Here is a 72,089-nt window from a genome sequence, read left to right on the forward strand (position 1 = left end):
TAAACAATAAATAACTTTTTAAAATATACCAAGGTAAAATAATGAAGTCAGTAGGAATGAATGGATACTTAATGAAGCACAGAAACATGAGGTCAAAATAGAGGAAAGAGAGTTCAGTTCAGAAACACTCACTGAGCCTCTAGTGTATAACAGGTATTTGTGTTGGTTTCTAGAAATACAAAAATGGAGGAGACTCAACTGCTGTTCTTGGAGAGCTTCATCCAATGAGGTAGAAAGATGCCTAAAAAACTAAAACTGGGACTATGATAGAAATTATGACCTTCAAAAGGCTACACTGTCAACAAAAGAGTGACATTGGGAATGTTCACCAACCAGCATAGGAAAAATTACATGGAAGATCATCCATCCTTAAAAAAAATTTTAAAAGATCATCCATCCTTGTATGGGCTCTGGGTGAGAGAAAAAGTCTACCTTGATAGTTTAAACATTTGAACTGAGACACTGGATTTAGCATTGGTTCAAACATTGGAAATAAGAAAACCCCAAGTTTAAAAATTAACATCAAAATTGGGCCTGGACTGGCATGGCAGAGGGTTTTTCTCCAACATGGTTGCAAGAACATTTCCCAGGCCACAGGTTCTTCTTCCAGTTTGACTTTGGCACACCTACTATCAAAATGTAGAGTCCACCTTCCCTCACCCTTGAATCTGGGTGGGTTGAGACTGTGACAGAAGTGATATTATATGACTTCCAAGGCTACGTCATAAAAGGCAAGACAGCTTTTTTTAATAGACTTTATTTATTAGACCAGTTTTAGGTTCACAGCATAATTGAGAAGATGGTACAGAGATTTCCCATATACCTCCTGCTTTTACACATGCAAGCCTCCCACCTTATCAACATCCCCCATCAGAATGGTACGTTTGTTACAACTGTTGAACCTACATACACATCATTATCACCCAGAGTCCATAGTTTACATTAGAGCTCACACTTCATGTTGTATCTTCTATGGGTTTGAACAAACGTATGACATGTATCCTACATTACAGTGTCATACAGAGGATTTTCACTGCCTTAAAAATCCTCTGTTTTCCTCCTATGCATCCCCCTCCCCACCGAGTCCCTGGCAACCACTACTCTTTTTACTGCAAGATGGCTTTTTTCTGGTTCTCTTCAGGTTGTTGGCTCTTAGAACTCGGCCACCATGCCAAGAGCTCAAGCAGTCACTTGAAGAGGTCACACGTAGACATTCCAGCCAACAGTTCTGGCTGAGGTCCCAGCCAACAGCCAGCATCAACCACCAGACATGAACTTAAGAAGTCTTCAGATGAGAAGCCTTATGAAACCTTCAGATAAGAAGGCTTCAGCCCTTGCTTCCTCTCAGCTGAGGTTCCAGGTACCATGGAGCAGAGACCAGCCATCCCTACTCTGCCCTTTTTGAATTTCTGTCTGACAGAAGCCATAAGCATTACAAATCATTGCTGTTTGTACCACTATGGAATATATGCCTGACAGGAGATAATTTCCATTTCGACTAGGTGTCAATGATCACTGAGTTCTCCGCTTAGAGGTTTATACCTCTGATGATGGGATAAAATTTCCACACAGCAGCTTCCTGGTCTGTACATTTCAATCGTGTTTCTCTTCCATTACCCAAACTCCTCTAGTGCCAGCAAAGATGGAAATTAAAACAACAAGATAAAATTTTGGACCATTCAAATCGAAAAATATTAATAGCTCAGTAAAACAGGGTGTTAGCAAAGTTGGAAACATATTACTACTGAGATCGTAAACTGATACAACCAGTTTAGAGAACAATTTAACATCACTGTTGATAACAGAAAACAAGTGAAAATTAACTGTCCTAAGTAGGGGCATGACAAACTAAGATTTGGTCATAAAATGGAAAACTAATAAATGATGACAGAACAATTAAAATGAATTAACTGTAACTAGGTTTATAAATGTGGATATATTTTTAAATCATTTGTTAAATTGCTTTAAAATGTGCCAAAATGACTTGTAGAGGTTGATATCATTTACCTATAATTTAAGATATATAAAATAATTTTGTGTATTAGTTATGGATTCATATACGTTAGGAGATTTACAAGAGCATACATGGGAGTGATATACGTCAACTTCAAGATTGTCAAGTATTGTGAAGGATCTAAGAATTTGCCCTCCTTCTAAACTAACAAGTTAGCTTGCCAGTTTTATGGATGCTGGCAAAAGACACGAGATTCCTGGGTCAGAGACAAAGAACGTCATCACTCACGGCAGAGCAGGCAGCACGCACTTGATGTTTGCATCAGTTCCCCTTGCCTCGCAAGTCTCACAAGGGTGTTGCTGAGTGGCCCAGGTGGAGATCGTACACACAGTGGGTTTCTCTCATAGCTGAGGAACCCCCAAGCTTTTATGATGAACTGTAAGAAAACTTGAACCCTGGAGGGAGACACTCTCTTTATTGTACCAGATAGTAAACAAAGCTGCCCTCTACTCGTAGGGAGAAAGCATCTCCATCTTCTAAGATTGTTCACTCTACGAACAACCTTGAAAAGATAGTCTGGAATAAAATCTGTCAGTGCTTCTGCTCACAAGCTGTGCAGAAACATGAGCAATGTCTCTGAAAAGTTATTTCAGGGAACGAAAGGTGGGGAAATATATTGGAGTGTGAAGCTTTAGTATCTGTAATATTGCTTTTTTAATAAAAGGGAAAACCTTTTTCTAATTTAACATAAGAAAAAATTTAAAAGAATGATTTGAAGTAGATATGGCAAATGTGAACATCTACTTAATATTGTTGGTGGGGGTGTATATTTCTGCTATCTTATTATCTGTAATTTTCTGAATGTTTAACATATTTAAAATATTCCTTTTTAAACATGAAATTAATTGGAGCCAGGTGCTTCTAGCTGCTCCCATCTATATTCACACAGGACATTTTATGGGGCTGTTCTCAGAATCTTCTCTCCTTTGGCCAAGGGAGCGTCCATTCCTGGCTTCCTGTCTTTGACACCAAAACTCAGAGAGGAGACTACAGTTGGTCTTTGGATACACAGAAGATTTACCTATATTTCAAAAGAAGTTCTGACTCAGTCTTCCTTGGAAAAGCAAACAGCTAACTGAGGTATTTTCCTCAGTGAGGGTAAAGGGCAGAGGGTCTTTTACTGTGGTTTCCATTTCTGGCTAAATGAGGGTAATGGCAGTGGGATCGAGAAAAGGAGGTGGTACAGTTGAACCAAAAAGTATTCCTGAGGTGGCATAGACCAAGTTTATCGCTAATCAGACATGGCAGACGAAAGAGAGCAATTCTCTGATAACTCACAGGGCTCTAGTACCTGAGTCAATAGTGATGTCATTCATCTAAACAGGGAGTATATTGAAAGAGAAGTTAGTAACTTCAGGTTTACATGTGTTGACATTGAGGCACTCATAGGACACAGAAGTGGAGATGTCCTGTAGGCCATAGCACATATAGGTCTGGAACCAAAAGAAGAGGCCTAGTCTCAAGAATTTATGAGTCATTGGCACATGCATTGAAAGCTGAAGCCATGGGCTGAGCATATCACTCAACAAGCAGTAGGTCTTAACTTTGGAGAGTGATGGATCCTATTGGAAATCTAATGAAAGCTATGGATCCCTTACTTTTACACCATCCCCATCAAACTTACCCTATGAGCATATACATACATTTCTGCCTACACCAAAGCCCTTGCTTATGGAGTTGCTGGTACCCCAGGTTTCTGTATATTCGTTAAATGAATTAAGGGCATTCAAGAAAGTGCCCTTATCTTACCTATGGTGTAACTCTTCAGGACTCATAGGGCACTAGCTCTACACAGCAGTAGACCAGGGCGTTGGAAGAAGGTTGTGCTTTCTCTACTTCCATTTCCCTCCCTATGTAAACCCACTAATGGGGTTCCCGCCTCTTAAACAACAGTCTAATGATTGATCCTGGGCAGTTTCATTATCACAAGCCCAGGGCCTCTGTTGGACTGCCTGGGGTCTGAACTGGTAAATAAATCCTATGCCTGTAGTTGTGAGTGCTGTGACCCTGCAGGACTCACCAGCTGCTTCCTGATTGGTTACGTGAAATCTCACCAACTCTGGGCCATGCTACAAGTCTGGAGTTTTGCAACGACTTGGAGAGAAGAAAATCTAAAGATGGCACGCAGCGTTTCTAGGTCTCAGACCATATCAAGCACTTGGCAGGGAGACACTCGCTCGAGCTAGGACAGGTGAACAGAGTTGTCTGTAACGAAACAAGCAGCCGCTTTTACTGTCTCCAGTACTTCCAGCTGCTCTAAGCAGCAGCCTTACTCCCTTCTGTAAATAGTGTGCTAAGTAATAGACCCACCTACAGGATGCTGAGAAAAGTGCAGCCGTAGGAATTTAAGGTCACAAAGGAGGGCTCATCTGTTAGCTTCTCTACTTCTCTGCTCATCTCTGCCCTATTCCTTTTGAGAAAAATATTCACTCCTTATATGCTCAAAATGGCAGGATTCTTTACTCCCACTGTCAAGCCCACAATTACATGTTCCACGTTGCAGGTTGACCAACTCATCCTGAGCAAACCCATGCTGTCTGGTTTCAAAATGAAGATCCCACATTCCAGGGAGGTCCTCAGTCCCAAGCAAAACAGGGTGGTCACCTTCCATGTTTGCCACTTCTATTTCCCAAGGACTCACTGACTTCCCTCTGGGACAAGAAGTTATCATTGGTGCCCTGTATCTCATCCTCCCTGCTGGGAGAGAAATTTATGGCCTCATCCTGCTCATGGACTTCCTGGCAGCAGACTTATCAAACAGTGGCATAACTGTGCCCCCAATTTGAAGTCTAGTCATTATAAAGGATTATAAAATCTTCTTCATCCATTTCATCACATTTGTGAATTTTAAAAATGCAAACTTAGTCCATCACTTCTGAATTACTTTTGTCGGTGCTTTGACTACAGCACATTTTTTTCGATGTCAGTACGTCTACTTTATAAAATCTATCCAAAATCAATGCCCTCTTTTTAATGACAATCAATATTTTTGAGACTTCATTAGACTTTGAGGTCACATTTCCATTAATAATCCAAACTATAATAGATTCATACCTATATTCTACTTACTCCAGGAATTTCAGTCTTTTGCCAGACTCTGTCCCAAAAAGCTTTTGACAATCCCCTAGAGATGATTCCCTGTCACCCAGTCCTTCCTGGAGGACAGCAATCGGCCAGCAGCATCCCTGGTCCTCGCTTGCCCCTGAGGCCCTGCTCATATCACAGTGTCCTTACCTCCTGCTTCTCTACTCCCTACCGCCAGCCTCCCCACAAGCGTGAGCACAGATCCCTTCCTTAATTGACACAGTAGTCCTAGAGACCTGGAATATATTTGATAAGAAACCAAGAGGAAGCACAAGCAGAGCAAATAACTGCTCCTACTAGGTCCAGTCTCAGTACAGTGGGGATATCGCATTGTGGATGGGAGCATGGTAGGGAGACCTACCATCATATGGTCTGAATTCCACCCTTTAGTAGTTGTGTGATATTGGGAAACCCATCTAAGCTCTCCAAGCCTGTTTCCTCATCTATAAAGAGGGGATAATGATAACATCTATCCAACATGAAAACTGGTACACAAATGTTCATAGCATCATTATTCATAATAGCCAAAAAGTAGAAACAACCCAAATGTCCATCAACAACTGAAAGGGTAGACAAATGGGGGTATATAGTGGAATATTACTTGGAACAAAAAGGTATGAAGTACTGATTCATGCTACAATATTGATGGACCTCAAGAACAATATGCTAAATGAAAGAAGCCAGTCACCAGGGACCATATCTTACCTGATTCCATTTAAATTAAATGTCTAGAAATCTATACAGAAAGAAAGTAGATTAGTGGTTGCCTAGGGCTAGGGATGGAAGGGAGCAGGAAGAAAATGGAAAGTGACTACTAATGGGCACAAGGTTTCTTTTTATTTTATTGGAGTATAGTTGCTTGACAATATTGTGTTAGTTTATACTATACAGCAAAATGAATCAGCTATACATATACACATATCCCCTCTTTTTTGGATTTCCTTCTCATTTAGGTCACTACAGAGCACTGAGTAGAGTTCCCTGAGCTATACTGTAGGTTCTCATTAGTTATCTATCTTATACATAGTATCAATAGTGTGTATATGTCAATCCCAATCTCCCAATTCATCCCCTCCCCCCTTGGTATCCATAGTTTGTTCCCTATGTCTGTGTCTCTATTTCTGCTTTGTAAATAAGATCGTCTATATTTTTTCAGATTCCACACATATGTGTTAGTATACGATATTTGTTTTTCTCTTTCTGACTTACTTCACTCTGTATGACAGACTCTAGGTCCATCCACATCTCTACAAATGACCCAATTTCGTTCCTTTTTATGGCTGAGTAATATTCCATTGTATATATGTATCGCATCTTCTTTATCCATTTCTCTGTTGATGGGCATTTAAGTTGTTTCCATGTCCTGGTTATTGTAAACAGGGCACAAGGTTTCTTTGTGGAATAATTAAAATATTCTAAAATTCGATTATGATGATGGTTACACAACTCTATAAATAGAAAACCAATGAATTGTATGCTTTAAACAGGTAAATTTTATGATATGTAATTGGTTCATCATAAAGCTACTTAAAAATTAATAGAACCTACCTTGTAAGCTTATTGTAAGAGTTAAATTAGATAATGCATGTAAAGTGCTTAGCACAGTGCCTGGCACATATTAAGTGCTCAGTAAATGTTAGCAGTTATGGGCTTCCCTGGTGGCGTAGTGGTTGAGAGTCTGCCTACCGATGCAAGGGACGCGGGTTCATGCCGCGGAGCAGCTGGGCCCATGAGCCACCACCGCTGAGCCTGCGCGTCCGGAGCCTGTGCTTCGCAGCGGGAGAGGCCACAGTGGTGAGAGCCCCACGTACCGCAAAAAAAAAAAAAAAAAAAAAAAAATGTTAGCAGTTATGATTAGCACACAGCAGTCCAACTCAAGACATTTCAGCGAGTCATTCTTTTTTTTTTTTTTTTGCGGTACGCGGGCCTCTCACTGTTGTGGCCTCTCCCGTTGCGGAGCCCAGGCTCCGGACACACAGGCTCAGCGGCCATGGCTCACGGGCCTAGCTGCTCCGCGGCATGTGGGATCTTCCCGCACTGGGGCACGAACCCGTGTTCCCTGCATCGGCAGGCGGACTCCCAACCACTGCGCCACCAGGGAAGCCCAAGTCATTCTTCAATAGGACGGAGTGTAAACTAACATCAACAGCTGCGGGTAGGTTGTGCTGCAACAAGCCTGCCCAGTTTCTCTTTGGTTTGTTTGCTTGTGTTTACCATCCACCTCTTCCCCCAGGTAAGATGAAGGTCACGGCTTTATGAGCCTCTCCCCTCATCCATCATGGGGTGCTTTCATCAGCATCTGTAAGCAACACTTTAATAAAAGAGAGAAAGGAAAGAATGAAAGAGAGGGAAGAAGGAAGGAGGGAAAGTGAAAGAATCAAAGGAAAGAAGCAAGGTAGGAGGGAAAGCAGGATAGACAGAGGAACCTCCAAGGAAGCATGATAAGACTCCAGGTGAGTGGAGGTTAACAATATACAGACCAAAAACAAACCAAAAACGTTCTGCCAAAGAGATATGATCTTACAAAGACAAAAACTTAACAGAAATATACACAAATAAACATGTTGCTTCCCCATCTAAATAATGCTAAGGATTATTTCTATAAATTCTGTGTTAATATCTATGGAGTCCAACCATGTGCCAGGCACACGTGCAGGGTATTCGAGATATATCAGTGGAAAACAGTTTTTGTCCTCAAGTATAACCGAGACAATCACCCACCCTGGAACAGCAAAATAAATCATTTCTTTAATTTAAATCTCTAACTAGAGTTACTGTCAACATCTGCCAGCTCAGGTTAATAGAATTCGTAGGGGTGTCCTCACTTGTCTCATGACTGTCTGCGGTATGGCCCTGGATGCTCCTTCCCCAAGTATCCCACACAGCAGTTGCAGCCCAGGCCCCAAACGTGGAAGCTCTTGAGGATCAACTCTTTCAACTCACACACCAGCCATTTTTCTCAGTACATACCAGTGTCCAGGTGGCTGCAGGAGTCCACATGGGGTCCAGAAGCATCTTTTACCTTTGATGGCTCTTGTGTAGAAACCAATCATCCATTCAAACCATCCTCCCATTTGGTGAATTTTGTCTTAAAGGTCATATTATACTTTTCCTGCTGCTCAACCTTGGTCTGGGCTATCCCAGGCTACCCGATATATTTCACTAAATGTGAACCACAAAGAGAGAGAGTTAAGATCTGAATCCCTTTCCTTCTAAGACATCGATACATTCCTAACTACCTTTTTTTTTTTTTTTTTTTTTTTTGCAGTAAGCGGGCCTCTCACTGTTGTGGCCTCTCCCATTGTGGAGCACACGCTCCGGACGCGCAGGCTCAGTGGCCATGGCTCACGGGCCCAGCCGCTCCGTGGCATGTGGGATCTTCCCGGACCGGGGCACGAACCCACGTCCCTTTCATCGGCAGGCAGACTCTCAACCACTGCGCCACCAGGGAAGCCCCCTAACTACCTTTGTCCAATCTCTGCTCAACAACCTCCAAGCTCCACGTCATCCAGTGGGTATGTGGGAGGGAAACCGCAGCTCCCCCTCTGGAACCAGAGGTCAGAGTGGTCACGAACAGAAAAAGTGAATTTCAGATTTTTCCATGTTGAGAACAAGAATGTGACCAACATCTCACTCCAGTCCCAGGCTGATTCTATCCAAGTCCTAACATGGGCCTGACAAGTTGTGCTGACCTCCAGGTCTCCCAGATTCCAGTTTTCTCTCGGTTGCCTGGGGTCCCCACCGCTGCTCTTTCTACACCCTCGTGCCTGTGAGAACAACGGAAGAGGGAGGGGCTTCTGTGCCTTCCCTTTTGGGATCACAGGCAGTTCCCTTGTTAACGATTCCTAGATTGACTCTCCGAGGACCAGAGGGCAGGTTTTTTCCACAGAGGGCTGGCATCTCTACAATATTTTGTTTGCTTCACATAAATAGTGCCCCAGGGATGTTCCCCCGGCTCTCAGAGGCTGCAGCAAGGACAAGGAAAAACAAGCTTGGGTGCTGCGTTGGTTAGTTTAACGTGTAACTTGGCTAGGTTGAAGGTATTCTGTAGATGGGGCTAACATCATCTACAATCAATCGACTTTAAATAAAAGTGATTATCCTCAGTGATGTGGATGAACCTCATCCAATCAGTTGAAAGTTCCTAAGAACAAAAGTGAAGTTTCCTTGAGGAAGGAGAAATTCCACCTGTGGACCGTGGTGTCCACACCTGCTTGAGCTTCCCTACAGAGTTCAAGTTTGCCTAACCCCCCCACAAGTGCATACGCCAATTCCTTGCAGCCAATCAGTCCACACATACACATACACATATATGATTTACTGGTTTTGTTTCTCCAGTAGAACCCAGAGCATCGCAAATGCCTCATACTCTTTGTAAAATCTGCTACTACAGAATACTGTTTTATAGATGTGGAAACTGAAGTCCAGTAAGGTGTAGTAACTTGCTCAATGCCAAGGTGAGGTAACTTGCTCAATGCCAGTGGCAGAACTGACATGTAAATTTCAGGTTTCTTCCTCTGTGCCCATTGCTCTCAATGCTCTTTCCTCTGTAGTTTTTAGACTGTCATCCATGAGAAGTGACACTGTATTGGTCTGCAAGAGCTTCACTACAGAGAATCCCTGATTTTTATAGCATTAAATGTCAAAATCTTCTGCACAGGCCCAAACACCTACCTGTCAATGCCAAAAGCCCTACTGAGCTGCAGTGTCAAAGGCAGCCTATTGCTCCCAATCCAATTCCAGGTATTTGGTGGGTCTTGACACAGTAATATAGAAATTAGGAGTTGGCTACCTGCTCACTTACCATGTCTGTCCCTGCTCCGCTCTACCATCACCACCACTGCAGAGGAGTGAGAAGCAGTGGGTCTTTGAAAAAAAATGATTGCTATAAAATGCCTTCCATATCTGCTGATTTTCTCCTCCCTCTGCCCTGCCACATATACTCTATGCTATCTTATTGTCTCTTGGCTGACAAACATCAGCAAATTTTTATACAGTCATCAATAGTCTCTTCGCCTCAGTAAGTCAGAAAGAGACAAATACCATACGATGTCACTTATATGTAGAATCTAAAATATAACACAAATGGGGCTTCCCTGGTGGCGCAGTGGTTGAGAGTCCGCCTGCTGATGCAGGGGACACGGGTTCGTGCCCCGGTCCGGGAGGATCCTGCATGCCGCAGAGCGGCTGGGCCCGTGAGCCATGGCCGCTGAGCCTGTGCGTCCGGAGCCTGTGCTCCGCAACGGGAGAGGCCACAACGGTGAGAGGCCCGCGTACAGCAAAAAAAAAAAAAAAAAAAAACCCACAAATGAACTTTTCTACAAAACAGACTCACAGACATAGAGAACAGACTTGTGGTTGCCAAGGAGGAGGGGGTGTGGGGGAGGAAAAGATTGAGAGTTTGGGGTTAGCAGATGCAAACTATTATATAAAGAATGGATAAACAGCAAGGTCTGATTGTATTAGCATAGGGAACTGTATTCAATATCTTGTGATAAACCAAAATGGAAAAGAATATGAAAAAGTATGTATGTATATGTATAACTGAATCACTTTGCTGTACAGCAGAAATTAACACAACATTGTAAATCAACTATACTTCAATGAGAGAAATTTTTTTAAAATAGTAATAATCTCTTCACCTCAGTAAAACTTACCTCTGATGTCCTTCTCTCAGGAACTCAATTACTAGCTAAATAATTTGATAATTTATATTGCCTGTGGTAATGTAGGCAATAAATACGTCAAACAGCTATTCTTCACAGATAATATTTACACAGTGAAATGATTTTTCTTGTCTCAAGCCAAAAGGAACACAAACTGGAAAAATAAGTTGGGGTAGGTCAGGCATCAGGAGATAAAAAGTCTTAGGGGATCCTAAGTCAGTGCCTTTCAAATCCTGTCGCATACACTGTGACCTATTCCATTCATGGGTAATGTTAAACCAGTGTTTTCTCATCCCTAAACTGAATGGACAGCAATAAACGCTTTCTAAAGTCCTTGTAACAAAACAGTCCTTTAAGTGCTAGAAGTGTTCAGAGGCTGAATTTACTATGCTGCATTCTGGTGTAATTGTCTTGTGGAGGTGGGGAAAAAGTGAGAATCTACTACAAGAAGGTACACGTTGCCTCTGCCAGTCATCCAGAGAGAAGGTGGGAAACCTCAGAAAAGAAACTCCTACGCTTTTCTGGGCATCAGTCTCTTGGTTTGAACATCAAAGAATAGAAATGATATACTGAGGGTATTTCTACTAAAAGCTGAAAAGATGATCTGAATGGAGGGCTAGATGGGAGGTAGACAGAGTGCCAGAGACAGAGTTCCTACTATTTGATTCCATTTATATGAAGGTCAAGAACATGTTAAACTAACATGCGGTGATACTGGTCAGAGTAGTATTTATCTTGGGGGCGAGTATTGCCTGGGAAGGGGCACACGGAGCCCTCTAAGGTGCTGGAAATATTCTATATTTTGATCTTATTAGGAGTTTTACAAGTATGTACATATGTAAACATTCATCAAGCTTTAAGCTTTAAACATTAAGATTTGTGGGCTTCCTATCATATATGTCCATCTCAATACAAATAAAAATGTTAAAATTGTAAATTATAAATGTTAAAATGTTAAAAATGTAAAATAGTAAATTGAAGATGATTAACTTGAAAACCAAGTTATGTAGATGTATATAATATAATCCTTTCTGTTATCGAGTTTCCCTCTATAAGCCTCTAGAAAAAAGACAGTACAGCTTGGCTAGTGCATCCAAGTGGGGTGATCATGGATCCACAGCTGAGGCAGTGATAGAGCCCATTGCAGTGGAGACTGTAGTGATTTTGAGAGATTCCCCAGGAATCTAGAAGCTGCAAAATCTAACTGCCCCTCTCACAGAATATTCTCCCTCCATTGCCAACTGAGGAGGATCTGGGTTCACTTTGGTAACTGGTTTTCCTTGCAGCCCCTTCTGTATTTTTGTAATCATGATCCAAGATCCTAACCACAGCCTGAGAACCAAGATGTCGGTGGTGTTGCCAGGCAGACACGCTGACCTGCAGACGGAGGTGATTAGAACACACACACTAGGACCCAGCCACATTACGTAGGTGACCTCCGCTAGTCAACAAGAAAGAGCTGCATTTGCCCGAGTAGCTGTGTAACTAGTGCTTAGCACAGAATCCAGCCAGTACAGATCTGCAGAAACCAAGTGTTGGATGCCCCAATGAGAGAAACTTCACTTAAAAGGAGCGTCTCAGTCCCTTTTCTAGGCGAGACTAGTCACATGTACTAACGAAGCTTGCTACTTGCCACAACTTTTAACCACTGGCCTTAACAGGTATTTCCAATTCCATTTTGTTTATGATAAATGCAAGCTCCACTTTTTCCATTTTTAAAGCATCTTCACCGGCCTAACATAGCCTGTAACATAGTGAAGCTTGGAATTCATGAGCCTGTGTGTGTTTGCCCACGTTGGGTGGCTTGTTCATCCCATAGCAGATGGGACTCTGGCAGCGAGTCCGTCCAAACCAACCAGCTTGGCAGGATGGAGTATGGGCATGGCAGCCCCCCCTGTAGATGTAGAGAGCTGGTGGAGGGGAGGTAGTTCCCCCAAGTGCGTGGGAGGGGGTGTGGGAATTTGTACCCAGAAGGTTGGGGTACGTGGCAGACATTGTGGCTGTCTCTACAGCGAAGGTAATGGGAAGGGTTTGGAATCTTCAGACCCCAGAGGCTCTTCCCTTATGCCTTTTCCAGCACTGCATACACCTTCCCTGACCTCTGCTCCCGGAAGCCCATATTCTGTTTACCAACCTGGCCAGGAGCCAATGAGTGGCTCAATGAGTGGAGAAAATAAAAGGGAGGGAGTTGAAACAAGTGCCACTGGGATGTCCCAGTTGCCCTTCCCCAACTTTGAATAACCTACAGTTCCATAAAACAGGACTAATAGTCTTCACAAATGTGACATGCTATTATTCACCCAAAGTCATTCCAGTCTTGGGGAAACGTGGCAAACATCTACCAGACTTCAGATATCTTTTATTGAGTTTTTCTCCTAATAACCCAGTGTTCTCACTCTCCTCATATCACACCTCCCCATCCCTTCATCCCAGGTCTAGGAGGTGCCAAAGGGAGTGAGCAGTGGCTGCAAACTCCTGGCCTAAATCCGGTGGGCAGAGGTGTTTGGTGATAAGTGGACAGGACACGGGAGAGCCACGGAGATGCCGTGAGGTCCCACAAGGGGAGACACTTTCAAATAGATCAGGCCTTCAGGAGAGTTCAAATCTCTACCACCTGGCTAAAGGAATTGTATTAACTCTTTCTATCCAAGTGGGATTTAAATTTCTTTTAAATGTCATGTGATAGAAGAGGTGTAGAAGCCTAAAACCCTGAAGTGGCACCATTTTTGAGTCAGATAAAGAAGATGCATGAGCAAGGAAAGGATGTAAAAGGCTTCAAAGTCTGTCTAATATGTCAGAGACTCTATCATTTATTCAACTGACTTAAGCAATTAATCAGAAATTAGCCCTGGACAATCTGGAGAAAACACCAGAAAGTATATGACTCTAGCTGCATGGCTAACATCAAATAGAGATCCTCCATGTGGAACCAGCTATCACGTTGTGTTTAAAAATCATCGCAAGTTCCAAGCTGAGCATCCAGTAAGACTGATAAGGTATAATCTCCCCAAACTCAGCTAACACTTACATTATTGCTTCACAGAGGCCCCAATTCACCTGAGCAATATAAATGAAGGAAGGAAGGAGGTTATTAGCTTCTTTCAGCTCTGTGCCTCTGGGCCACATCTTCTGGGTCCTCCAGGCTGGGGGGAGGCGCAGGAAGGTGAGACTAAACGTAGGTTTTCATAGACCTAATTGTACTTGCTAAGCACTTAGGTGTGTGACCAATCACTGCAGTGACTGGTGAAGAGGCCTAAACTTCTAACTTACCAAAATACCATCCTGCAGAAATGCTAGTATATTCATATCTTAATGGCCTCTAATGATATCGCAGAGGGACCAGGGAACCAAAAACAGTCCTGCCTCAGGGAGCTTTTCAAAGAGCAGTCATGTAGGTACATTGTGCCTTGGTCACTCGCACACCAGTTAGGGACCCAGAGCTCTGGCCAGGCAACTGTAAGTGTGGTCAAGTGACTTCCCAGGATACCATGTGTTGGGACTGGCATCATTTCTAGAGATCCAGGTCCAAAAATGGAATGGCACCAAAAGATCAGGGTAACCACAACATGTTAAAAGACCCTTCTCTGCAGAAAGAGCCATAGACTCAACAGGACGTCCCAGGCTAAGGCTTGGCCTGCGTGGGTTTACATGGGCTCCACTGATGGAATAGTGGTGGGAGCGGCTGAGCCATTGCCAGGCTCCGAGTGGACCCTCAGACTCCCTCAGGGATGACCCAAGAAGGCCACCTGTTAGTGCAGTGTGATGTTGATGATGGGAGAACCGCCCATCATCACCCAGGTCTGGAAACCTCACTCCTGTGGCGATCAGCATGTTCAGTGGTGGATAGAAAAGGAAAAGGAAAACCAGTGAAACCGTGATTCTGCTCATTGGCTACAGCAATGGTCTAGGCTGGGGCAGAGGTTGAAACTCTTATCTGATGAGGTTCCTGGAGTATTTATCATTCTCTTTCTCTATTCCAGGCAATCTGTTTCCAAATTTGGCTCTGAGGTCATTGTCTGGAGCACTTGTACGAAATGCAGATTCCTGGACTCCAGCCCCAAAGATTCTGACCCCAGAGGTATGCAGCATGCCCAGGAATCTGTTTCTAACAGGTGTTCCAGGTGATCCCGGCACAGGGGGTCCAAGGCCCAGTGTTTGGGAATAACCGCTCTAGTCCACACCGACTCCTTATATCATCAGTCACTGAGAATGGGCTGCATCTCATATATAACACCAAGCACGTCCCCAGGATCCCACTCCGACCTGCTGCCCTGTCTCGGGACATGTGTCTCTGAGCTCTGCCCCTTAGTGAGCTCCATAACTGTCCATTTAGCACATGCACTTCACACCCACTCAACTCAACCAGTGTTTATTGGGCACCTACTATAGGCACGGCACAGAACCAGATGCTGCTATGGGGAACAGAGACAAGAAGGCTGGGCCTCACCCTCGAGGGGCTCACAGTCTAGTGGGAGAGAGACACACGCACAGGTACTAAAAATACAAGGCAGAATGAGGTGAGCTCTAGAACAGAGGCAAAACCAGTGGGAGGTCAGGGAGCCCAGCAGATCGGATGCTTGATGCAGTGGGCGGAGCTCTGGCCAGTCCCTGGGAGATGGGCAGGATTCGTACAGGTAGGACTGAACAGAGAAGGATATTTCAGGTACCGGAGTAGGTATAGAGCTGGGAGAGTACACTGAATGTTCAAAAGACAGGGGAAGAATGTATGCCTTGACTGAAATATAGGATGCTAAAGGGAAAACGGGTAGCTAAAGCTGGAAAAGTGGTTTGAGGGCAGATGGCAGAGGAGATCGACTTCAATCTGTAGGCAGTGGTGAGCCATCGAAGGTTTCTAAGCCAGGGAGTGACATGATCTCAGTTCCTCAATTCTCAGTGCTGTAATATGTGATTAGCTCTATTTTTGTTAACTTCACTCCATGGACTTACACCCTTTCTTGGTCTCAAAGCAGAAGCTCTGTGGCCACACATACTTTCAGGGCTGCACAAAGCTCCAAAGCAGTGGCCTTAGGCTAAGTAAATTTTGAGCTCACTTAACAGCCTTGCACCACCTCCACAGAACAAGAAGGACAGCCTTCTAGAATCACTTGACAGTAAGGGGCAGGGCACAAGGAAAATACTCAACGAACTTTTGTTGCCTAAGCATAGCACGGATAAGTTGCAGAGAAAATGGGAGCACAAAAGGAAAATGGTGGAGAGATGCAGGTGACAAAATTAGCATCATCCAAACTAAACCACCTCCCTGTAGGTTTCTGGTATAACCCCGTTCACTGGGTGGGGAGACTCTGCAGTCTGACTCACTGGGATTAGTAGGTGAGACTTCTAAGAGCTCTACACCTAGCAGGTTCTCTGCTGACAACTTTCCTAGGATCCTGCTTAACTATCCAGTGAGGAGGGAGACTGGCGCCCACCCCCACCTGGGCTACCACAGCCTGGGAAGGGATGCGAGGTCACTGCTGTCCAGGTAGACACAGCGATGCTGGTCAGCGAGGGCTCCCCCAGAACCTCCACACCAGCCGAAGCAGGTGCCTGGGTGGAGAGGGGCGAAGTCACAGCTGGATTACCCAGGAGAAACGCTCCCGGGGAGCCGGCATGCACCTCTGAGCCCGACCCAGAAGGGGCCCCGCCACCGTTGCTGATGGTCCACAGACACGGGTAGGGGCTGCAGAGAAACAGAGAGAGAGAGACAGACAGACAGAAAATGCTTGTCGACACACCCAGGAAGGACTGGCACCTGACAAGCACGCACGCAGTGCTGAGAGGGGCACAGGTCTAGGAAGAGGGCATCTGACCATGGCGTTATTTCTAGCTCTGACACACACTGGCCCAGTTTCTGCAGAGAAGCAGCAAGATGTAGTAGAATAAGCATATCATTAGGTGTCCTGAGACCTGCATTTTGATGCTGATCCTACCTCTAGCAAGTTGTTCAGTTTTGAACACGGCATTTTATTTCTCTAGGCCTCACTTGCCACCTGTGTAAATGGACAGGGGAGTGAAAGGATGATATTTGGGCAATATGATCTATGAGTAAGATCCCTCACTGACCAAGAGAGGTGATGTGGCCTAATAGCCAGGACACATTGCTGTCAGAAAACCTAGGTTTGAATCCTTGCACTACCACTTATTAGCTCTGTGACTTTGATCAAGTTATTTAACGTATGAGCCTCAGTTTCCTCATCCTCAAGATTTGGAGTGATAATTAGACATACCTTACAGATGTGGTTTTGAGGATTAATTAAGAAAATGAGTATGTGATGTCTAACACATAGGACTCAGTAAATGATGGTTCTTATAATTAATTCTTCCATTCCAGGTTTCTACCTGTCAGCTCTGGTCCCTGGTAGAAAGGCTGGGGAGCTGTACCACTATCTTGGACTTCTCTTATCCTATGTCACTGGTTCACAAACTTGACTGCATCTGTTCTATCCCCCGAGATTCTGATCTAATTAGTCTGGCATGTGGTGTCAGAAGTTTTTAAAGCTTTTCTGTTGACTGTAATGTGCAGCCTATTTTGTACCTTAACACAGAACCTAGATGAAAATGACTACAGGTGACTACAGGCAGAATAACCTCTGGTGCTTTAGTCCTCGCCATGTTCTGACTTTTCAGAGTCCCCGTTTTGCCTGGTACTGTATTGCTTGATCATAGGCTCATTACCTAATGTCAGTACTGAACACATTTGTTTTTCTCTAGCAAAACCTTTATAGCATCAGCAATGGGTTAAACATGCCACTGATGAAGCCAGAAGTAGCAATGCCATTCTGCACTTTCTGCCGTATTTCAGATACCACAGACCTCGCTGGACCATATGAAACCTGCAGAAACCCAGGCTTTGGGGTTTTGGTGTTTTTGTTTTTGTTTTTAGCCAGCTCAGCTTGCTGGGTTTCTGACCCCAATTCCCCAGTTTCCAGAAGAGACTCTTCTACAATATCTGTCAGAACCCCTTTCTGATGCCTCCTGGGCCGGTGGGAAAACCATGGGCTCTGAGTTACATTACTTACTGTATGCCCTTCAGGCAGTTTTTAATGCCTCTGTGCTTTAGTTTCTCCATCAGGAAAATAGGAATTTTAATAGCAGCCTTATGGATGTCTTTGAATCCTATAAATGACTTACATAAAAGATCTAGTACAAAACTTGGCACATGGTTGTTTAATATCTTCAAAGACACTCTCGCCCTCTCTTTCTCCACAGTCCCAGTCAGTGCATTTCCCTGAGGTCCTCCAGTCAAGCACTGTCCTATAGGCTAAATTTTTGAGTAGCCACATTTTACAAAAAAGAATGAAAAGAAAACAATGAACTTACTGCTAATAATATTTTATGCAACTGAGAATATTCAAAATATGATCTTTCCAAAGCATTTGATATTAAAAAATTGTTGTGATTTTTATTCTTTGTTTTGTACTAAGTCTTCAAAATTCTGTATGTTACACTTACAGCACATCTCAGTTCAGAACCGCTGCATTTCAAGGGTCCAGAGCCAGAGGGGGCTGGGGGCTGCTGTATTGAACAGTACAACACTAGGCCCTCAGGGGCCCCAGCAACATTAACATCAAAATCAAGATCACAGTTTACAGCAACATCAGCAACACCTGGAAGCTGGTTAAAAATGCAGAATCTCAGGACTCAACCCAAACCTATTAATCAGACTATACAGTTGAACAACATCCCAGGTGATTCTAATGCACATTAAAGTGTGAGAAGCACTGCTGTGGATCAAAGTTCTACCTTCCCCAAACTTTTTCTAGACCTGCAAGTCATAAGTCATCTACCATCTTCCCATTCCACCGCCAAAAAAAGGATGGGATGTCTCTTAATTTTGAATCCCTTTTTGGACCTTCTCAAAATTCCACATACTTATATTGAACATAACAGCTGACGTGTATATATTGATAGACTGTTACTCCTTGCAACGCATTGTAATGCTTTTTCTAATTTTGGTGCTCACCATTACTTTACAGGGTAGCTCACATTATTGCCATGTTACAGATAAGAAAGCTGAAGCTCAGTGAGGCTAAGAAAGTTGCCCAAAGTCACAAAGTCAATAAGAAGTAAAACTGGGGCTCAAGCCCACATTTGTCAGACTCCAGGCCCCTTCCCTTTCCCCTCCACCACGCGGATTTCCAGTCAGAACTGAATGCCGGTCTCTGGTGTGAGATTTATGCCATGGGTCCTACAAGCTACACTCAGCCCTATTGCCTGGGTTGAGGCCCAGACACCCAAAATCTGTCCCCCTGTTAGAATGAACAGCTTGTAAGGATATGGACAGTCAAGGGTCTTGAATTCTCAGTGTGTATTTACACTTTTCCCCTTCAGTTCCCTTATATTCAGTATCTGTCTGCTACCACCACAGTTCACAGTATTTCCTCCTGGTTCGAGATAAATGAGTCCAGGCCATAATATCTTTTCTCTTCTAAAAATAAAATACGAAAGCTACAAAGAAAAGAGTACATGACTGAGCATATGCTTTCCCACCACCCTTTCTCCAGGGATGAAATGTTGATCCTGTCATTACTTTCACTTCCTAGTGGCTTAGAAGTCAGGACAATAGCTTAGACCAAGCCACCCCAGGAAGAAGAATGAACTCGAGTCCCCAGTGCTAAAGGAAACCCTCAAGACCAATGAGCAAGTTGCTGGTGTTGGTCTTACCTAGGCCCTGGATTGATTGGTCCGCTGGTGTGAGGTACAGACAGGATGCTGGCGTGGGGTGTGGAGGATAAGGAAGTCCAGCTGTCAGCTCCAGAGAAAACTTGCAGATTATTGCTGGAGCTTTCTATCAAATTCACTTTGGGGAAATAACAACAGTTCAATTGATGGAGCATAGAAAACATAAAGATGGTGACCAATGACATTATCCTAGGTCAAAATATAACTATGGCCTGTGCCACATGTGCCAACAGGTGTTAGTCCTTCCTGAAGGCCACAGAAAGGAGTGAGGAGCTTAGGTTAATTCAGTGTCAGCCATATGTCACGTACCGTTCATCTTTTCATCTTCACAACAATGACTTCTCATCTCCATTTTATTTTTTATTTTATTTTATTTTTTTTAATTTTTTTTTTTTTTGGTGGTATGCGGGCCTCTCACTGCTGTGGCCTCTGCCGTTGCGGAGCACAGGCTCCGGACGTGCAGGCCCAGCAGCCACGGCTCACGGGCCCAGCCGCTCCGCGGCACGTGGGATCTTCCCGGACCGGGGCACGAACCCGCGTCCCCTGCATTGGAAGGCGGACTCTCAACCACTGCGCCACCAGGGAAGCCCTCATCTCCATTTTATAGATGAGGCTCACATAGGTGGGAGGATTTGTCCTTTATGACACAGATCTAACTCATGTCACCACACTCACCTCCCCTTTAAAATGGGCCATGTCATCATCTCAAGACAAGCCTAAGGACCACCAGTGTCCCAGATGAGATTTCTGAGGACCAGGACTTATTTTCTCAACAACCCCAAGGAGATGTAAACATCTCAAGAATAGTGCCTTCTGTCTTTGAATCGCCATTTGCATAAATAGTGCCTATACAATAGAGAGGAAGAAGGAAAAGAAGGAGGGGAGGAAGGAGGGGGAAAAGGAAACAGAGGAAGAGGATTCCATGTATAATCCTGGCCACGTCACTCCTTTTCATGATGTGGCCCTTGCAACTTCCTCAGCCTCAGCTCCTTCATCCACCACCTCGCCCCCCCTCCCTCTACACTCTTTTCCCAAACTCTTCCCCAGACAACCTAGGTTCTCTCCTCCTTCTGTGTCTTTGCTCATGCCACTCTCTCACCTGGAATGCCCTTCACCTCTGCCTGTGTCCCATGTCATCCCTCTTTCACCCCTGCCCACTCCCACCCCTGTCCTTTTCTATTTATTCTTCAAATCTCAACTTAAACGTTAAGCCCTCTGGGTAGATCTAGCGGCTCTTTTTCCTTCATTCCCATAGCACCTTCACTTGTGTGTTCTATAGAATGTTTCTCAAACTTTAATGTGCATAGGAATCACCTGGGGATCTTGTTAAACTGAAGACTCTTTTAGAAGGAGAACCTGAGAGCCTACATTTCTAACAAGTTCCCAGGAGATGCTGCAGGTCCGAGGACCACATTAGAACTCTCACTACATTGTATTAGGATTAATTATTTATGTATTCGTGTAGCACTGAGCTCCTTCAGGGAAGAAACTAGACCTTAATCACCTTCCTAACCCCATTGCCTAGAAGAGTGCCTGGTGCATAGCATTTGCTCAGAAGATGTGTTTTCTGTGCTGACCATGGGAAAGAACCAGAAAGTAGATGAGAACCCTGCTCAGTTTCTGATACATTAAGCTACATTTTCTTCTTTCCTGGAAGCTGCTGTCAAGGCTGCTGGGAGTAGCAGGTGATGGGGCACAGGGACAGGTAGCTGGTGACCAGCAAAGTCCTCTGCAGGTACAGAACTCAGGGTGTCTCTGAGGCTGGAACCTTAACACTCTCCTCCATCTCCCATGCCATGAACTTTATGTATTTGTTTCATTTAGTGTCAGTCTCCCCATATGAGAATAGAATCTCTATGAGAGGTAGGTATTAATCTATTTTATTCATGGACAAAACCTGGCTCAAAGTCGACCCTCAATAAATATTTGCTGCATGAATAACTGAATGAGAAATCAACCCTTGGTTTCATGTCTCCATTCCTTCATACAAATCAAATAACCAGGCAAGATCTGGGCTTACACAAGGCCAAGGCAGACAAGGCAGCAGTCAATGAGGAAGAAACTACACAAACAACAGCATCAGCTTAAAAAATAATCAGACTGCAAAAATTATCAAGGTTGAATTTGCATGCCTCCAACTGAATCAGACCTAAGCAAGGATGTTGAGTCATCCACCTTCCCGGAGACCTTCCTAATAGCTCTCCAATACTGGGCCCAGTATTTCCTGGACTGAGCCATACACTACAAATGTAGAAAAGAGCCATGTGAGGGCAATGAGCTGAAGGTCTCAGAGTCCCACGAATTAACTTGGCTTTTAGAGATGCAGCCTGAAACTGCTCAGTACACCAGCGCCCTGGGAGGAGGACTTTCACAACCATTAGAAACTGGGTGTCTCCCAGTTTTTTTAATTATTTGAAATAATAATTAATACACTAATAATGTTGTAACTATATAATCAACTATTATTATAGAAAATAAAAAATTAAAACATTAATACACAATAATATTACATATATTAGATGAAAGGGATTCTATCTTCAGATATTTCCCCATTTCTAGCTGTTTATCCATTTCTCACCACCACCACCCACACCCACACCCCCAAGGGTTTAATTAGCAGAGTCACACACCTGAGGGAGAATGGTTTCTGTGCATGTACGCAGAAGGGTATGGAGTCTGCCGGTGGTGTCCTCGGAGGCCAGGATAGTGCTCACAGCCATGGTGGGTGTGGGGAGCAGACAGAGGCAAAGGAGTAGCATACGGGTAATTGGTGTTTCCTGCTGTGCATACTCCATCCGGATTGGAAAAGATCCAGCCTCCCACTAGAAGAGACAAGAGGAAGACACAGAGAATGACTCTGTGAACTTTCACACCAAAATCAGGCTACCAGCCACTTTGCATAGTTTTGTTTCTGTGTGAATGACACAATGTCTGTCCATGTGGAGTTATATACCACCACCCCCACTGCCACTCCCCTTCTATGTTAGCAGCAAAGTTAGCTTCTTTGGAAGTGGATGACAGGTCCCATCACAGTTTGCAAAACCTCTTAAGAAATACTGTGGAATCACAGCTATATAAAATATTATTTGAATGTATAAGTTAGTAGAAGTGCAAAAGTTAAGTTGCTTCTGACTTAATTGGATTAAATTAAAAGTCAATCTAAGAAGGAGGTGTTAGATGTATAGCCTACTCACTGATCTACAGCTACCGAATGTTTAATTTGGTTACCCAGAAAGAGTGAAGGCCTCCCTGTTTCTGCCCAGTGGGAAGGTAACTTTAGTTCTCACTCCAAGCATGAGGAGACATGATCCCTCCCATCACGACCCCACAAAGAGGATTCTGAAAGCAAAAAGAGAGGGAGCTGCCTAGACAACTTCACAAGAATCTTGTGACACATTTTGGAAAACTGCAAAATATTTCACAGAAATGTGTTTGTGAATGACCATCTCAATTGATGCAGAAATAGCATATGACAAAAGTTAATACCCTATCATATTAAAAACACTCAACAAACAAAGAATATAAGGAAATTGCCTCAACATAATAAAGGCATATAGGACAAGCCCACAGCTAACATCATACTCAATGGTAAAAAAAACTGAAAGCTTTTTCTCTAAGATCATGAACAGGACAAGAATATCCACTCTCACCACTTCCATTCAACATAGTACTGGAGCAAATTGGAAAAAAGGAAAAGAAAGAAAGAAAAGGCATCCGAATTGGAAAGGAAGAATAAAATTATCTCTGTTCACAGATGACACAATCTTATATGTAGAAAACCCTAAATATTTCACACAAAAAAACTTTTGGAACTAATAAACAAATTCAGCAAAGTCGCAGGATACAAAATCAACACACAAAAATCAGTTGCATTTCTACACCCTAACCATGAAAAATCTGAAAAGTAAACTAAGAAAACAATTCCATTTAGAATAGCATCGAAAAGAGGAAAGTACTTTGGAATAAACTCTACCAAGGAGGCAAAAGACTTGTACGCTGAAAACTACTAAACATTGATGAAAGAAATTAAATAAGATACAAATAAGTGGAAAGACATCCTATGTTCACGGATTGGAAGACTTAATATTATTAAAATGTTCATACTACCCAAAGCAATCTCTATCAAAATCCCAATTGCATTTTTTTCAGAAATGTAAAGCAATACTAAAATTCATATAGACTCTCAAAGAACCCCAAATAGCCAAAACAATCCTGAGAAATAAGAACAAAGCTGGAGGCCTCACACTTCCTGATTTCAAAACACATTACAAAGTTACAATACTCTAAATAGTATGGTACTGGCATAAAGACATATAGACCAATGGAAGAATAGAGAGCCTAGAAATAAACCCTGCTTATATGGTCAAATAATCTTCAACAAGGGTGCCAAGATTACATGATGAGGAAAGGATAGTCTCTTCAGCAAATGGTGCTGGGAAAATCGGATATCCACATGCAAAAGAAAGAAGTTTAACTCTTATATTACACCATATACAAAAATTTAACTTAGGGCTTCCCTGGTGGTGCAGTGGTTGAGAGTCCACCTGCCGATGCAGGGGACACAGGATCGTGCCCCAGTCCGGGAAGATCCCACATGCCACAGAGCAGCTGGGCCCGTGAGCCATGGCCGCTGAGCCTGCGTGTCCAGAGCCTGTGCTCCACAACGGGAGAGGCCACAACAGTGAGAGGCCTGCATAACGCAAAAAAAAAAAAAAAAAAAAAAAATTAACCTAACTTAAAACAAATAAATAAAAAAACGTAAGACCTATAAAACTCCTAGAAGAAAACACAGGAGAAAACTTCATGAAATTGGATTTGGCAATGATACCTTGGGTATGACACCAAAACACAGACAACAAAAGCAAAAATAGACAAACTATGTCAAACTTTAAAACTTCTGCACAGCAAAAGAAGCAATCAACAGAGTGAAAAGGAAATCTACAGAATGGAAGAAAATATTGGCAAACTATATATCTGATAAGGGATTAATGTCTAGAATATATAAAGAACTCCTACAACACAACAATAAAAACAACAACAAAACCCCAATTAAAAATGAGAAAAGGGGCTTCCCTGGTGGCGCAGTGGTTGAGAGTCCGCCTGCTGATGTGGGGGACACAGGTTCGTGCCTTGGTCCGGAAAGATCCCACATGCCACAGAGCGGCTGGGCCCGTGAGCCATGGCCACTGAGCCTGCACATCCGAAACCTGTGCTCCACAACGGGAGAGGCCACAACAGTGAGAGGCCCGCGTACCGCAAAAAAAAAAAAAAAAAAAAGAGAAAAGGACCTGAATAGACATTTCTCCAAAGATATACAAATGACCAATAAGTATATGAAAAGATGTTCAACATCACTATTCATCAGTGAAATGCAAATCAAAATTAGATATCACATCATACCATTAATATGGCCATTATCCAAAAACCAAAAAAACAAAATAGGAAACAACAAGTGTTGGTGAGAATGTAGAGAAATTAGAACCCTTATGAACTGCTGGTGGGAATGCAGAATGGTGCAGCTGTCATGGAAAACACTATGGAGTTTCCTTAAAAAATTAAAAACAGAAGTACTACATGATCCACCAATCCCACTTCTGGGTATATATCCAAGAGAATTAAAGATATTTGCAAACCTATGTTCACTGCAGCATTATTCACAGTAGCCAAGAGGTAGAAGTAATCTAAATGACCAACAACAGGTTATTGGATAAGCAAATTTGGTATATGCATGCAAGTAAATATTATTTCAGCCTTAAAAAAGAAAGAAATCCTGTCATATGATACAACATGGATGAGCCTTGAGGGACATTAGGCTAAGCAAAAGAAGCCAGTCACAAAAAAATCAAATATTGCATGATTCCTCTTACACTAGGTATCTAAAGGATATGCAAATAGAGATAGAAAGTAGAACAGTGGTAGCCAGGGGCTTTTGGAGAGGGAGATGTGAAGAGATGTAGTTTGGTGAATATATGTATTTTCAGTCATGCAGGAATGGGGGCAGGGGGCGGGCAGGTGGTTCTGGGAATCTGTTGCACTAAAATGTGCCTGTGGTTAACAATATTATACTGTACATGTGGAAATTGTTGTGAGGGTGCATTTTATGTCATGTTTTTTTGCCACAATAAAAAAAAATTTAGTGAACATTCTGAATAGAAGGCTCAACTTCAAGTGAATTCATGGGAAAAGATTGAGACTTAGTAATACAGGCCCTGGAACAAGAAGCACAGCCTTCCACTGACTAGCTCTCAACTGAGGGGCCCACAAATAAGGATTCAGACACACCAGAGATGTTCCTTAAGAATGTTGACTAGGGATTGTCACCAGGGCTTCAGTAATGTGGAAATGGAACTTTTATTAAAAACCATTTGCTTGGGCCTCCCTGGTGGCGCAGTGGTTGAGAGTCCGCCTGCCGATGCAGGGGATACGGGTTCGTGCCCCGGTCTGGGAGGATCCTATATGCCGCAGAGCGGCTGGGCCCGTGAGCCATGGCTGCTGAGCCTGCGCGTCCGGAGCCGGTGCTCCGCAACGGGAGAGGCCACAACGGTGAGAGGCCCGCGTACCACAAAAAAAAAAAAAAAAAAAAAAAAAACATTTGCTTAATACTTTTTTAAGTATAAGTAAGCAAATTGTACAGTATTCATATTACAAAATGTATGTCAGTCATTCTCAACAAATCCTTTTGTTATCTTCATTTTCTCATTTTTGTATAGACACGTGGCCCAAGGGATCCCTACCTAAATAACAGAATCAAGATTCAGGTGTCCAGTGAGCAAAGCTAGGCAAGTGGTCCCACAGAACCAGACTTTTGTCCATGTAGTTTGCCACATATAAGGTATATACCTTAAGAAGCTTACTGAGAAGACTGCAACATATGAACTTTGAAAAGGTATGGTTCCACATGTGATCCTATCCTATACAAAAATGCTTTTTATTCCAGGTCACTTAAAAAGTGTTTTTTCTATGGATAAATTCCTGGAAATGTACAATCTCCCAAGACTGAATCAGGAAGAAATAGAAAATATGAACAAATTGATTACCAGTAATGAAATTGAATCAGTAATCAAAAAACTCCCAAGAAACAAAAGTCCAGAACCAGACCACTTTACAGTTTAATTCTACCAAATATTTTTAAAAGTTAACACCTATCCTTCTCAACTATCCCAAAAGCTGAAGAGGAAGGAATGCTTCTGAACTCATTCTATGAGTCCAGCATCACCCTGATACCAAAACCGGACAAAAGCACCACAAACAAGAAAATTACAAAACAAAACAAAAAGGAAAAAACAACAAAAAAGAAAATTACAGGCCAATATCTCTGATGAACATAGATGTAAAAATGCTCCAAAAAATTAGCAAACTAAATTCAACAATATATAAAAAGGATTATATACCATGATTGAGTCGGATTTATCCCAGAGATGCAAGGATGGTTTGATATCTGTAAATCAATCAATGTGACACACATTAATAAACTGAAAAATAAAAATCATATGATCACCTGCATAGAGGTAAAAAAAAAGCTTTTGACAAAATATAACATCCATTTATGATTAAAACTTTTAACAAAGTGGGTGTAGTGGGAACATACCTCAACACATTAAGACCATATATTGACAAGCCCACAGCTAACATCATACTCAATGATGAAAAGCTGAAAGCATTTTCTCTAAGATCAGGAACAAGACAAGTATGCCCACCCTTGCCACATTTATTCACCATATTATTGGAAGTCCATAGCCACAGCAATCAGACCAGAAAAAGAAATAAAAGGAATCCAAATTTGAAAAGAAGAAGTAAAACTGTCACTGTCTGCAGATGGTACTATATAATGAAAATTCTAAAGACACCACCAAAAAATTACTAGAACTAATAAATGAATTCAGTATGGTTGCCAGATACAAAAATAATATACTGAAATCTGTTATTTCTATACACTAACAATGAACTATCAGAAAGAGAAATAAAGAAAACAATCCCATTTATAACTGTAGCAAAAAGAATAAGATATCTAGGAATAAATTTAACCAAGGAGGTAAAAGACCTGTACTTGGAAAACTGTAAGACATTGATGAAAGATAGTGAAGATAACACAAACAAATGGAAAGACACAACATGTTCATGGATTGAAGTAATTAATATTGTTAAAATGACCATGCAACCCAAGGCAATCTACAGATTCAGTGCAATCCCTGTCAAAATACCAAAGATAATTTTCACAGAACTAAAACAAATAATTCTAAAATTTGTATGGAAACACAAAAGACCTTGAATAGCCAAAGCAATCTGAGAAAGAAGAAAAAAGCTGGAGGTATCATGCTCCCTGATTTCAAACTAAACTGCAAACCTACAATAATCAAAACAGTATGGTACTGGCACAAAAACAGACACATACATCAATGAAACAGAATAGAGAGCCCAGAAATAAACCTACACTTACATGATCAATTAATCTATGACAAAAGAGGCAAGAATATACAATGGGGAAAAGACAGCCTTTTCAAAAAGTGGTGCTGGGAAAACTAGACAGCTACATGAAAAAGAATCAAACTGGACTACTTTCTCATATCATATACAAAAATAAACTCAAAATGGATTAAAGATTTAAATGGAAGGCCTGAAAGCATAAAAATCCTAGGAAAAAACATAGGCAGTACACTCTTTTGACATCAGTCTTAGCAATATTTTTTGGGGGGGAATCTGTCTTCTCAGGAAAGGGAAACAAAAGCAAAAATAAACAAATGAGACTACATCAAACTAAAAAGATTTTGCACAGAGAAAAACTAAAAAGGCCACCTACTGAATGAGAGAAGATATTTGCAAAGGATATATCTGGTTAATATCCAAAATATACAAAGAACTCATACAACTTATCATCATAAAAGCAAACAAGCCAACTAAAAAAAGGGAAGAGGAACTGAAGAAACATTTTTCCAAAGGAGACCTACAGATGGGCAACAGACACATGAAAAGATGCTCAACATCATTAATTATCAGATTAATGCAAATCAAAACCACAATGAGATATTACCTCACACCTGTCAAAATGGCTATTATCAAAAAAAATAATAAGCGTTTGTGAGGATGTGGAGAAAATGGAACCCTTGTGAGCAGTTGGCAGGAATGTAAACTGGTATAGCCACTATGGAAAACAGTATGGAGATTCCTCAAAAAATTAAAAATAGGGACTTCCCTGGTGGTCCAGTGGTTAAGAAGCCACCTTCCAATGCAGGGGATGTGGGTTCAATCCCTGGTTGGGGAACTAAGATCCCACACGCCACAGGGCAACTAAGCCCATGCACCACAACTACTGAGCCCACACACCCTAGAGCCCTCACGTCACAGCTAGAGAGAAGCCCTGTGCCACAATGAAAGATCCTGCATGCTGCAGCGAAGATCCTGCGTGCCACAACTAAGACCTGACACAGCCAAATAAATAAAATTTTTAAAAAATTAAATTAAAAAAATTAAAAATAGAACTACTGTACAATCCAGCAATTCCACTTCTCAGTATTTGTCCAAGGAAAACAAAAACACTAATTGGAAAAGATATATGCACCCTTATGTTCATTGCAGCATTATTTACAATAGCTAAGATATGGAAGCAACTTAAGTGACCATCAAGAGATGAATGGATAAAGAAGAGATACAGATATAGATATAGATATATCTAGATCTATCTATATCTATATATATATAGATAGATAGAGATATAATGGAATATTACTCAGCCATAAAAAAGAATGAAATCTTGCAACAACATGGAAGGACCTAGAGGGTATTATGCTAAGTGAAATAAGTCAGATTTAAAAAGTTAAATACCATATGATTTCACTTATACATGGAATCTAAAAAACAAAATAAATGAGCAAACATAACAAAGCAGAACAGACTCATAGATACAGAGAACAAACAGGTGGTTACCAGAGAAGATGGGGGTGGGGAGGAAATAAATAGGTGAGGGAGATTAAGAGGTACAAACTTCCAGTCACAAATGAGTCATGAGGATGAAATGTACAGCATAGGGAATATAGTCAATAATATTGTAATAATTTTCTATGGTGACAGATGGTAACTAGACCAAAAAAAAAAAGACTCCTGAGAAAAGTTTTTTTAAATGCTTTTCTGAAAGCTGCTTCTCTTCACGTGGCTATACTGCCACTTCTGCAATGAAAAATGAACTGAGGTTTAGGGGAAGGAGAGAGTAAGGAATACCATAGCTGGAAAACTGCAGAAGGAATCCTAGCAAGCCACTATCTTCTAAATTAAAGAGTATCTCAGACACTGATGCCACTGACTTTGTGTTACTGTTGCAGGTTTAGAGGACCAGCTCCACCATGGGACCTTCTCTCTGATCTGAGACATGGAGAGAGTGGCACCCTGTCAGGAACATCCAACCTACCTGCAGAATCCCAGGCATATTACTCCACTAATACTGCAGCTTTCCAGTCAACAAATGCAGAAGCTTCCTCATATGCAAAGCAATGGCCTTCCTGAGGCATTGCAACAGTGACCAACTCAAAAACTAGCAAGTACTAAGAAGAAGGGAAATCCAAAACAGAGAGGCGAGAGTGGAGTGTAAGGGTAGGAGGTACACCAGAATGCATTTTTATGAGCTCTTTAGCCTCACTGACACAAAAACGAGAGTCTAAGAAATTTACTATTTCCATTCTTCTCTCCTGCCTAGGATATGAGTAAGCCCCCCAGGAGCACTGGTTCTCTCCGGGAATTCTTGCAAGGGAATATACTTGTCTTGAGTGGAAGAAATAACCTGTTGGGTCTTGATAGAAGATTTGGGACAAGCCTGAAGCAGTCATGACAGGTAAAAAGTCTGAGTGCGGTGGAGATGCTCCTTGTGTAGCCCCAGGCCCCTCCCAGCCAGTGTTCACCCAACTCACAGTGAGAATAGGCCACATGCTGGCTCTCAGACATAGCTTCTGGAACATCTTTGAGGTGGTTCCTGAAAGAGTAATGAGAGTGCACCATGGCTGTCCAGCTTATTATACAAGCCTAGTATCAAGTACACCCAAGATTCTCTTTGGAAAGCAATACATTTCTTGGAATAAGAAAATCAAACACCTTTTTTTCCCTCAAAGCTGTTATCTTTCACACAATATCCTTCTCCTACTTTATCTACTTGTGCAATTGCTATTTGAATTGCAATTTTATAGTCACTCCAGTTTACCTTATTTACACCTATCCCTATTTAGCTTGATCTTACTGATTTGTGGTCAGTGCTCCTGCTGACAAAATTCAAGCAACAATAACAATAGCTAAGATTTGCATAGGACTTCAGGGCACAATCACATCTGTGATATGCTAGATCCACCAATGATCCTGTGAGAGAGTATTACTATGCCCATTTCGCAGATTTAAAAACTGAGTCCCAGAAAAGTAAACTGACTTATGCAAGCCAGGAAATGGCAAAGCCAGGACTCAAAGCTAGGATCTTTCACTCAAAGTCCTAAATTTTTTTTTATTATACTACTTTTCTTATCTGAAAAAGTTATTTCTTCTACATCATCAAAATTAAATCAAGTATTGACAGGACAGACCCCGTGACACATCACTGTAAATATCTGTCTATTAATCTAGAGACTTTAAGATGAAAAGGAAAAATTAGACAGTTATAGGAGTTAGTGTAAAGATTTGAAACAGACAATAAAATCTGAACACTGCAAAGGAAATCATTCACAACCCCAGAAGTCTCTGACTTCTCTTCTCTCAGACCTGAAAGACATGAGCCTCTCACCTTTATGCATAACTCATATGAATTACTCACCTTTCCTAGGTGAAATCTAGTTTTTTTTAAAAAAAGTATTGAAATCATATTATTCAGATAATTGTAGGAAAGACAGAGTGAATTATTAAAAATTTAAATCACTTATTTTTTTTTTAATGGGACTGTACTACTTTTAAGAATCTGTAGTAAAACAGGGCTAATGAAACATGGCCAGTTCCGGTATCTCCTGGACCCATATTATAAGGGACAGGTAATTATGAGTTTGTTCTATTTTGCTGATTTTTTTGGACATTGAATTGAATATTAAAAACATGCTTCTAGGGCTTCCCTGGTGGCGCAGTGGTTGAGGGTCCGCCTGCCGATGCAGGAGACACGGGTTCGTGCCCCGGTCCGGGAGGATCCCACATGCCGCGGAGCGGCTGGGCCCGTGAGCCATGGCCGCTGAGCCTGTGCGTCCGGAGCCTGTGCTCCGCAATGGGAGAGGCCACAACAGTGAGAGGCCCGCATACCGCAAAAAAAAAAAAAAAAAAAAAAAAAAAAAAAAAAAAAAAAAAAAACATGCTTCTATCAAAGGTAATGCAAGTACTACTAGTTAGTTCTTTTCAAGATGATTATAAATTTCACATTTGCAGAAATCATAAGATTTCACTGAAATTTCTCTACTCACCTTTCCTTAGCATCCAAGAAGGCTTTGGCAAAAGGGTTGTACTTGATTTTGAGAGCTGTTATCTTGTGTTTACAAAGACAAGAAGTGTTAATGAAAGTAGAACATGCATGGGCAGACAGAACCCTTTATCTTCACCTGTGAATTTCTGTAAAATCAGAATAATTCTCCTTTCTCTTTTTTTCTCCCTCTCCATGTTTCTTTGCTTACTTCTGCACAAAATCACTATTGCACCGTCCAACAAGAAACGTTTTATTGTCACATGTGGTAAAAATGCCAAATATAGTATAAAGTGAGCAAAGAAAGGACAAAGCATTAGAAATGCACAAGCCTTATGTGCCAAACCCAGCATTCATTCCATTACTCATTCATTCTTTTCAACAATAATTGAACACCTACCATCTGTCAGTTAGTTTTCTAGTCACTGAGACACAGAGGAGAGTTATACAGGTGAGAACCTGCCTCTAGAGTTTTGAGTACAGACTAGTATCAACTCCCTAACTCAAATAATCACTTACCCTTTGGGCCATGTTAACACAAAAACAAACTATCACTTCCAACCACTGTCACTCTTTATTGCCCCTGGCCTTAGCCTGCTTCATTTCTCTTCAGAGCCATCTGACCAAATATATATATATATATATATATATATATATATATATATATATATATATACTTGGTTTTCATCTCTCCCCACTGGGATTTAAGTGCCTTGAGGACAGTGCAGTATTACCAGCATGTAGTAATACTCAGCAAATATTTGCTGAATAAAGGAAGATTTTGGCTCCCTTATCCACCCCTGTGGCCACTCTCCTCTCAGGGTGCATCTACATCGAATTGGCAGGGATACGTCATCAGGAGACGGAGGCTCCGAGGTTAGATTTTCCGAAGCTTGATTCCCCTGAGGCATGTTCAAGACCAGAATTACAGCATCAGGCCGGTAGCTTGCTGGAGGTGTGGCCTTAGCCCTGCTTGTAGTTCAGAGGGAACTGTCCAGCCCATGTCCAGGAAAAGCTTCTGAGCACTTACCCAGAGGGCAACAAGACAACAGGTTCCACCAGCCACACACTAAGAGAGCAGGCAGCATGTAAGTGGATAAGGGGCATTGCCCGGAGACCAGAGGAGGCCAGGATGTGGTCCCCAACTCCTCCCTACTTTTGAAAATTGCAAAAGCCCATCCTCCCCTCATAGACCCAGACTCCATCCTACAGAGAGTAGCAGAGGGGGGAGGGCAATCTGATGAACAAAGTGGTTCAGCCTATAAAAACTGAACAGTACTTGAGGGCCTATTTAAATTATCAGATATTTAGTTAATTTCTCTTCCCACTGACCTGCTAGAGGGGCTCAGCCAAGAAGCCAGACTACCTATAGAAGAGAAATTACATTTCCCTGCACATCTGTAATGTGAGTTAAATCTGCAACTAATTTCACCTGTAGGCACTACGGCAGCAGTTTCCAAACCTGGATGATCATCAGAATCCTTTAAGGAGACTTAAAACTACAGATTCTGGGCACCGTCACTGGAGATTCTGACTCAGTTGGCTGGGTGGGATGCCAAAAATCTTTTAAAGCTTCCAAATAAAGAAATGCAAATTAAAGCAACAATAAGATACCATTTTTTTCTGCCCTATCGAATTATCAAAGCTGAAAAAGTAGGTAATCACAAATGTTGAGAATGGTGTGGGGATTGTAAATGGATATGCCCTTTGGAGGGAGGTGATGGGGCTTTGTCTATCACAGTTCTAAACACACACTCTCCTCAACAGAACAATTCCATTTCTGGGTGCCTAATATTCTCTGCAGTATTATTCATCATAGAAAATAAAACAACTGGAAAGACCTAAATGTCCATTGGTGGGGAACTGATTGCCAGAAATATGGTATATCCTTTGCAGGCATTTCAGAAAAGGAGATAAGCCTAAATCTAATTACATAGAAAGATATTCATAATACACTGTTAAATACAGGGAGAAAAGTAATTGCAGAGTAATATGAACATGAACCAATTTGTGTGAGGAAATCTATACACTCACATATATTTATAAATGCACAGAATATGTGTGGGGAAAAAAACCACACTGTAAGCTATTATTTGTAGTGCCCCGGGGGAGTAGGACTGATAAAGCAGGAAGGAAAGAGAACATTTTTACCTTTTATTTTTTTTATTTCATTGTACATACTTCTGTACTATTTGTTTGTCATGTGGGGTTTTTTTAATAAACATGTATTACCATTAAAAAAATTGTTAGGGGCGGGGGAGGGATGGACTGGGAGTTTGGGGTTAGATGCAAACTATTACATATAGAATGGTTAAAAAACAAGGTCCTACTGTATAGCACAGGGAACTATATTCAATATGCTGAGATAAACCATAATGGAAAAGAATGTATAACTGAATCACTTTGCTGTAGAGCAGAAATTAACAACATTGTAAATCAACTATACTCCAGTAAAAAAAAATTTTAAGTTTAATCAAAAAAATCCAACCCATCAGGTGTCCTGGTGACCAGCAGGCCTGGAAACTCCTAAAGTATGTGGATGGACCAAAAACTCCTGCTCCCACAGAGTTCACGGAGACCAGAGTCTGGCTGCTCTGCTCAAAGCACCAGAGTGGCTCAAGTTAAGTAGGAAAAGACCTACATGTGCCCCAAAAAAGCTAACAAGTGGGACAGATAGCATAACACAAACCCAAAGAAGGTGCGTGATTGGATCAATTCCCACAGACTTGCTTTAAAATAGGAGAGATGGGCTTCCCTGGTGGCGCAGTGGTTGAGAGTCTGCCTGCCGATGCAGGGGACACGGGTTCGTGCCCCGGTCCGGGAAGATCCCACATGCCGCGGAGCGGCTGGGCCCATGAGCCATGGCCGCTGGGCCTGCGTGTCCGGAGCCTGTGCTCCGTCAACGGGAGAGGCCACAACAGTGAGAGGCCCGCGTACCACAAATAATAATAATAATAATAATAAAATAGGAGAGACACGCAGCTCTTTGTAGGCCAAGGGCCTGGAAACAAAGACTTCTGCGTTTCTGCTAATTGTATTACAATACACAGCTGTGCCTTATTGGCACCAGGAGAAGAAGCACTGGCGGGCCTTTGGCAAACAAGGAGGAGGGTATGGAAAGCGACTACCGCACTGTTTAACTTCATCTCTGCTGAGTGTATCTGAGTCCTGGAAAACCTACCTTTCATCCAAGCTTGGTCATGGCAATAAAAGCACCACCACCCAGTCCTACCACATTCTCCCAGGTGACATCTACACACACACACACACACACACACACACACACACACACACTCACCTCCTCGTTCTGATAGGCAGTCACAGCTATGAACTGGGTTTCAGGGAAGGAGCAGTTCATCACCATTCGATGTGCACCTCCAACACGCACTATGTGAACCTGGGGTTCATACTTATGCAGAGAATTCAACATTATCTGTTGAGGTGGAAGGAGAGAGAGGACATGCAAAGCCTGGGGCAGCACAAGTGACAGATGACCCAGCGCCTTTGGTTAGTCCCAAGCTCAGCACCCACCTCGGTTAAGGCTACACACACCGAATCCCCGGTCGCCTGAGCTGCCTCCGCCTCTCTGAGAAATTACTGAGGGGATATTTTTTAGAAGCTCTCAGGGAGCATAACTTTGGAGCTGCTTATAGGAGGGTGAGGGGTGAGCTGCCAGGGAAGAGCTGGTCTAAAGAGTGTTCGGTTTTCTGCCAAAGTCCTGGCTTCCTTTTTTTTCTCTCCCATTTTCAGCACAATGATGTGGATTTTGCTCTGTTAAAACATACTGCTTTTCTTCCTATAAAGAATCCTAATATCTCAAAATCCTGACAAGGGCTGCATTACCTAAAGTGTAATGACAGCTGACATCTGCTGGCTACATAAAATCCACTCTTTGTGATTCAAACCAGAGGTTTATTGAAAATCTCATGCTGTGAAATCTGGGAGGGAATAATAGTTTACTCTTCAATTTCCTGTTTTAATAAATAACTGGAACCTTCTGAATATTGCAAAGACTTAGGTGGATGACTTCTGTCCTTAAAACAAGAACCCCTATGTCCCAGCTAGGTAAGCACAGAGATCAGAGAAGGGGTGAAAGCTCTGAGGGCTAAGAGGCTGACCAAAGGGAAATCTGGGGGAACAAGACCTCTTCCTCCCAGCTGTGTCTCTAATCCCCCCAAACAGTCAACATTTTATAAACCAAATAACAACCGTGCACAGTACACTGGTGTTCACCATCCTACCAGAGAAAACAAAAGAATAAAAAGCCTCAAAATCGTGTTTACTCTCATTGGAGACCTTAAATAAAACCTTCCTTATTTAAGGTTTGTTTGGCTATTTTTTTCTGAAAACCCAAAGCTGATTCAATATTCTATTGATAATTATCACAAGGCCCAAGTGGAGAGAGCCATTATTTCATTTAGGAGCAGCTTTTTATTAAGGTCGTTGTCTATTGCCAACATGCCACTTACACCAAAAAGAGGGGAGAGGGAATAACAAAACCCTGGTACCCACAAACATCTCCCTCCTCCCCAGCTGGGTAAAAAGCACCAGACACACAAGACAAAACTCTGAAAGGCCCCCGATGATTAAGTAAACTACTGCGCTCCCTCACCCTCTCTTAATATCAGGAAGTCCATTAAAAACTGAAAGCACCAATTAAGAGCTGTTTATTCCTGTTCACATTTGGACTCCGGGGAATAATTGGCTTCCGTGAGAGAAGAGGTCGGTGAGGACCCCCTAATTGCCTAAATGCACCCTTGATATTTCTTGATTGGTGTTGTGGGGTTAGGGTGGCCGGGCAACAGTCGTACCTGCCCGCCTCCATTGAGCTTGTTGGTCAGCTTCACTTTGCTGAAGGAGATGGGCGCCTTCATCCAGTGGGCCCCGAAGTTGGGGGAGTCCGGGTGGATGTAGACACAGCTGTGGCTCGAGACCTCTGGCTTGCCCGCGGGCACCCATTCCCCATTGACGTACTTCCAGCGGTGACTGTCCGTCGGGACAAAGTCCAGCAAGATCGAGTACATGGCATTGGGGTCCAGCCCCGTGACGCTAATCTTTAGGACCGGAAACATCCGTCTAAAAGAAAAGGCAGAAACTGAGCCACAGGAAGGATGTTAGAGTGTTAGGGACGTCTCCCTGCTTGTCCAGCCCTCTCTCCACTCAGAGGAGACCTTCCATTTTCTGCCCCAGGCGTGCAGAAAATGCCCCGGGGGAGGCCAAACAAAGAGGAGGCAGGCCAGTGGCCCCAAGCCCAGCTGAGCCTCTTTTTACCAGTGGATTTTATATTGGGGTTTTACTTTTAAATGTTGTGCTCCATTTTAAAGTCTGAAAACCACTGATCTAGTCATTTGACTAGAATGAAGTACCTCCTGAAGCTTAAGGTATATAGTCAGATGCCAGGTTCTAACAGAGCGTTCTCCAGAGGTTTCCTCCCAGCCTATGTCAGATTCTCATGCTAATGACACAAAGCAGCCCTTTTCCGTCTCACAAAGAACACCAGCTCTGAATAATAGTAATAGCGTTATAGGGAAAACATGGGTTTTTTTGTTGTTGTTTTTTGGGGTTTTTTTTAACATCTTTATTGGAGTATAATTGCTTTACAATGGTGTGTTAGTTTCTGCTTTATAACAAAGTGAATCAGTTATACATATATATATGTTCCCATATCTCTTCCCTCTTGCATCTCCCTCCCTCCCACCCTCCCTATCCCACCCCTCTAGGTGGTCACAAAGCACTGAGCTGATCTCCCTGTGCTATGCAGCTGCTTCCCACTAGCTATCTGTTTTACGTTTGGTAGTGTATATATGTCCATGCCACTCTCACACTTTGTCACAGCTTACCCTTCCCCCTCCCCATATCCTCAAGTCCATTCTCTATTAGGTCTGTGTCTTTATTCCTGTCCAGCCACTATGGAGAACAGTATGGAGGTTCCTTAAAGAACTACAAATAGAACTACCATATGACCCAGCAATCCCACTACTGGGCATGTACCCTGAGAAAACCATAATTCAAAAAAGAGTCATGTACCAAAATGTTCATAGCAGCTCTATTTACAATAGCCAGGAGATGGAAACAACCTAAGTGTCCATCATCGGATGAATGGATAAAGAAGATGTGGCACATATATACAATGGAATATTACTCAGCCATAAAAAGAAACGAAATTGAGTTATTTGTAGTGAGGTGGATGGACCTAGAGTCTGTCATACAGAGTGAAGTAAGTCAGAAAGAGAAAGACAAATACCATATGCTAACACATATATATGGAATTTAAGGAAAAAAATGTCATGAAAACATGGTTTTGTGGTAAAGTGAGTGAAGGGAACGCTTGACTATACATCAATTCAGACCACTTCCTTTCCTGCAGGACTTGTCAGAGGCTTTAATGTACCAGTGTGCACCATGAACCTTTGGAAAGGAGGTGAGGGGTTGTGCACACTCTGCATTTATGTACCAGTGCTACCTTCTTCTCACCGATCATCTTGTGGGAATTTGCATTCAAGAAATACACTTTGAGACACACTGATCTGGATTTGCTGGTCCTTCTCCCACCCTCTAGGGCAACACCAGCAAGCTTACTCTCACAAATATTTGGAGAAGCTATCTCACCTGGCTTCTGATTCTCTTTAGTTTCCTTTCCCTTCACCAAACTTTCTAAGTTGCTCCAATCTCCTCAAAAGACCTAGTTTCCAGACAGACCCTCACCACCACACAATTGCCCCAGAGGCTGTCTTATGTGTCAATACGTCTTTTAAAATCTGAATCCCCGAGTTGAGAAGCTAACAATCTAGGGTCTAGACATGTGCTACTCAGAGTGGTCCATGAATCAGCAGCATCAGTATCAGCTGGAAATTTATCAGAAATGCAGAACCTCAGGTAGCACTCCAGACCTACTCAGTCAGAATCTGTGCTTTTACAAAATCCCCAGGTGAGTCACTGGAACATTAGAGCTTAAAATGTACTGGGCTAGGGAATCTTTAGCTTTTAAGACAATAACTAAGGAGATATCCAAGAGAATAAGGGGGAGTCACTCTGAAGATTTGTGCTTCTGGTGAGGCTGGGAGGAGAATGAAAAGGGGGAAACTGGAATGTGTCCACTGCTAAGAGAAGGGGTTGCCAGGAGCGGAAGTGTTAGAAGCAGAATGGGCACAGATGAGGAACTGGAGGGTCACAAAGAGCACCTCCTGTGTCCAGAGGTTCCTGGTTTTGAGCTGAGGTACAATGGGAATTGGTACATATGTTAAGTGAAGGAATTGACCAACAGATGACAAAGGATGGATCTAGAGATGGACTCGACCCACCCAGGCTTCTCCGTCTCCTGAGTTCAAATTACATGGGCTCCCTGAGCTCTCTGGCCAGAAAGGATTTTTTTCCCTTTGGTTTGCCCACCTCATCAACACTTCCTTTCCGACTCCTTTGCTGGATCCTCTTCCAATTTAGTCCTCCAGTTGTGGATGCGTAATGGGGATCTGTTTTCAGCACCCCCTCTTTTCTAAATGTCCTACCTTAGAGACCACTTCTAATCTCATGGCAGAATACAAACAGCCTGGAGGATTTTATACCAACCAATTTCATACCCTTGGTATGGCACTTAGCAATCATTTAATAGATAGTACCTTTGAGTACTAGAGGGTGGGTGACTGAGATAATGAAATTGAAGCTTGGTGAGTTTAAGTAAACTAGCTTAAGTCCATATATTCAGGAAGGGTGGGAGTTGAAACCAAACAAACTGAACCAGAACCTACCCTTGAAACCATTCTTCACACTCACTAAGATGGCTATAATAAAAAAGGTGAACAAGAGCAAGCATAGGTAAGGATGTGGAGAAATTGGAACACTCATACATTGCTGGTGGGAATATAAAATGGTCCAGCCACTTTGGAAAAAAGTCTTGCAGTTTCCTCTGTTAAAACACAGAGTTGGGCTTCCCTGGTGGCGCAGTGGTTGAGAGTCCGCCTGCCAATGCAGGGGACACGGGTTCGTGCCCTGGTCTGGGAAGATCCCACATGCCGTGGAGCGGCTGGGCCCGTGAGCCATGGCCGCTGAGCCTGCGCGTCCGGAGCCTGTGCTCCGCAACGGGAGAGGCCACAACAGTGAGAGGCCCACATAACGCAAAAAAAAAAACCAAAAAAACACAGAGTTGCCATATGACCCAGCAATTCCATTCCTAGGTGTATATGCAAGAGAAATGAAAACATACACCCATAAAAACTTGTATACAGGGCTTCCCTGGTGGCGCAGTGGTTGGGAGTCTGCCTGCCGATGCAGGGGACACGGGTTCGTGCCCTGGTCCGGGAAGATCCCACATGCCGCAGAGCGGCTGGGCCCGTGAGCCATGGCCGCTGAGCCTGCACGCCCAGAGCCTGTGCTCCGCAACAAAAGAGGCCACAACAGTGAGAGGCCCGCGTACCGCAAAAAAAAAAAAAAAAAAAAAAAAAAAAAGAAGGGAAGAAAAAAGAAAGAGGAAAGGGAAAATAAATAGTAAAACGGGGGGCTGTGGAGGGACAGGAGGGGTAGGAATGAAGAACCATCATAATCCCAGTTTCTGGGGATAATTCAATGATTTTCAGGGAAAATCTCTGTTTACTACTTCTGATCAATGTCAGAAGCAAGCCTCCTATTTATACACATAAGTCTCCATTTGAAAATGACTCTTTTAATTCATCAGCCCATCCTATGCCGTTTGAAAACTTGCTATCACACAGAACAATTACACTCAAGTGTGCAAGAGCTCTCTGATTACCTTCACTGAAGCTTTAGAAAAGGCAGAAAGTCAACTGCCTGCAGGGGCAGGCGAGTAACACGAATGAAAAGGGCGAGGACTGGGTGTTAACAACCGGGAATGTTTTTCTCCCCAGAGAAGGGCCACAAGTCCATCTACCTCAGGCTCAGCAGTTTGTGTGAAAAGCAAGGATGCTGCATCTAGAGTAGACATCATTCTACAGCCAGAGGAAAATGGGTAAAATGGAGAGATACAGGAATAGTTGGTGAGGAGAAAAAAAGGGGGGCGGGGGAAGAGATGAAGACGAGAGTAAAGAAGACAACAAAGCAAGAAAGATGTGTCTCTATCCAGAGCAGGAAAGTGTTGTTAACAATTTATTCTGAGAAACTAAGAGATTGAGAGTAATTCCAGACCACGCTCATTCATTATCAGTCACATCAGTTTCTTAGAGATTGTCCTCCCTTCTTTATCTGAAGTACAAAGGGAACTTTCTATCTTCTGGCAAAATCTTGAGGCTAAGGGGTTCAGGAACCCTAAGAAAAGATTCAGTTCACTAAGGAGGTGAAATGTCACCAGGACTTCCACAGAAAATAAGAATAACCATGTTGACCATAATTAGACTCTTTCTACAAAGAATAATTTTCACATAGTTAATGACTTTAAACATGCGAAGACTTTTCAGTTTTAAATATGAAGAAAAAATTTATGGGTGCAAAAAGGCAAGAGAAAGCTCTTCTGAAATTATAAAAGTACATACTAATATGACATATTATTAAATTGAATTTTATAATGGTTTTAGAAACTTTTATTTATTCCTCATTGAAATAGATTAACTATATTTTTTCTTGACGGTTGTACTTATTTTACTTCCATATATGACTGCTTTGACAGCCAAACAGATAGTATGAGGCTAAGTATTAGTGTAACTACAAAGAATAATGAACAGAGAGCTCTACCTGTCATCAGACATCATAACATTTTTACCATTGTGTCATTGCTCATCTTTGAAAGGGAAGAAAGTAAATCCAGTTAGGAATTGGGGATGATTCTTTGAAATTAGAAGCATGTTTTCTATTTCTTTCTACCAAAAATAATGTGTCAATACAGATCAAGAGTAGGAACAGGTGTAATTATAATTACAAATATTAAAAATAATAAATCCTATATATGAAATAAATATGGGACCCACTTAGAGAGAGAAAATAGAAGCATCAAGCAAGGTTGATATTCCTGCTACTATTAATAATCACAATTTATTGAAACACCCTTATTTCTGGAACACGTTTTACTTACCAAGCACTTTAATGTCACACAACAACACTCAAGTTCATAATTTTCCCGGATAGATGGGAATGGTTCATTCTCTATACCGTGCATTTTATGCAGAAATGGAAAAGTGAGACATCAGGAATGGAAGCATTTTTCACAAGGACAAAAGCCTGCCAGAAGTTCAGCTAGCTTGGACTTTTCTGTCATTGGAGAATAGAATTTCTCTCAAGGGTCACAATCAAAGTTCTGCTGAAACTAACCATATTGAAAATGCATTTCCACGTTTTGTACTTTTGTGACCATGTGAACAGAAAGATCAGCGTCAACTGAATGTTGGGACCTGTTTGGTCAAGCTGGGAGCACTGAGCTTTTCTTTCTAAATATTTTTATCTCCTCTACTAAATAGAAGCTCCTAATATTACCTAGACGTCACTTGGCAGGGCTAGATTTAATAGAACCCAAGAAATGCCAAGAGAGATCCATTTCAGTTCATCCCTAATTTGTTGCAATGAAAAAAAAAAAAAGGAAAGCATCTTCTCTTTTCTCAGGTCAGTATATTATGGTTTCATTAACTATTACTGCCACAGCTCCCATATCATCATAAACACACACAATCTCAAATGAACACCCACCACAAACACACAGGAAGAAGCAGATGCAGGGATAGGCAGTGAGATTAAATTTGCCTTTTTGCCTCTGAATCTTCAACTAGTCAGAAATGTCTGGCAAGTGCGCTACACTTCAGAGGAAACCATCCAGCTTCCAAGTGAAGTTGCCTTTTACCTGATCTGAACAGAGTTGGGGCTCAAAGAATAATAATCTGCTCCAGGATATACAGTCAGTCAAAAATTAACATTATTTTCTGACATTTGAGTGCATTTCCCAAACCCATGGGACATGGCCCCCTTTATAATAATTTCCCAGAATTTCTTCATTTAAAATGCATGCAGGACAGGTGGCTTCACCCTCCACTTCTCTGATGATCTCAGAGAAATTAATTAAGTTGGCTGGGGGAAAGCCGTGGGAGACTGTCCTTCTCGGGAGCATGTTTAATCAGACCCCGCTGCCTCTGAGTTAAAAGCGGCAGCCTCTGCAATATTCAAGGGGCTTCGCTTGCCTTGCCAAGCCCCGCCAGCCCAAGCAGGGCCGTAGATAAACTCACCTGCCGTTCTTGGTCACGATCATTTCATTAGTCACTTCCTTGAACCTCTGCCAGAGAGGGGCATCCTCCAGAATGATCTGAAGTTGCTTCTCCGTAGGGTCGCCTTTTTCCCTCCCTGCCTGAAGCTCACTTTCCACCACATTGAGCAGGCGCGAGACGGTGCCATCGCTGGCCTTCTGTGTGCCCAGTTCACTCATGGCCACAGGCCCCTCTCAAACTTTGCTGAGAAATGTTACTTACTTTGCCTGCTTCCACCTCTTTCCTCCTGTCACTTGCCTGCTTTTCAAATCCAGCTGGACACGCCTGGGGAGCTGGGGAAGAGACGCCCTGTCTCTTGCCTAAGCTCCTAGCATGACACCCCTGAAAGTCTCCAAATTATACCACCAACCTGTTAAGCTTTAGTTGGGGTGGGGGGTGGAGGGAGGGGAGAGATGGGGAAGAAAAAGCCCTCTCTTAATTACTCATTGGATCAGGTGGGAGACAGCCTGGCTTTCCCATTGGTTGCTGTGCATAGAGTAGACATTTAAGAAGAGTACTCCATCCAAATTATCAGGCTTTTATCTTGCTGTACCTGAAGAGGTCTAATCGGTGTATTGCGGACCATTTTCCTGTTAATTAAAATTGTTCTGGGCCCAGACTGCAACAATCAGGCAAATCATGTTTGTGTATAAATCATGGCATGTGGCACCTATAGGGAAAGAGGTCCTGGGGAGGATCGACAAACTTGATGCCAATACAGGCTTTCCTGACCCAGTCGAGAACCTAAATCCATAAGCTATTCGCTAGCTCTGAATAGAACAGCATATATGGAAGGCCAAGGGCACTGTGCCAAGGAATATGACAACTGTGTCACAGAATGAAGGAAGGTGCTCTGTGTGCCACCTGCTCAAGGGTCAGAGATCAGGAGAAAAGCGCTAAGGACCTCTTTCTCCCAGGGTACCCCCTACTGGTCATCGCTCTCCTGAGGAATCCTACACACTCACACCCTGCTCATCTCAAGTGTCCTCATGGCCTCTACAAGCAGAGAGCTCTGAACCTTGTTCCTCCTCCCTAGGATCCACAGCCTAAGTGTTTCTTATCACCAAACCTAGCCAGTGGGAGAAAAAAAAAATCATTTAGCATCATATGAATCTAAGGAAGCACTCTGCCCCCAGTGAGTGAAAATAAGCTTTTTACATTATTATGCAGAGCAATTTGTATCCCAAGTCCAGAAAGGCATTCTGGCTTTCCCCTTAGATGGTCCATGGCCTACCTGGCATTCTGGGGTGAATCCCCACTTTCCCTTGGGAGATAATACTAGTAGAAAACATTTCTTTTACCCATGACACATAGTACAACTGGGGAGGGGCGAAGGGCACAGATAGCTCTACCTCCTCAACTCTGAGTAGATCCTGGGACTTGGGAGTTTTTCTCCTGCTACAGCAGAAAGCTGTAGAAGATCCAAACAAAAGGAAAATAGTCTAACTGACTCACTTTGCTGTACAGCAGAAACTAACACAACATTGTAAATCAACTATACTCCAACAAAGGACATTTTTTTAAAAATTTATTTTCCTTTAAAAAAGGAAAATAAAAGCAAAAAAGGTAAGATAAAGTCAGGGTAAGGATAATATACAAAATGCATTCATTGCCTCCTAAGTGCCAAATACCAATGAAGTATCCAATGATGAATGAAACAGAAATGGCCCTGCCTTCATGAAATTAACAACCTGAGGGAGAAGATGAATGACATAAAGTAAACAACAACTGAGTAATTACCAATAGCAGTAAGTCTATGAAGACTATGTAAAGGCGTGAGGTGGTGGAGAAAAATGGGTGCAAAGCCATGTGGGGTTGTATGGACAGTCATCTCTGAGGAGGAGACATTTCAGCTGAGACCAAAAAGATGACAAGGATTCAGGAAAGAGTTGGGGGAAGAGTTCAGGCAGAGGAACCACATGCAAGAAGCATGGCTTGGGCCATTTAGAGAACAATGAGGGGGCTGGCGTGGCAAGAATATGGTGGTGAAGAGAGCAGAGTGAGATGTGCTTTAAGAGGGGCCTTATGAGCTATAGGAAGGAGTTTGGATTTTATTCCATGTGAGAAAGGAAACTACTGTATTAGTGTGTATTAAAATAGGAAGGTGGCATGTTTTGCTTTGTGGTTTTTTTTTTTTTCATCTGGATGATTTCTAGAGAATATAGTAAAAGGCAAGGGTTGAAGAGAAAAATTAGAGAGCTGTTATGGTGGTTCAGGCAAGAGATGGTGGTGGCTTAGCCTAGGGTGGTGGCCGTGGCCACAAAGACACGTGATTGGACTCTAGATACATCTTAGAAGTGGATATGGCAGAACCACATGAGGGACTGGATGTAGGGGGAGGGAGGGAGTGTCTGCGGTGAATGATTAGTAGATGGGAGGGCCATTTACTGAGATGGGGAAGGATGCAGGGAGAGGGGTTTACAGAGGTACTGCTTTAGTTAGGGAAAGAAAAATTTTCATTTTCACGGAATTAATATTGAGAAGATTGTGACAGTCTGAATAAGATGACCATGCCCTAATCCCCAGAACCCGTGAATATGTTACCTCATGTGATAAAAAGGAACTCTGCTGCTCGACATCATATGTCGTCAGGAAAATGCAGGTTAAACCAATAATGAGTTAACACTACGTGACTATTAGAATGACCAAAACCCCAAACACTGACAACACCAAATGATGATGAGGATGCAGCGCAATAGGAATTCTCATTCACCACTGGTGGGAATGCGAAATGGTACACCCACTTCGAAAGACAGTTTGGTGGTTTCTTACGAAACTAAACATACTCTTACCACACGATCCAACAACCACACTCCATGGTATTTACTCAAATAAGTTGAAAACTTATGTCCACACGAAAACCTGCACACATGTTAACAGCAGCTTTATTTATAACTGCCAAAACTTGGAAGTAACCAAGAAGTTCTTCAGTAGGTGAATGAACTAATAAACTGTGGCACATCCCAACAATGGAATATTATTCAGTGCTAAAAAGAAATGAGCTATCAAGCCATGAAAATACTTGGAGGAAATTTAAATGTATATTGCTAAGTGAAAAAAGCCAATCCAAAAAGGCTACATACTGTATAATTCCAACTATATGACCCTCTGGAAAAGGCAAAACTATGGAGACAATGAAAAGAACAGTGGTTGCCAGGGGTTGGGAGAAAGAGAGATGAATAGGCAGAGCACAGAGGAGTTTTAGGGCAGTGAAAATACTCTGTATGATGTCATAATAATGAATACGTCATTATACATTTGTCCAAACCCATAGAACGTACAACACCAAAAGGGTACAACACCAAGAACGTAAACAATGGACTTTGGGTGATGATGATATGTCAATGTAGGTTCATCATTGTGACAAATGTACCACTCTGGTGCAGGATATTGATAGTGGAGGAGGTTATGCATGTATGGGGGTAGAAAGTATATAGGAAATCTCTGTACTTTCTGCTCAATTTTCCTGTGAACCTAAAACTGTTCTAAAACCTAAAATCTATTAAAGGGGCAGGGAGAGGAGGCTTTGCAGGTATGACTAAGTTAAAAATTTGAGATGGGGAAATTTTATCCTGGATTATCAGGGTAGGCTCAAGGTAATCACAAGGGTCTTTATAAGAAGGAGGAAAAACGATCAGAGTCAGAAAAGATGTAGGCACAGAAGCAGAAGTCAGAGAGAAGAGAAGATAATGTGCTGCTGGCTTTGAAAATGGAGGAAGGGGTAACAAACCCAGGAAGTTGTAAAAGATAAGGAAATGGATTCTCCCCTACAGTCTCCAGAAGAAACACCTGCCAACACCTGGATTTTAGTCCAGTGAAACTGATTTAAGATTCCTGAGCTCCAGAACTGTAAGATGATAACTTTGTGTTGCTTTAAGCCACTAAGTTTATGGTAATTGTTACAGCAGCAATAAGAAACTAATAGAAAAACCACAAGACATCTAAGCAGAGATTTCAAGAAGGAACTGCATAGAACTATGGCACAAGTGTGGCTCTGAGCTTCCTAGCAGCCCATGCAAAGTGGGGGAAATACAATCTGGCATACATTACATTGTGCTCCTAAACTAAAAACAAGCTATTTGCCCAAGAGAAATTTCTCCTATGAATCTTTAGAGGAAAACACTGTGTGATACACTGAACAGTGTTTCCTCAAACAGTCCATAAATACCAGTAAGATGAGGATCCCTACCTTCAAAGACTGTCACAATCTGGAAGAGAGAAAAAGGCATATACCCAGGGAATTCCAATACAGATATGTGTGAAGCATACAAATAAGGGAGAAAAGAAGGAAATAATACTATTTTTCTTATCAGTTATATCCAAATCAGTGTGCTGCTGAAAACTAGGTTAGCACATGAATATCTTCAACCAGAGGGCCCAGTAAAGAATGGCCCTTGGAGAATAGCATAGGCAATGGCTCTGGGGTGAACCCCAAGAGTCACCTAGCAATAAAAAACGGTTTACATTCTCTTGACTTTTAATCTGTCCTGCGTAGACAATGGCTTCACTTTCCAGGCTATGTCACCTCTAAGGTCTGTACTATATTAGATAGTTTAGATTGAACCATATAAAATTACTGTTATTCAACCTTTGTTTTATTCGAAAAAATAGCAATTTCATATGGTTCAACTAACCATTAGATTTGAAACTAATATAAAATGCTTTGACTGAGACAGCTATATAATAATATCATTTTACTTAGATCATTGTTTTCTAGTTACTAAGTATCTTGCTATAGATAATTTTGAAAAATATAAGCAAGTAAAGAAAAACTACCCATAATCGCAACACCCAGAGATGATCTCTGCTAACAAGTTTGGTGTAGATATTTTTTATTTATAATATATGCATACTTTTTCCTTTAAAAATGGAATTTTTAAATGCTTCTGAGTAGACATGGCAGATTGAACACATTGTTTTATATCTGCTCTCCAAACAGCTCTAAAATGGTACTAAGGTAAAATGAAATGTAAACCCACAAAGTTGAGGAGTACAAGAGAGGAAACAACAGCAGATAAGATATGCCAACAAAATTTTGGAAACTGACAAAACAAATGGTTGAGTGGTAACTGATGAGGCAGATCAGAGAAAGTTGAAATCTAAGTTTCAAGGTGAAGAAGCCAATAAGAAGCAAGCCAATTGTGCCACAAAACTCTGAAATATCTCAGGGATTTGATGCATCATATACCTCTGAAAGGAAGAGTGGGCAGGTAGTTCTGGCTAGGACCAAATAGGAAAATTTCTTGAAATTTTATTTAAGAAACAGTTAACTTTTGAGATCTTTACCCCTCAGCCAGGCAATTGTGCCTACCCATTGCAGCAGAAAACAAGAGAATGACTTTCAGAAGAGAGGGGATTTGAGAGGATTTGTACTCAAAGACAGCAGTCGCTGGTGGGGGTAGTGGTGAGAAACATACTGAAAACAGAGTATTATGACACACTCCTTAGGTAATAGACTTGGTGATTCCTCAATGCAATGACCCATCCCCAATTATCACCAACCCCAATCAAATGGGAAAAGCCAACCTTTGTAAAACTCTGCCCATGCACATAGGCATTCCATTGGCATTTACAGGCACACCTCAGAGATATTGTGGGTTCAGTTCTAAACCACCACAACGAAGCGAATATTGCAATAAAGAGAGTCACATAAATTGTTTTGGTTTCCCAGTGCATATAAAAGTTATGTTTACACTATACTGCAGTCTATTAAGTGTGAAATAGCATTATGTCTAAAAAACATGTACATAACTTAATTAAAAAATTCTTTATTGCTAAAAATGCTTTATTGCTAAAACAAATACTTTATTACTAAAAAATGCTAACCATCAGAAAATGCTAGTCTTCACGGACTTGCCTGGTGGTCCAGTGGCTAAGACTCCATGCTCCCAATGCAGGGGGCCCATGTTTGATCCCTCGTCAGGGAACTAGATCCCACATGCCGCAACTAAGAGTTCACATGCCGCAACTAAAAGATCCCGCATGCCGCAACTAAGACCTGGAGCAGCCAAATAAATATATATATATATATATTTTTAGAAAGAGTGAATTTAGAAAATGCTAGCCTTCAGAAAGTTATAATCTTTTTGCAATAGTTACATCACACAGATCACAACAAATATAATAATAATGAAAAAGCTTGAAATATTGTGAGAATTACCAAAATGTAACACAGAAACATGAAGTGAGCAAACGCTTTTGGAAAAATGGCACTGATAGACTTGCTCGACACAGGGTTGCCACAAACCTTCGATTTGTAAAAAAAAAAAAAAAAAAAAAACCCAGTATCTGTGAAGTGCAATAAAGCAGGTATGCCTGCATGTGCCTCATCCTTAAATATGACAGTAAGAGACCATCAGACATCAGATGTGGAAGTCAGAGACCAAAGCAAAAAATAAATAAATTAAAAAAGGAATTCTGAGTAAACAGAGACCATGCAGGGAGCAAAATATAATAAAAGAAAACTATAACTATTTTCCAGTTAAACATAAAAGAAAATCTTGCATTCATGAAATAAGACAAAGAGGAAGGAAGGAAGGAAGGAAGGAAGGGAGGAAGAAGGAAGGAAGAAGGAAGGAAGGGAGGGAGGGAGGAATTGTGGAGGAGAGGAGAGAAGGAAGGAAGGAAGAGAAAAGGGGGGCAGAAAGGAAGGGAAGGAAGAACTGGAGGACAAAATAGAGCTCTTGAAAATTAAAGACATCAAAACATGAATTTAAAATTCAATAAGAGCTTGGAAGATAGAGTTGATGAAATCTCTAAGAAAGTAAAACAAAGTGACAATGAGTTCCAAAAAGAAAGAACAGAGAAGACAAAGGGGCAGAAATTCTCCAATAAATAATACAGGAAAAGTTCCCAGAATTGAAGAACATAGGTTTCCAGAATGAAAAGTCCATGGAGGGCCCAGCACAATGAATAAAAAATACATCTGCTCCAAAACACATGCATCATTATGAAACTTTAAACACTGGTGATAAAGAGGAAAAAAACCATAAAAACCTTTTAGAGAAAAGAAAACAGGTCATATACAATAAATCATAAATTATAATGCCATCAGCCTTCTCAATAACAACCTGAAAGCTACAAGAAAATTAATTAATGCTTTCAGAATTGTGATGGAAAATTATTATTCATTCAGAATTCTATACCCATTCAAACTATCCAGTGTGAGACTAGAATAAATGCATTTTCAGACCTACAAGGTATCAAAAATTTTACAATACTTCCCACGTGCTTTTGCTCAGAAGTTGCTAGGTAACTTCTTTTAAGTGTTCGCCTGATTAGGCCAGACCCACCTAAGATGATCTTCCTTATATTAACTTAGAGTAAACTGATTAGGAATCCTAATTACATATGCAAAGTCCTTTTTGCCATATAATTAGCATAATCACAGGAGTGATGTCTCCTCATATTCAGAGGTCCTTCCAACACCCAAGGGGAGGGATTATACAGGGCATGTCCACCAGGGAGCCATCTTCGAATTCTGCCTACCAGAGTATATTAAAAACAAACAAGCAAGAAAACAAATGAAATAAACTGAAGCAACTATGAACTACAAGGGAAAAAACAAGTTGTCCAAGAAAGGAAATGTAATCACAGTATATAACAGCTCGGCTGGAACCAAAATTGTAAAAAAGTAAATATTAAATGTTGATTTAGTAGAATGATGACAGTTGAACGATGAGAAGGGGAAGCTTGTATTGTGAGAGGAAGGGGATGCTAAATTCTCATCTTCTATGGTAGGAAGAGAGTAAATATTGCCTAAAATTGAAAAATCAAGAAATAGCAGTACAAATATGATGTTTAAAAATCTGGAGATAAATGGCTGAAGAAATAGTAAAAAGAAAGGAAAGTGACTACTTTTGGAGAGAGGGACAGATGAATGCTGGGGTTTTCCTTAAAATAAGTTTTTAAACATATGAGTAAATAAAATACTAATAAGATTTATTATTTTTAACAATGTATAAAGAATATCTTCCCATATCATCAAATAACTTTCTACATTGTTATTTTAATGCTTGCAACTTATTCCATCTTATGAATGGGTCATGTTTTATCTAACCAATCTTTTATACTTACATATATGCTGTTTCTCCATTTTTTATCATTTTAAATAATTAGATAAGAATTCTGGACAACAAATATTTGGGAAAACATATGATTGTTTTCTTACACATTCTAAAATTACACATGTAATTTTAGAAGCAGTGCTAACTGACAAGAACAAAATATGCTAAGTACGTTATATGCATTATCTTATTTAATCCTTATAACAATTCTATAAGGTAAGTGCTATAATTATATCCATTTTTTAGGTGAGAAAAGTTGAAACTCAAGAGTGGTGAAGTAACTTGTCCATGGGCATCTAGACAATGAGTAGTAAGGCCAGTATTTGAGCCTAAGGATAGTTTATTCTCTTAACCGTTACATTATACTGATTATTTACTATAGACCAGGCACTGTATTATGTGTTATATGCGTGACCTCATATAATATTTGTAACCTTGTAAAGAATCATTGCCATCCCCTTTTTTTAAAATGAGGAGGGCACTCCAGCTCTGAGAGATTATGTATGTTGCCCATGTCACATAACAAATAAATGGTAAATCCATTTCAGTCTGGGTCATTCTCGTTCTGAAGGCTGAGTACCAATTTATAGTCCAAATAGATAGACTTTATTTTACCCCATCTATCTCCAGAAATTTATTCATTCAGCAATTTAATGATGAAATCAGGAGATCCTAATCATCTCCATATTATAGTAGGTGAAAAAACTAGGTAAAGAAGGAAAAATGGGGCTTCCCTGGTGGTTCAGTGGTTGAGAGTCCACCTGCCGATGCAGGAGACACGGGTTTGTGCCCCGGTCCGGGAAGATCCCACATGCCGCGGAGCGGCTGGGTCCGTGAGCCATGGCCACTGAGCCCGCGCGTCCGAAACCTGTGCTCCGCAACGGGAGAGGCCACAACAGTGATAGGCCCGCGTAACGCAAAAAAAAAAAAGAAAAAAAAAAGAAGGAAAAATGATTTGTCCAATAAGACATGAACCAGGAAAAGAGTTAGAAAAGAAATGACCCTCCCACCCACAGTGAATCTCCACCTGAGTACAGAGCATCCCAGTGCACAAATAAGTGCACTTTTAGGGATCAAGGAAAACCTCATGGGTGGTCCTCTATCCCCTTGCTAGGCTGGATGGTTAACAGGAAACTAGCAGGTGGGAATCTTCACCCCACCTTCCCCTTGCTCCACTGAACATCCTTTAATCACAGAAATTTTTTCTACATTAGATAATGGGCTGCCATGGAACTTTTTGTTTGTTTGTTTTTTAAAGAAAAGGTGGGAATGTGTTCTCATATTTTAAGAATAGGTATATAAACTTTAAATATACATTTCAAAATCCTTGGACTAAATTGATGCCAAAGGTGTTTCCCAGCTCTAGCAATCTAGCATTCCCTCTGATATATATTGGTGGTACTACTATAACTGTTATTATTTTACGTACTAGCAAAGGACCTTTTTTTTTTTTTGGCTGCATTGGGTCTTCATTGCTGCACGTGGGCTTTCTCTAGTTGCAGCAAGCCAATTATTTTACATATTAAAAAAAGCTCAAAACCCCTCTTGGAAGTCTCTTCTTCCTCAGATATAATATGCTATTCCAGCTTTCCATGACAGTGAGTTACCACTTTGAATTATTTTCTAAGAGCCTCACATTTGGATCCCTGGCATATTTTATAAGTAGGGGTTCTGGTCAAGCTTCTTAGAAAACAAACCACTTGGTTTTTTCTCTCTTCAGATGTCTTTACAGCACAATGCCTTCCAGTAGAGTTAAATCTTAGACAATATGTGATTCGGTATCATATCTTCAATAGTTTAAAATAGAGCTTCATATCTACACCTTAGGATTAAATCACTAAATTGTTTTGCCTCCAATATCATAAGCCCTTACTACTTTTAACCATAAAGTCAAGACGCTAGCATATAGTAGGTCCTCTATAATTAGTGCTTGATTTATTGTTTAATATGTCAGGTGCAATGAAGTAAAAATTCATATTTATTAAGAAAAAAACATTGTGTTTATTTAATGACATACTTTTAGAGGCATCATAACATTTTTATTAAAGTATAGTTGATTTACAATATTATATTAGTTTCAGGTGTACAGTGTAGTGATTCAGTATTTTTACAGATTATACTCCATTAAGAGTTATCACAAGATAATGGCTACATTCCCCTATGCTATACAACGTATCTTTGTTGCTTACCTATTTTATACGTAGTAGTTTGTATTTCTTAATCCCATACCCATAACATGCCCCTCCCCCTTCCCTCTTCGCATTGGTAACCACTAGTTTGTTTTTTATATCTGTAAGTCTGTTTCTGTTTTGCTATATACATTCATTTCTATTATTTTTTAGATTCCACATACAAATGATATCATACAGCATTTGTCTTTCTCTGATTTATTTCACTAGTATAATATTCTCTAGGTCCATCCACATTGCTGCAAATGTCAGAATTTCATTCTTTTTATGTGAGTAATATTCCATTGTATATATATATCTTCTTTATCCATTCATCTGTTGATGGACACTTGGGTTGCTTCCATATCTTGGCAATTATAAATAGTGATGCTATGAATGTTGAGGTGCATATATCTTTTCGAATTAGCATTTCCTTTTTTTCTGGATATATCCCAGGATGGGATTGCTGGATCACATGGTAGTTCTATTTTCAGTTTTTTGAGGAACTCCCATACTGTTTTCCATAACGGCTGCACCAATTTATATTCCGACCAATAGTGTATGAGGGTTCCCTTTTCTCCACATCCTTGCCAACATTTATTTGGAGGCTTTTTCATAATAGCCATTCTGACAGGTGTGAGGTGATCTCTCCTTGTTGTTTTGATTTGCTTTACTCTGATGATTCACAATCTTGAGCATATTTTCATGTGCCTATTAGCTATGTGTATGTCTTCTTTGGAAAAATGTCTACTCAGATCTTCTACCCATTTTTTTTTGATTGGGCAGTTAATTTTTTTGATGTTGTATTACATGAGTTGTTTATATATTTTGGATATTAACCCCTTGTCAGTCACATCATTTGCAAATATTTTCTCCCGTTCCGCAGGTTGTCTTTTTCTTTTGTTGATGGCTTTCTTTGCTATGCAAAAGCTTTTAAGTTTAATTAGGTCCCATTTGTTTATTTTGTTTTTATTTATTTTGCCTTGGAGACAGATTGCAAAATATATTGCTATGATTTATGTCAAAGAGTGTTTGTTCTATGTTCTCTTCTAGGAGTTTTATGGTTTCAGGTCTTACATTTAGGTCTTTAATCCATTTTGAGTTTATCTTTGCATATGGTGTGAGGAAATGTTCTAATCTCATTGTTTTACATGTAGGTATCTAATTTTCCCAGCACCATTTATTGAAGAGACTGCCTTTTCTCCATTCTTGCCTCCTTTGTCAGAGATTAATTGACCATAGGTACATGGGTTTATTTCTGGGTTCTCTATTCTGTTCCATTGATCTATGTGTCTGCTTTGGCTCCAGTACCATGCTGTTTTGATTACTGTAGCTTTGTAGTATAGTCTGAAGTGTGAGAGGGTTATACCTCCTTTTTGTGTGTGTGGTTTCATATGAATTTTAGGATTATTTGTTCTACTTCTGTGAGAAATGTCATGGGTATTTTGATAGCAATTGCTTTGGGTAGTATAGCCATTTTAACAATATTAATTCTTCCAATCAAAAAGCATGAGACATCTTTTCATTTCTCTGCATCATCTTCAATTTCATCAATTTTTTATAGTTTTTAGAATATAGGTCTTTTGGTTAAATTTATTCCTAGGTATTTTATTGTTTTGATGTGATTTTAAATGCGATTTTTTCCTTTACATTCTCTGATAGTTCATTATTAGTGTACAGAAAAGCAACAGATTTCTGTATATTAATCCTGTATCCTGAAATGTTGCTGAATTCATTTATTCTAATAGTTTTGGGGTGGAGACTTTAGGGTTTTCTATATAAAGTATCAAGTCATCTGTGAGTAGTGACAGTTTTACTTCTTCCTTTCTAATTTGGATGGCTTTTATTTCTTGGCTGACTGCTGTAGCTAGGACTTCCAATACTATGTTAAATTGGTGAGAGTAGGCATCCTTGTCTCATTCCTGAATTTAGAGGAAAGGCTTTCAGCTTTTCACCATTGAGAATGATGTTAGCTGTGGGTTTGCTATAAATGGCCTTTATTATGTTAAGATATGTTCCTTCCATACTCACTTTCTGGAAAGATTTTATCATGGATGTTGAATCTTGTCACATGCTTTTTCTGCATCTATTGAAATGATCATATGATTTTTATTCTTCCTTTTATTAATGTGGTGTATCATATTGATTGATTTGTGAATGCTGAACCATCCTTGTGTCCCTGGAATAAATTCAACTTGATCATGGCATATGATCCTTTTTATATATTGCTGGATTTGGTTTGCTAATATTTTGTTGAGGATTTTTGCACCTATATTCATCAAAGATATCATTTTCTTTTTTTTGTAGCGTCTTTGTCTGGTTTTGGTATCATGGTATTGGTGGTCTCACAGAATGAATTTGGGAGTGTTCCCTCCTTTTCAATTTTTTGGAAGTTTGAGAAGGACAGGTATTAGTTCTCCTTTATATGTTTGGTATTATTCCCCTGTGAAACCATCCAGTCCTGGACTTTTGTTTGCTGGGAGCTTTTATTACAAATTCAATTTTACTACTAGTGATTGGTCTGTTCAAATTGTCTGTTTCTTCTTGACTCAGTTTTGGAAGGTTGTATATGTTCAAACAATATCAAGGTGTCAAGCCTGTGGAATATTAGACTAGAGAGGAAATGATAAATGGCTTTGGATATTCAGTATTTCCCACAAGGAAACAATTTTAGGTGGCACGCAGCCTAACACTGATTATTATAGTAGTTACAGCAAGAGAACTAGCATGTGAAACCCATGCCTTTAAGGATAGTATTTCCAATGACAAGTAAAAAGTAAAACTAAAAGGAGAGATGTGATTTAAATTAAAATAATAATAAAGCAATAGTGAAGGTAAAATTTGAACATCACAAAGATGGTAAGAAGATGATTGAAGATTAGCAAAAGCAGCTATAGGTGATTAGGAGCCACTGTGTAACTTTAAGCAAGTAGACAACCTGATGAGATTGACACTTTAGGAAGAGTGCTTTGGTGGCAATGTGGAAGCTGGACAGGAAAGTGATGGGATTGCAGGCAGGCAGGGAGAATGCTGCAGAAACCCTCAAGAGGGATGGTGAAGGAGAACAAGGCAGGTGCAATGGAAGAGAGGATGCAGTAGATGCAAGAGCTATTTAGGAGGTAGAAGGCATATGCAATGATATCAAGCATCTGGCTGGATGACTGGGCAGACGATAGGACCATTCTCAAATAGAGAAAACACAGGGGAGACGAGTTGGGAGGAATGGTGTTCCACATTCACCATAAGCAGGGGCATTAATTTCCAAGAACAGCCAGTAGCTCACAGGCTGTCTGTGAACACACCCTTAGACACCAACTTGAATATTTGGAACTGGGAACTTGAGAAAGCAGATGCCCAGTTCTGTGACCTCTGGTGTTGAATGCTGCTAAAGGGATTAAGAGGGCTAAATGTTCCTCTTCTTCCAGATGACTTAATGGAGTTATACCCCACAGGCTCAGCAGCTGCCCTGCTGGAGGTGGGGGGCTACTAATTAAGGTGTGCAGTCTAGCTGATACCTGATAGCACTGCTATGTCCTCTGGCACACGGCAGCCCATGTCTCAGACTTAAAGGGCAGAAATTGAACGCCACGCAACCTGAGCTCATGAGCTTGAGCTCCCCTGAACAGTGTCCACATCCCTGGGCATACACCAGGCAGAATTCATGTCTGCACATTCAGTCCTTGCAGCGTGCAGAAACCTAACACCTTTCTCCACCCACCTACAGTGCCACCAGGAAATTAACACTCACCCAGGTACTGGGTCATAATTAAACTGAACAAAAAGACAGCTGCTCCTACCTTTCTTTTTTAATCACCAACATGCAGCCCTAGGGATTACTAGCTTTGGGGTGATTTAGGGAGGATTACTCTTTCATTAGTGTCTAGGGTCAGTTCCAAATCAACGTCACAAGAGCTTTTTAAGATACCCTCCCATGCCAACAGCTCATCCCTTTTCCATGTCTGAAAGTTTCGATTTTACAAAGCCACTGGCAATCTATTTGTCAGACCCCCAAATATCTGTGATTTTTCACCAGAAACCTCACTCAAAAATTAATTTGGGGCTTCCCTGGTGGCGCAGTGGTTGAGAGTCCGCCTGCCAATGCAGGGGACGCGGGTTCGTGCCCCGGTCCGGGAGGATCCCACATGCCGCGGCGCGGCTGGGCCCGTGAGCCATGGCCGCTGGGCCTGTGCGTCTGGAGCCTGTGCCCCACAACGGGAGAGGCCGCGGCGGTGAGAGGCCCGCGTACCGCAAAAAAAAAAAAAAAAAAAAAAAAAAAAATTAATTTGGCCCTGAGTTTCTAGGTGACAAATGGCAGGTTGGAGCCCATGATCATAAACACAATTTGGGTTGCTTTTCACTGTATGCTTAGTCATCTACCACTTTTGTGACAATTCATAAGATTTGGTTGGATTTTCCTGAATTTTTGCATCAGCTTAGAATTTTTACTTTTCAGATGGATTGTGCATTATCTACAAATTTCTCAATTTCACCTGTAATTCCTCTGGAGGAATATTTATGAAAATGTTGAAATAGAAGCAACCTCAAGTTAGATCCTCAATGGACCTCACGATTTGACATATTCCTTTATTTCTTACTTTAATCCCCCAATCCCATGATAATTGAGTAAAGTTTTACTTGCTTGTTTAGAAAATAAGACATTTCTATGTAGAAACTTATTACTGATTTTTGGAGATATTGCCCATTGGCTGATTGGCTTATCTACCTTAAATCAAGTTCTCTGATGTTCTTCCTAGAGGCCAACATTCTTCCCTTCTTCCTAAGTTACCTTTAGGATAAACATAACTCCAGAAAACAGAATCATGAGTTCCATGAAATAATTCAGGTGAAAATAAATTGAAAGTAGATTTTTATTAATTACCCACTATTAATATATATGTCTAATAAGAATTTTTTTAATTATATATATATGAATAACCAAAAGACAAGTTTTTAAAAAATGTACAGCTCAAGCATTTTACCTAAATTACTAAATATTATAGTATCTAATACTAAATTCCCAAACAAAAAATTTCTAAGGCCCAACAAACTACTCTTTTTATGAGGAAGACAGGAAGAATGAAAACAAATTTTACCCTGCATATATAGACATATTCACAACACAATTTTTTTTCTTTTGCATTCAGCTTTGATATAACTCGAGAAAAGATGCCAAATAAAAAAAGAAAATGTGAAAGTTGAATAAAAATTGCAAAAAAAAATTAAAAAGGCAGGGAAGGAGGCTAAATAAGGTCATTACTCTTATTAGTCAAAAGCTTAAACATCATAAAAAGCATGAAAAGGCCATTTGTGACTATGATAGAGGGCATCGCAAAAGTTGATAGGAGGGCATTTTTGCTTCCATTAATAGCAAGCCAAATAATCTGAACCAACCCTCATCCTGAGGACAAACAGAAAATCTGGACAAAATATAATTATCTACTTGAAAGCATCAGAGATCCAACAAAGTGGCGAGGAATTATAGTCAGGATAGGGAAGAAGACAGAGTCTGGGGAAGTGATCTGGGTGTTTGGAATGCTTTTTCTGGGAAGGTTTTGCTGATTCCAAAAGAAGAGACTAAGGGTTTGGCAAGCACTTCTGAAGGCTTCCTGAATCTAGATAGGGGCAAGGAGACTAGGACATAAGGAGGGGAACAAGTGATGGATCCTCCTTATCTTTGGGTTTGGCCTTGAAGAGCTGTGCACCAGGAGATAGAGTAAACCAGGAGTAACTTAGCTACCAATCACCTTGAAATTACCCTCAGTGCTGGTACTCCCAACCACTTCCCAGAAGTAAATATAAATTATCTATGGAAGATTCTAGGCTTCAAATTATTTCAAAAGCTTTCTGCAAATGCAACACCTAGCACAAAATAAAAACAGTCAGGCAGGGGCTTCCCTGGTGGGGCAGTGGTTAAGAATCCACCTGCCAATGCAAGGGACACGGGTTCGAGCCCTGGTCCGGGAAGATCCCACATGCCGCAGAGCAACTAAGCCCGTGCGCCACAACTACTGAGCCTGTGCTCTAGAGCCCGTGTGCCACAACTACTGAAGCCCGCATGCCTGGAACCCATGCTCGGCAACATGAGAAGCCACCACAATGAGAAGCCCATGCACTGCAACAAAGAGTAGCCCCCGGTCACCGCAACTAGAGAAAGCCCGTGTGCCGCAACGAACCCAACGCAGCCAAAAATAAGTAAATAAAATAAATAAATTTATTTTTAAAAAATAGGCAGGCAAACAAGGGAACAAGACACCATGAATGAAAACCAGAAAAAACAAAGACACTATAAACAGAACTATCGGGGCCTTCAGAAAATGGATTTAACAGACACGTGCTGACCATTTTCAGGGAGATAAAAGAGAGTATAGGGATTTTTCAGCAGAAAACTGGAAACTATTTTTTAAGGTACTAAATGAAAACTCTAAAACTAAAAACACAACTGAAATTAAGAATTCAATGTGGATAGGTTCAACATTATATAAGACACAGCTGAAGAGCAAATGAACTGGAAGAAGCCAGAAGATAATACCTAGAATTAAATGTAAAGAAATAAAAGAACTAAAGCACACAGAAAATAGGGTAAGAGATATAAAGTATAAAGTGAGACTGTCTATCATATTAATTAGAGTCCCAGAAGGAGAGGAGAAAAATAATGTAAGAGGTAACAGCTAAGACCTTTCCAAAACTAATGGAAGACACTGAGGGAAGGTTCATGAAGCCCTAAAAATTCTAAAAAGATAATAAAAAGAAATGGACAATTTAATTACATCACAGTAAAATACTGAGTACAAAGAGCCAGGTGGGAAAAAATAGATTGCTTTCAAAGATGCAACAACTATCATAAAACTGATTTTTTAACAGAAACAATGAAAGTACAAGATAATGAAAATTCTGAGAAAGTGGCAGAGTAGAAAGCACCAGGAATCTGTCTCCCCACCTAGACAATAACTGGACTGGCAGAATCTGTCTCATATAACCATTTTGGAACTCTGGGGTCTGTTGAAGGCTTGCAACTTTGAGGAGAAGGCTTGGACAATAAATTGTGGTTGATTTTAGTTAATTTCAACTCTTACACAGTAATGGCTACCCATCACCCATCTCCAGCCACCTGGAAGGCAGCTATGCAGTGTTCCTGGAACAGCCTGCACACAGCTTATGGGAGCTAGGGTGGTAAAAAGGATTCAAAGTTGGATTTAAGCAGGCAGAAGAAAGAATCAGTGGATTTAAATATAAGACAATGGAAATTATCAATGCTGGGAAACAAAGAAAAAAAGATTGAAGAAAAGTGAACACAGTCTAAGGAACCTTTCGGATACCAGCAAATACACCAACATATGCATTGTGGGTATCCCAGAAGGAAAAGAGAGAAAGGGAAAGAGAAAATATTTGAAAAAATAATGGCTGAAAACTTCCCAAATTTCATGAAATACATGATTATAAACATCCAAGAAGCCCAACAAACTCCAAGTAAAGTGAATTCAAAGAAACCCACACCAGGGGCTTCCCTGGTGGCGCAGTGGTTGAGAGTCCGCCTGCCGATGCAGGGGACGCAGGTTCGTGCCCCGGTCTGGGAGGATCCCATATGCCGCGGAGCGGCTGGGCCCGTGAGCCATGGCCGCTGAGCCTGTGTGTCCGGAGCCTGTGCTCCGCAATGGGAGAGGCCACAACAGTGAGAGGCCCATGTACCGCAAAAAAAAAGAAACCCACACCAAACTTTCAAAAGCCAAAAACAAAGAGCAAATATTGAAAGCAGCAAGAGAGAAGCTAATCATCACACACAGGGGATCCTCAATAATACCCTCAATGAGATTTCTTATCAGAAACTTTGAAGGCCAGAAGACAGTAGGCCAATATATTCAAAGTGCTAAATGAAAAAAACTGCCAGCCAAGAATCATATTCAGCAAAACTGTCCTTCAAAAGTGAGAAATAAATCAAAACACCCAGAGATAAACAAAAGCTGACTGAGGGAGTTCATGACTACTAGACCTGCCCTACAAAAAATGCTCAAGGGAGTCCTGCAAAGTGGCATGAAAAGATACTAAACAATACCTCAAAGCCATTATGGAAAAACAAAGATCTCAATAAAGGTAAATACCTAGGCAATTATGAAACTATTTTTATTGTAACAATGGTTTATAATTGTATTTTTGTTTTCTACACGATTTTAGATACTAATACGTTTAAAGAAAAAAAAGCAATTATTAGTATAAGAGCTTATATTATTATAACTTTTGTTTGTAACTCCAAATTTTGTTTTCTACAGAACTTAGGAGACTAATGCATTTAAAAGAATTGTTAGGGGCTTCCCTGGTGGCGCAGTGGTTGAGAGTCCGCCTGCTGATGCAGGGGACACGGGTTCGTGTCCCGGTCCGGGAAGATCCCACATGCCGCGGAGCAGCTGGGCCCGTGAGCCATGGCCGCTGAGCCTGTGCGTCTGGAGCGCAGGTTCAGAGCCTGTGCTCCGCAATGGGAGAGGCCACAGCAGTGAGAGGCCCGCATACCGCAAAAAAAAAAGAATTGTTAGTTTATGTTTTCAGGCACACAATGTATAAAGGTGTAATTTTATGGCATCAACAACCAAAAGAGGTGACAACAAGAGCTGTAAAGGAACATAGTTTTTACATGTTACTGAAGATAAGCTGCTATACATTCAACTTAGGATGTTAAACATAATTCCCATGGTAACCACAAAGAAAATAGCTATAGAAAAGCACCAAAGGAAACTGCGAAGGTTTTTAAATAATTCACTACTAAAAAATCAACTAAACACAAAAGACAAAAATGCAGGAAATGAGGGGCAAAAAAGTTGTAGGGCATATAGAAAACAAATAGCACAATGACAAAAATAAGTTCCTCTTGTTCAGTAATTACTTTAAATGTAAATAGATTAAACTCTCCAGTCAAAAGACAAAAATTGGCAGAATGGATAAACAAACATGGTCCAACTACATGCTGTCTACAAGAGACTCACTTGAGAGCCAAAGACAAACAGGTCGAAAGTAAAAGGATGGAAAAAGATATTTCATGCAAATGGTAGTAAAAAGAGAGGAGGAATGGCTATACTTATATCAGACAAAACAGACTTTAAGCAAAAAAGTTTACAAAAGACAAAGAAGTACATTATATATTAATGAAAGTTTCAATACAGCCAAGAGATATAACAATTACAAACATTTATGCACACGACAGAACATCAAAATATACGAAGCAAAAACTGACAGAACTGAAGGGAGGAATAGGCAGTTCTACTGTTATAGTTGCAGACTTTAATATCCCACTTACAATAATGAATGGAACAACCAGACAGAAAGTAAGGAAATAGAGGACTTAACACAATAAACAAATGAGATTTAATAGACATACAGAACACTCCAACCAACAACAGCATAAACATTCTTCTCAAATGCACATGAGACATTTTCCAAGACAGCCCATATGTTAGGCCATGAATTAAGTCTCAGTAGATTTTAAAAGATACATATATCATACAGAACATCTTCTCTGACCACAAAGAAGTTAGAAATGAATAACATAAAGAAGACTGGAAAATTCACAAAATTATGGAAATTAAACAACACACTGTTAAACCAATGAATTAAAGAAGAAATCACAAGGGAAATTAGAAAATATTTAGAGATGAATGAAAATGAAAACACAACATACCAAAGTTTATGAGATGCAGCAAAGGCAGTCCTGGGGGAAATTTACAGCTATAAATGCTTACATTAAAAAACAAGAAACAGGACTTCCCTGGTGGTCTAGTGGTTAAGAATCTGCCTTCCAATGCAAGGGACACGGGTTCTATCCCTGGTTGGGGAACTAAGATCCCACATGCCGCAGGGTAACTAAGCCCGCATGCCACAACTACTGAGCCTGCACACCACAACTACAGAGCCCACGTGTCACAACTACAGAGCCCACATGCTCTGGAGCCTGTGTGCCATAACTACAGAGCCTGCACACCACAACTAGAGAGAGCCTGTGCACCACAACTACTAAACCCATGTGCTCTGGAGCTCACGCGCTGCAACTACAGAGTCCGCTCACCACAACTACAGAGCCTGCATGCCACAACTAGAGAGAAGCCCACATGCCACAATGAAGAGCCCACACGCAGCAACGAAAGATCCCGCATGTCTCAACTAAGACCCAACGCAGCCAAAAATGAAAGGAAGGAAGGGAGGGAGAGAGGGAGGGAGGGAGGGAGGGAGGGAGGGAGGGAGGGAGGGAGGAAGGAAGGAAGGAAGAAAGAAAGATCTAAAACCAACAACCTAAGTTTACAACTTAAGGACTAGGGGAAAAAAGAACTAAACCCAAAGCTAGTAGTAGAAAAATAATAATAATAAATGTTAGAGCAGAGATAAATAAAATAGGGAATAGAAAATAGAAAAAAATCAATTAAACAAAACAGATCAACAAGATCTACAAAAGAAAAGAGCAACAAAAAGATCAACAACAAAAAAAGATCAATAAGATCAACAAAACTCTAGCCAAATGAACTATGAAAAAAAGAGATAACAGGAATTACTGAAATCAGATATGAAAGTGGGGGCATTACTACCAATCCTACAGAAATAAAAAGGACGAGAGAGTTCTATGAACAATTATATGCCAAAAAATCAGATAACCTAGTTTTAAATGGACAAATTTCTAGACACACAACGCTTGGTAGTCCTTTACCAAGGCTAAATTACAAAGAAATAGAAAATCTGAATAGACCTATAACTAGTAAGGAGGTTGAATCAGTAATCAAAAATATCTCCACAAAGAAAAGCCCTGGACATGACAGATTCACTGGAATTCTACCAAACATTTAAAGAAAAACTAATCCTTCACAAACTTTTCCCAAAAATTGAAGAGGGAAGACTTCCTAACTCATTCTATGAGGCCAAAGACACCATTAAAAAAAACTGGAGGCCAATATCCCTTATGAACATTGATGCAAAAATCCCCCCCCCAAAAAGAAAAAAACAGCAAACTGAACTCAGCATGATATTGACACACACACACACACACACACACACACACACACACACACACACAGGAATACTATTCAGCCATAAAAAAGAAGGAAATCCTGCCATTTATGACAACATGGGTGACCTTGAGGACATTATGCTAAGTGAAGTAAGTCAGACAGAGAAAGACAAATACCGTATGATCTCACTTATATGTGGAATATATAGGAGAAAAACATGGTTCAAAAGGATACATGCATCCCAATGTTCATTGCAGAACTGTTTACAGTAGCCAAGACAGGGAAGCAACCTAAATGTCCATCTACAGAGGAATGGATAAAGAAGCTGTAGTACATATATACAATGGAATATTACTCAGCCACTAAAAAGAATGAAATAACGCTATTTGCAGCAATATGGATGGACCCAGAGATTGTCATACTGAGTGAGGTAAGTCAGACAAAGAGAAATATCATATCACTTATATGCAGAATCTAAAAAAATAATGATACAAATGAACTTATTTACAAAACAGAAACAGACTCACAGACTTAAAGAATGAACTTATGGTTACCAGGGGGAAGGGTGGGGGGGAGGGAAAGTTAGGGAGTCTGCGATTGACATGTACACACTGCTGTATTTAAAATAAATAACCAACAAGGAAAATAAAAAATAAGAGACTGAACCTTAGTCCATTGGGTTTTATCCCCAAAGCCTCCATTGTTTAACTAAATATGTTGAGTTTTAAATGTTTATAACTTGAATGCTGGATGTATAAGAATAAACAGGAAAAATGTAAATAAATTTTTAAAAGCTGGAAAAGATAAACCTAAAGTAAACATAAGAAAAGAAATAATAAAAGAAATCAATTATTGTAAAAGCAAGCACAATAAACAGTTATTGGACCAAAAAAAAATACCAAAAAAATCAATTAAATAGAAAACAGACAACCAATAGTGAAAATCAATGAAACCAAAGCTGGTTCTTTTATTATAAAATATAACACATCACAAAAGTGCACATACACAGAAAATACACAGTGCAACGATTTACCAGTGAACACCTTGTAAGTACCACTTGATCAAGAAATAAAACACAACCAATACCCAGGGTCTCCCTCCACATCCTGTCCCTTCCCAATCATTAACCTCTCCATCCCTCTCAAACTAACCTCTATGCAAACTTTTTTGCAAATAACTTCCTTGCTTTCATTATAGTTTTACCACCTAAGAATGTGTCTCTGAAGTCTAGAATTGAGTTTTACCTGTTTTTATTAAACTTCATATAATAACACAGTATGTATTAGATGTGTTTGCTTGCCATTCACATATCTTCTTTAGTTAAATGTTCAATTTTTTTTAACTGAGTTATCTTTGAAACTATCAATGCAATTGATAAACCTCAAGCTAAACTGATCAAGATAGATACAAATAACCAGTATCAGCAACGAAAGAACTGGCATAACTACAAGTGCTACAGACATTAAAAGAATAAGGAAATATTATTAAAAACCTTTTAGTAATTAATTTGACAACCTAGTTTACATAAAGTGACTTATCCAGCTAGGTGTGTGGGAATATTCCAAAATAAACACTTGAAATGTCTTACCTTTCAAAAACCTTCAGAACTGTCCTTAGACCTGTGTTTATCCTGAAGTCAATTTGAAAGAGAGGCTAAACATATCAATTTATCTCAAAAAACATCTTTGGGCTTCCCTGGTGGCGCAGTGGTTGAGAGTCCGCTTGCCGATGCAGGGGACACGGGTTCGTGCCCCGGTTCGGGAAGATCCCACATGCCGCGGAGCGGCTGGGCCCGTGAGCCATGGCCGCTGAGCCTGCGCATCCGGAGCCTGTGCTCCGCAACGGGAGAGGCCACAACAGTGAGAGGCCCGCATACCGAAAAAAAAAAAAAAATCTTTAAGTGCCTACGACGTACACTACCATTAAGGATTCATATTAAAGACATGGTCTTTTCTCATAGTCCTGCAATCTTCATTTGGCTCAGTGACTCCTGGAAAAACAAACATGAATAAGAGACAACACTAGATTTATTAAAGATCATAATGCTATCATTTATTGGAGGAAAAAAGCAAAAAAAAAAAAAAAGAATTGTTTTGTGACATTTGGGGGAAAAAACAGCTTACATAACAGTAAAATTCTTTCTCTGAAATGAGTTAGTAAAAAGAAAACAATCTTCACTGTATGAAACAGCATCTCAAGGTAGGAAAGGCTGCACACTATTTTGCGATATGAAAATTTAGGTATGCCACCAGCAGCATTCAAAATTAGCTGAGTATCTACACAATTACAAAAACTGATGTTTTAACAAAGTGTTTTAAAAGGTCATCATACTAAAACAGGCACAATGTTCTGAAAGCATATAAATTCCCCATGGGCTTTTGAGCATCCTTACCCTCAACTGCACAATCAGAATGTACAAAAGCAGTGAAAGATCAGAGTTCAGAGGTTTTAATTTTTTTGTTTTCCTTGTTCCAAATGGCAAAGTCAAGCACAAATACTGAAAAAGGCAAAATAAGCACTTCTCATAGCAAAAAGACCACAAGATTGCATGTAAACTATGGTTCTCCTTTAAGACATTACACAAGGTTCATCTGTACTTAAGGCTCATTATTTCTTCTTGAAGTATGGTAGTTCAACAGGCAGAGGGCAACATTCTCTGACAAGTCTCAGTTTGGTCTCAAAGGATACCTCCCAAGGAGCCACAAGGATATTAAGTCTAGGCAGCCATTTATATAAGGGAACTTTTGTCCATGCTATGTCTATTTTTTGGTGCTGTTTATTAAGTGTAGTGTCATCACTTTGTTGTGAATATCCACATCAGTAGTAATTGTTTATTATGATGCTGTGGACTGACCTTTCACTCCAAATAGCTGTGTTCCTCCTGTCTAGTGAACACACTCTTCCCTGCTTTCAGCTCATCCCGTCTATAGAAAATGTTCTGTACATTTCCAAGCCCATCGTCAGTTTATCAGTTCCTGCTAAGAAGGACATAATTTTATTCAGTCAATTTACATTAACAAAGGCTCTGACGGACCATGGGCTCTGCTCACAGGCTCTGTGGTGAGACCTCTGCCGGTGCTTTGCGAGGCCCTTTGTGAGGTCAAGGGACAGAAATCTGAGCCATCAACAGCAAAGCTTAAGTGTACCAGGGGCTTAGGAGTGTCACCTATGCATTCAAGGTAGAACTAGAAATAACCGAAAAGGGGGACTAAACGCCCTATCTCAAGTAAACTGGAGGCAAAAACACTGCACAGCACTCTCCTCTTCACTTGACAAAAAATCCTCCAGATCTCAGAATTGCATAAAATTATGAATTAGAAGGTGCTTGAAAGTCACATGATTTAATCCCCCAGCTTTTTAAATAGAAATTGCTAAAAAATTTAGACTTCTCAATGTAAATTCTTTTGTTAATCTTACCTAGAGCTACACAGATATCAATCAGTATTTAACTTCAGGTGAAGGTCTGTTCGCTTCTTTAAAAATGCTATCTGCAAGGAAGCTACTGCACATCTTCAAACTTATCTTTAAAAGCCTTGGATTTTTAAAACCAAAAGAACAATGCCTGTAATCTAGCAACATGGCTCTATAAACCTTAAACACTGATTTCTGTCGTTGTTGATTTGCTGAACATGAAGTTGAAGGATGGGTTGTGGATTTTGAAGTATCTGTAATCCTACAGCAGACTCTAGTCAGAAGTTAGCTAAGGAAAGAGACAAGAAGGCAAGACTGGTGTAGGCGGCCCCATAGAAAACGGACTCCACGGCCACAGGGCTGCAGCTCCATTCCCTAATTCATTCCACCAAGTCTCATCACACGTCACTCTCGGGGAGCTATCAAAAGCAGAAGCAGCCAAACCGGTATGCCCACACCCCTTTTGGTTTTTTTTTTTAAGGTATGACCCACTTCTTAATTATCTTTTCTAACAGAAGTATCCAAAAGTAATTTTATTTAGAGGCATTTCATGATTGTATTTCCTGCTCCCTGAGCATGTACTGATTAGGGTGGAAGGTAGCACTCAGGTGGATAACCCACAGTTACCATACAGGTGTGATGCACAGGAGCTCCAAGCACTGAGACAGTGAAGCCGGTGAGAATGCCCAGCTGCGGAGAGTGGTCGGTCCTTCCCAAGGACAAGACGGCCCGTCTGTGGGAGGGAGGGAGAGCAGGAACCTCGGCCGGGTCTCAGCAGCAGTGGCCACAGGCACAGCCACGCAGAGGGGCTGGAGAGCCAGAGGTACCCCTGAGCACATCGGGCAAAAGGGGAGATCTCTTAGACAGCGAGACAGGAGGAGATGGGACGCAGCGAGTTAGTAAACAGACCCGCCCAGTCTCTAAGGGGTGGGGAGAAGGCAGAGAGAGCCAAGAGCACTGGAAGGCGGCTCTCCAAGTCTGGAGAGCAGTGCTGCTCCCAACACAGCGGTCACAGGCAAACACAGCCAGGGAAGAGCGTTCAGGCCAGCGCTCCCTCCCAGCTGTTGGAAGCACAGCCTTGCACGAACACGTTCCTTGTCTACAAAAGAGCTGCCTCAGCGGTTCCCTTCATTCCGAAACGCAAGGATCTCTCCTTCACCCAGCAGTGAACGGGGTAGCAGACGAGGCACGGGAGCAGGGAAACAGAGACCACGACCAACCACAGGACCTAAAACCCTAACTCTCCACTCCTCATCTCACCCACGAGGCTGCTTTTAACCAGCACCGTTGCTTGGTAACAGCTTTCAGCATATCTGAAATGGATTTCTTACTCCTACAGGCCGGCAGACAAAAACAAGTAGGGAAGCAACCAATGGGTAAGGCGGCAGAAGGAAACATTTCGGAGTCTGGAAGATCCTGGAAAGCGGGATCACCCACAAGCTGCCGAGGCGTCCGGACTGGAGCTGTCTGAACAAACTGGCCACAGGCCTCCAGAGTTAAGGCAAAGCAGGAGCTTTCACGCAAGAGCTAGCGCCCTCGGCTGGTGAGATCTGGTACAGACCGCTTACCCGCTCTGAGACTGTTCCTTCTCTAATAATGGACACAAGACTGCTAGCCTGGCAAAGTGATTGTGAATATTCTACAAGAGAGTGCATGGCAATGTCTACAGTGCCGGACACGTACTACCAAATAAGCTTTTTTAGATAAATTAATGGCCAGAGATAGTCACCCTATCACCTTCAATGGTCATCCATTATTTCTGGGATGAAATAATAATACCCACCTTTTAGGGAGATATCATTAACCTATGCTGGGCCCCATGCTAAGCACTTGACAAGTTTCTCATTGACATCCTGTGATGATCCAGCAGGAATCATTATCCCCATTATTTTTAAACAGATGAGCGACGTGAGGACCAGAGGTTAAGGAACTTGTTCAACATGACACTAGTAGGTGATTGAACCACAACTCACACCCAGACCCGTCTCATAGCCCACATTCACCACCACTATATTATACAGGCCTGGTGACATCTTAACCTCATGTCTCACAAAGTCAAGTCCAGACTCTGAAAAGGGCCCAGAGGGGTCAGCCTTTTAGGTGTATTACTCCAGGCTATTTGAAGCTCATAGTGACCAGGCTAGCCTCACATCAGCTCTAAAGAGAAGACGACTTCTGACCGCCTTCACAGAGCCCTTCTGAGATCTGAGCTGTCTCCTGGAAGCACCTGGACTGTGAAGGAACCCCACACAAGCCAGACGGTAGCGTATACTTCCTACTCCTGGCTGAAGGTAGGTTAGGGGCCTCAGCAGAAGACAGGATGCCCTCAACAGCCTAGAAAAGGACCCAGTAACACTGGCTCCATACTCTGGCCCCGTCAGGCCTGTTCATACCTCCCCAGTTCAGAGGAAAAGCCTCACCGGTCTGAGGTCTTGGCTGCAGCAGGAAAATGAATTCAGCAATCAGCCACAAGCAAGGAGACAAGCAGTGGACCACTGCCTTTGGTTTGAAGATTCCCAGAGCAAGAGCCTGAGCGGACCGGCCAACCTAGGAGAACAGAAAGGCAAACCCAGACTTCTCCTCTGGAGGTGACTTTGGAGGTCCTGTAATGCCAAGAACTCCAACGATCAAGATAGAGCATTCTGATGGTCAGGCCACAAGGAAGAGCTAAAGGGCACAAAAGGTCTGATAGAGATCCTACAGATCCAAGAGGAAGCTTCCCAAAGGGAGACTGAGCAGGAGAAGATACAATGACGTAGAGAGATTGCAACCAGAAACGGCACAGGCTTGGCTGATGAAAACAGGGAAAACAGTTACAGGAGGTAACACCAGAGCCACACCGGGAAAACGCGGTGTCATGAAGGGGACCGAAGCTGGGGCACCCAGGCTTGGGGCTCAGTTCTGCCATCGACTGTGGCTTTGGGCGGATCTCATAACTTCTCTGAGCCTTGATTTCCTTGACTTGCCTAGTGGGATAACAATCCCTGCTTCATCACAAGGCCCTTACAAGGACTAGACAAGATCAGGGACATGAAAGCACTTTGTCTGTGGCCAGACATCAAGCTGCAATACGGCCACCCCACAGCCCCTGGTGTCTTCTCCCACTGTTTCCAGCACAGGCTCCACTGCAAACGCTGGAACTGTTTAAAGGTCACTGGGCAGGCGTGCCTACTTCCTGCTGGCTCCACAGAGGGGCTGTCTTCCCACCTACTCTCCCCTGGCCCCGTTCTAGGGGAGAATGGAAAACAACATCAGTTTAAAAGCAAACATTTATAAATAATGGGGGGAAAAAATACAGCAGAGAGCAGCAAGATTTTTCACCTCCTACCAGGTCTTGTCCAAAAGGAAGCAGTAGTGTTTGCTGCTGCTGCTTTGTTCTCTCTCAATCTCGTTCCAAGAGGTCAAGAGTAAAGATACGTGGCGGGGAGAAAGAAAAACCCAAGAGAAAAAAAGCGTGCACTGAAGGTTAGAAAATACATTCTATGGGCAGGTGTGGAATCAGGACAGCAGAAGAGCCACGGCTCAGGTCTAAAAACAACACACATCACCAAAAAGTGCTCCTTTTCTACTTCAGTCCACGGCCAGACTCTCCACGGGCTCGTGTGCTGCTGTCAGGTGGGCAGAAGCACTTGCTCCCAGACACCAGAGTAGAAGCGTGTCCACACTGCGTGGGGCAGGGGTGACGGATGCCACGCTGAGGAACAAATCTACGAAGTCCCTGTAGACTCCCAAACTCTATCCCTTCCTGTTGCACCCCTGTGACTCCAACAGGGCGGCCTGTTGCCAGCTGGGAATCACTGGCTCCCAAGGCTTATCTGCTGCTGCTGAACAAGGTTTTTATTTACGAGAACTCAGTGGAACCCCATGCAAAGGCGCCTGAGGAAGATTCCACTCCATCAGATACAGAACCCACCTCTCATATCGTGCTACAGACATTTGGGTTTGGGAACACGCCGTTGCCTCCAAAAGCAACCCTCAGGTGTTCAGAATGTAAGCAGCATGTCGCTGCAAGATCAAAGGCACATGTCTGTGAGACAGAGATTTAGAAGATATTTACAACACGGTCCACGAGCTTCCATCCACCATGCCTTCCAAAGCTTTGCAAAACCGGCCGTATGTTATGCAAGACATACAGCAAAACACTTCTTCACAGCGTCCCTAGGAAGAAAAAACACAAAGATAAATGGGAGATCATCACTCCAAAGGCTCCTGGAAGTGGTAAAGACCTTCCCTGAGATTTTCTGGGCACCCAGAGTAGCACGCTGCAGAGCAGAAAGCACCCAGACCATGGGGTCAGGTCTACATGGCATCAAACCTCAGCTTCAACATCTACTAGGGATTTGCCTTATTTGAGTATCCAATTCCTCATCTGTAAAAGGGCACGTCCCCACTTACCCTGTAGACCAGTCTGGGAATTAGTGCATGGAACAGAGTAGGTATTTAAT

General features: G+C 41.5%; 2 protein-coding genes across 2 annotated transcripts in view; both read right to left on the reverse strand.

Moving 5' to 3' along the window:
• Positions 1–16,158: 16,158 nt before the first annotated feature.
• TBX19 (T-box transcription factor 19) lies at positions 16,159–43,199 on the reverse strand (the record flags this gene model as incomplete). Its single annotated transcript, XM_079696947.1, has 8 exons — positions 16,159–16,444; positions 19,429–19,564; positions 22,077–22,268; positions 30,342–30,403; positions 31,854–31,915; positions 35,148–35,282; positions 36,661–36,925; positions 43,003–43,199. The coding sequence occupies 8 exons, from the start codon at positions 43,197–43,199 to the stop codon at positions 16,159–16,161; spliced, it is 1,335 nt and encodes a 444-aa protein (XP_079553073.1).
• A 28,256-nt stretch (positions 43,200–71,455) lies between these two features.
• Positions 71,456–72,089, reverse strand: part of SFT2D2 (SFT2 domain containing 2) — a 16,944-nt gene continuing 16,310 nt past the window's right edge. Inside the window, exon 8 of the mRNA XM_079698052.1 lies at positions 71,456–71,802. Within this exon, the coding sequence (XP_079554178.1) occupies positions 71,763–71,802 (40 nt within the window). The 3' untranslated portion in view covers positions 71,456–71,762. The remainder of the gene's footprint in view (positions 71,803–72,089) is intronic.

This window comes from Hyperoodon ampullatus (genome assembly GCF_949752795.1).
Source record: "Hyperoodon ampullatus genome assembly, chromosome: 2".
Classification (NCBI taxonomy): Eukaryota; Metazoa; Chordata; class Mammalia; order Artiodactyla; family Ziphiidae; genus Hyperoodon; species Hyperoodon ampullatus.